This window comes from Cajanus cajan, chromosome 9, assembly GCF_000230855.2.
Source record: "Cajanus cajan strain Asha chromosome 9, NIPB_CcT2T_4, whole genome shotgun sequence".
Taxonomy (NCBI): domain Eukaryota; kingdom Viridiplantae; phylum Streptophyta; class Magnoliopsida; order Fabales; family Fabaceae; genus Cajanus; species Cajanus cajan.
The window spans coordinates 20,372,908-20,435,055 of record NC_138525.1 but is presented as its reverse complement, the minus strand read 5'-3'; the positions used below and the strand labels follow the sequence as shown (position 1 = coordinate 20,435,055).

Below are 62,148 nucleotides of genomic sequence, written 5' to 3'. Positions count from 1 at the left end.
AATAAAATATCTCTTAATTTATAACTTAATTAAAAAATTAAGTTAATAAATAAATTATTGATGATATGTAAAAATGTAATATTTTTGTGAGACCCATTTAAGAATTGAAAGAGAGATGTTGGATTAGAGAGAAAGTTGTTATAAAGGTGTTTTAATTAAAAAGACTAAAAATGAATGATGTATACATGTGGATCCCACTTAAGAGTCTAAAGAAGACATCTTCATTGAAGATAAACTTAAAAGACTAAAATCACATAATTATAATATTTAAAAAATTAAAATTATTCAATTGATCAAAATTACACAATTGTCATATATAAAATTATTCAGTTAAAATTTAAAGATTAAAAGAAAAGAAAAACACATTTAACTTCATATTTACTTATTGTCCATTTGAAGATAATACTCTTTGTTGATTTATTTTATGTGGTTGCTGTTGAATACATAGAAGCAAAAAGTTATGTAAATGATATCTTAACTACGATGATTTTATAATGTCACAATTGAGTTACATGTATATCACAAATTGTGATTTTTTACGTATTACTGAACATTTAAAATAACTCTAAATCAAATATCATTGTGAAAACTTAAATTCTGTTGATAATATCATGTCCACCTATCATGTCTTTAGACAAAGGGTTGCACGTGGAGTTATGCGTTCTAATGTGTTTGTCCTCTCTCGAGTCCCTTACCTATTTGTGTTTTTTGTGTTTTGTTGTTACATTAATCTATATTAGTTTTGCTGAGTACAATTCAATCGTTTGATCGATGTACCAAATATTTTCATTATTAAAAATATATACAAATTAATCAAGCCAAGAGGGATAAATCTAAAAGAAACTACAAAGAGCAGACAACAGTACTAGTTTCAGATTCAGACCACCACAATCTGGCAACCTAAAACGAACTGACACTGCAAATGGGCCTCTTGAATGAACTAGTCTTCACAGATTTCCTCCAGTTAATTAATGCATTAAATTAACAATTCAGTAAAATATAATCGAGGGAAAAATAAATATATACAAGCACCACATAGTAAAATGTAACAACATAATTGTACTGTTACTAACATTAATCCGTAATTAATCAGTGTGAAGATATCATATATTTCACATCAAATCAAGTTCTGTACTCTCTTTTCATATCCAATATCCACCACAAGCTAAAGCTAAGGTAAACTCATCAAAGAAGTGGGAGTCTTTATAGTCAATAAAATGAACTATATACTAGGCCAATTAACAAAAATACGTCATACATAGAGAAAATATGTTCATGGCATGTACAACTTGTTGCCACACTTGCATCTCCATGCCTCCGGGTAGTACTCGGCGGTCACCGGCGTCCCCGGCGGCACCGGTACATGAACCGGTTTACAAGGTGTGCATTTACCACACTTGGAGGTGCACCGCGGCGGCGACGACCCAGGCCCGCCTAGAAGCCTCCTGGGCCGGACCATTGATGACATTTCTATTTTACTTTTGGACACCAAACTTTGTCCAATTTCCCCCTTAAGTTCCTGCCCAACATTCATAATTAAGCAACTAACCAATAATCAATGCTAAAGTAAGATAATTTTAATAATCATTGTAAAAATAGTGCAAATAATTTATACACATTCAATATTCATAAAATAACAATCATAAGCAATAATTTTGAAGTTGAACCAGCTTTTTTTAGCATGGTTTGGTTGTTACTTGTGATAATGTGGGGCTACATCCAAATCAGTAGAATACGGACAAGAAAACCAACAAAGTGTAACACAATAGTAGATAATTGAATTTTTTTTAAGTATGCTGATGGAGGTTGGATTTCTTGATTGTACATATAGGGAAAACTTTGATAAATAAATAAAAAATTTACTTTAGTTAATGATATCATTGGTGTAAACTAAAAAGTTATGTGTACGTGAGGCTAACGTGCGCCATCATGACCATGATTCGGCCATGATAGAACTGTAGTCTGTAGTCTGTAGTTGTGTTTGCGGTGAAAGCGCTGAGCATTGTACACTGTACGCGCACGTTACCGAGACTCGTGTGGATGTGATCAAACACGACAGCTAATTTTTCCTGCCTCATTCTAACGTGCGCTGCTGGTGTTACGTTACGACGCTTAACTTAACATGATTGAAACGTGCGTCAGTAGCATGAACCCGAAATATTGATTTCATACCTTCGGGCATTCTCACACTCATCAATCTGAGCCGTTAGATGAAACACCACATAATTTATATTTAAATGTGCATTTCCCATTAGCCGGTTAATTTTCATCCAACGATTCTGGTTGGTTCACTGCGTGAATTCGGGAATTCAATCACTGCAGGGAATTGGGCATAACAAGATGGAGCCAATGGGGAGGCACATGGTACCACCACCACGTGTGAACGTGTGTTCCCTGATCACAGTGGAGTGCATGCATCTGACGGCTCACATTGAAGTGGGTCCCACAACACCCCCTGCTCCTATTTTGGCGCATGTTAGCCACTACCAGTTTGTTCTAGCAGTGTGTGTCTGTGCAACTCTGAGAAGGGGTGTGTATGTGTGTGTGAATGTGATTTTGGAGACTGTCACCATCCAAACCTTGTTTCAGTTTCCACACTCTCACACAACACAACCACAACCATGCTCTCAATTTCCTTTTCCAAAAGCCAGAACCCTTTTTAATTATTACAAAAATAATTGAACTAAAATCTAATAGTAATGTTCGCCATGCCACTGCTAGAGTTAGACCTAGGTAGGTTAATTAATTAATTAATTAATTATTGCAATTTCCAATTAGATGCTACATGCTATAACTGAGGTCAAAGAAAAACAGCAAGAAATTAAAGCATGCGTATGGACCAAGAATAGGACTAGTCTATACCTGAAAATCTTCATCAGCTTTGGCAAGCATGGGACACCTGGTATCTGCAATGGAGAAAGGACATGTTATAAATTTATCATATCATAGATAGTGGAAATGTCAAAGTAATTAATAAAGGGTATGTGTTGAACTTGGAAGAGTTGCATACCTAGACATGGAATGGCAGAGGCAGTAACGATCAGTGTGCAAAATGAGAGCATGAAAAAGGAGACACTGGAACAAAGATTGGTATTTCTCTTCCTCTCCATGAACAAGAAGAAAATAAGAGAACCCTTACAAGTGCAACACTGGGAGGTTATATGGTATGACACAGTCTTTGACCCTATGAAGAGTAGTGTTTGAAGCTATTAGGCAATAGTAGGGTTTAATTTGGAACACCAGGGCTTGCACGTTCCATGCAAATATGAGGTAAACAAATACCTAACATAACACTTAGCCCATTTGTCTAAGATAGACAAAGTCACAAACACACACACACCACTTTTTATTTTGTTTCAGTGCAGTGTGTAATAAAGGTGCAGAGGGAGCTACAAAATTTTGGTACGGCTTGTTATCTGATGAGTTGTGTTTTGTGGCATAGGAGTGTGCACAGTACTTAAGTTAAGAGAGGTTAAAAGGAAAAGGAAGGAAAAGAAAAGTGAACGTAATGAATCTATCTATGCAGATCATCACTTCCTAAGCTTTACCATGTTTAGGTCTTGGATTCTCTTGCAGGCTTTTCTTCACTGTCTTTCAACGATTCCCAAACCCAGAAAAGCTAAAGCAACCCCCTCTCATGCTTCCCACCCTCACTCTGTTTTCCTCTGCCTTTTCTTCTTCTGTATATACTTTTTGTTCTCTAAGACAAACTTGCCCCAAAGACTCTTCAATTTTAACCACCTTCGCCTTTTAACTCGCTTTTTTCTGTCGTCATCTTCTTAATATGTTATGTAGTTCTTGTTTTCAATCTAATGTCAGGATACTATAAATTATTGGTGCCAAGGTTTGGTATTTGGATACATGATAACCACTAATCTCTTCCTTAAAAGGACACAAGTTATCTTTAAGCATGCTTTCTTCATACTATTTTATTTTTTTCTATGTCAACCTCACCGAACATTTGCATGGTTATCTTGTTTCATAGAAATTATTACATGATTTCATTGCAACTTTCATTGTAACTTGATTAGATTTTTTTTTATTGGTTAAGCACCATACGCTATCATATTATTGTTGGGTGAAAAACTCTTTAAATCATTAATTGTTATAATATCATGAGTAAAATTACTTTCTAATTTAACAAGCGGAGAGATAATAACAATAAAATAAAATAAAAATTGATTTTAGATAATTTTTGTGTGATATGCTATATTTTTTATAAAATAATTATGTCATGTAGAAATTTATCGAAACTATATAGTTTTAGTTTTAGATCATGTAATAATTTCTCTTTCTTTAGATATATTAAATTAAGTAATGAGTTGAATTCATGTAATTGTATGATTTTTAATCAATAAATTAAGCTGTGTTTTAAAAAATTAACATTTCTTTTGAAATAACTGGTTCAAAAAGGTTATATCTGCAATGCAGCTTCAATTTTCAAACCCCGTTGAGATATGGAAAGCTTTGGAATATCTTGGTACTTGCATTAAAGATTCATTATGTACTTAATAATTCACATAAATACAATATTTTGGTTCACCATGCTTCCAGTTGGACTTTTTTGGGAATGGAAAAAAGTACAAGACGTTGAAAATGTACTGCACATTTGGTTGCATTAATATGCCCTAGTAGCTAGGTACCTTAGAAAGTGGGCCAGCTCTCACACGGAGGAATGTATTTACAAGAATAGCCTCTGGCGTTGCACGTGTGAGCATGATGGGGTGGTTGTTAAGGACTGAGACCCTAGAAAGAACTCTCAAGCCATTGATATCTGACCAATATGACACATAATAGAGAAAGGGATGGTCAAAATGACTGTTGAAAAATTCCATCAATTTGCTTAGATTCCAAAAGCAAGAGGGTATAGACAAATATTGTGTAAGAAAATGGTGTATAGATAGATATATCTATATGTGCCTGCCCTGTGGCCTCAGGTTCCATCAATGCAAATCAAAATTGCATTGGTGCTCTAGGGTCTTCATTTCAACTGCATGCATAGTACCAATAATTCTACTCAATTTTTGCAACTTTAATTCTTTTTACAACATTCAACCGGATTTCATGGGATGTCCATTTTGAATTACATTTCCTGCACTATGTTAAAGCTGAACCTTCTTAAATTGGCATTTCCCTTTTTTTGCAACATTATATGGTAAAGTCTTGATTGAATTAATTCTGATGACTTTCTTAACCTTTCAGAGTTTGGATTATTCTAATCTCATTATGACAAGTAGGTGAGTTTGGAGAAATAGGGTAGCTGAAGACAAGCTTGAAATTTGAAAATTAGTGTGTCCACACCGAGTGTCCATACCTGAATAGAGAGGCATAGTGCCCCTTGAGGATGAAATTTCACATGACCATATCTTTGTTCACTATATCTCATTTTCAAGACTATTAGGTCTTGGTCGGTTACAGCTTACCATTTACTACAATTCACCACACAGCTATTCAGAGATCACATGTGGCAATATTTTATTCCCCTCCTTTCATTCGGTAGGGATATTGAATTTGAATAGCAGTGGAGACTCTTTGAAACTAAGGGCTATGTGGTTTTCACTTTCTACCAAAAATAACATGCACCAGTAACTATATATATCTCTCATCCATCACAATCCACATTTAAGACCAGTTCTACTGAAAGACCATTATAACCAAAAACCCTAGTTCATTGTTGGAAAATATTTCTTATACACCAAATGGAGCAATAAAAAGTGTTTCATACGGTTGGAGATTTTGCATTGTTTAAGAATAAGATCATGTAAAAATTTTTTGAGATATTTTGTCTTTCAAAGGATATGTTGGACATCTAATATTGACCATAATGATAATTAATTTTATAATAAAGAGTTAGACTTTTAACTCATTTTTTAAGATTATATCCCAATTACCTAGATCCATTTTAAAAGACTATTCATCATCTAAAATGGTAAAATGGTATGTTGTCTGACTCAGCTTTAAACAAACTTTATAATTAATAAAGAGAGATGCGTAATAAGTGAGAAATATATATAACTATATACGATGTCACGTACGAGCATCCATATACTTGTGAAACTGATTCAGATTATGCCATTCAAAAGCTGCTATATGTCTATGCTCCAGCCAAAGCACATTAAATATGAAAAAGAAAATTGTTGCAGAAAATGAATGAGATTTCCAAAAAGAAACTGTAGAAGATACGATGTGTCTAGTGTTTGCACGAACGAGACTATTAGATGCCTTACAACTGACCATCAAAGTCTACTCTTTCGAAACCATTTCTATTTAAATAAGTAGGGTAAAATTGAAATTATTGGTGAATAATATTAATAGCTTCTAAAACTTAACTAACTATTTTTAGTAAGTTTTTTTTTAATTATTTGACTCTTATAAAGTGATCTTATCACTTTAGTGAAAAAAGAAAACACATATTTTATTATTTAAATATTTAATGTTTAAGATTTAATTATAATTAAAATTTTGATTTTTTTTAAAAACTATATAAACAAAATACACACCAACTAAAATTTTAGAAAAAAGTTAAAAAAAAATCACACATTAATATTTTCTTTTTTCATGAAAAACTATTATCATTAAGGTCGTAACAATCATCAAAACTATCATTATAATCACTATTATAGTCTTTGTCATCACAATTATTAGTATTGTCACTGCTCCCATGATTATTATTGCACCACTACCACCATCATCAAAGACACTACTATTGTCATGTGCTAGTAGTGACAGCGACATGATGACAACATTAGTGGTGACAATGATAATAATAGTTATTTGTACATAATTTACTTTTAATTGTAAATATTTTAGAGGATCAAAATTATTTAAGAAAAAGCAAGTTTGTCCATTATTTACTTTCAAATGAAAACATTTTGTTAGATTTTTGAATTTTTAATTTAAAAAAAATCACATAAATTAATTTGAACTTACTGTTAAATAATTAAATCATAGGAAACCAAATCTAGTTTTGTTAGTCTTTGAGCATAAGATTTTTTTTTTGTTTGATAAGGAGGAGAGAAAGAAATAGGTCAGATTAGACTTTGAATATATAATTTGAATTTGTTCTACAAAATTAAAATATATGTTTAACCTATTATCTATCACAAAAAATTTTATAGGTTTGGTTTGACCCTTTTAAAATATGGTCTAACTTATTAACTTATTTAAAAGTCTAGTTTATATTAATAATATTAATTAGGCCAATAAACTTAATTTTTAAAAAGTCAACAAATTTATTTTTAAATACATCACTATGAGTTATTTTTTAATTTTCATGATAAAATATAATTTATTTAATATTATTAAAATTAAAATCTTGAAATATATACATATAATGTCACAGAGAGGGGAAAAAGTGAATCATTTTCTGTTAGAAGAACAATTCATACATAATCATGCTTGTTGACATACACTCACATATAGACTATGATGAAAGTGGGTAATCTTATTCAAATAATATATGTACATTAATTTTTAATTATATTATATAAATAAACAGACTGATCTATCAAGTCTAACAAGCTTTTTTATAAATAATTAAGCCCAACCTTTTTAAATAAATATACTTTTTTAAAAGGATAAATGTAAAGACTTGTCATTATCACTATACTATGTGGAATCACACTATTAGTAGCCAAAACTAAATTATTAGAACATACAAAATTAAAGGAGTGAATATGACACACACGGGCACACACACACACACATATATATAGTAATATATGAAGGGGATACTCTTTTTAGTAACCACTTTGGTCTCCACTTTTTTTGATCATTATACTCTTTTATATTAAAAAATTTTAAAAAAAATATTTTTTAATCAAATTTAAGAACTTGAAACTAGTGAATTAATCATAATATCAATTAGATCAATATATTTTTATTATTTTATTTTATTTTTAATAGAGACACAAAGTGTCTCGACCTCACTAGTATATATAAAGTGAATATAAAAGTAAACACATCTACTAATATAGACAGTTATATACATGTATACAATACTCCCAAAATAATTATGTCCTAATGTCGGTCAAGCACAACTATACAAGTTACATCAGCTAGCACTAACACCAACAAAACACCTACCAACAATAGTTTCTTAAGCCTAACTCTAATATGCTCTCATACAACATGTGATCATCACAATCCAAACCAACATAAAAACAAAGGGTAAGCTAGAGTTCGAAAAACATGTAAGTATAGAAAAAAATTATATACAACATCATACCAAAAACATATATGAAAGCTAAACACTCTAAAGCTAACATATATTCATCCAAACCATATCAAACAAGACATCCAACAATGCATATGAACACACTACAACATACATCATATACACCTCAAATAATCTATCATCACGCATTGATCTATGGAGATCTAACAACCCGAGTAGTCTAAGTGACTTTATCCTATCGAATCAATCCAATCGTTTTTGCACTCGGAACGTTCTTGATGACAAAAAAATAGGATAACAATCTCTTCTCTGGTTTTATCACTTACACTAGGAAAATTCAGTTTCATTGTTAGGAATAGTATACAACTGAGTATAAGCATACCACGACCTTGACATGTATAACCAAGTCACATATGAAGTTAACCCACTAATTATCCTTAAGAGACCATGCAACCGTTCCGGGTACTTAGTTAAGGTTTGTAGCCCTCAATCACTAATTATGGACTACAACATCACTAATTATGGACTTAGATGAGATATCAACACACCTAAAAAAAAATTCTGAGAAATACACTTATTCTAGGATGATTATCCAATAGTGACCTACCCAAACACCACTCCAAAATTTCTTATGTGGGATCTTCAATTTTTAAAAATAATTTCCTTTTCGCAAGTTCTAAGTTAGCCAACATGCCTTAATGTCATACCGCATTCTCAACATCCACATCTCACCATACATTATCTATATACATCACATCCGGTTAATATATATATATATATATATATATATATATATATATATATATATATATATATATATATATAGAGAGAGAGAGAGAGAGAGAGAGAGATAGAGATGGCAAATATACCCGTACCCGCGGGTAATACCCGAACCCGTCCCGACTTTGACGGGGAATACCCGGTTTGACAGGGTACGGGTAAAACCCAATATATTAAATCGGGTACGGGTACGGGTATGTACTTACCCGCCTCGTACCCGTACCCGTACCCGTCCCCATTTCCATTTTTAATTTAATACTCACTTTTAATTTAATTATATTAAAAAAAATAATATTTTTTATGTGTGATTATTTATTATAATATGAGATAGAAAAATAACTTAATTATAATTATAATATAATAAAAAAATAATTTAAAAATATTATTTTTTTACAAAAAATAAAAAATAAAAAAATTGACGGGTACGGGTACGGGTATGGGTACGGGTATACCCGATACCCGACGGGGACGGGAATGGGGATGAAAACCACATACCCGACGGGTACGGGGACGGGGACAGGGATGAATTTGACTCGCGAGGACGGGGACGGGTATCATAAAACCCATACCCGCCCCGCCCCGTTGCCATCCCTAGAAAGAGAGAGAGAGAGAGAGAGAGAGAGAGAGAGAGAGAGAGAGAGAGAGAGAGAGAGAGAGAGAGAGAGAGAGAGAGAGAGAGAGAGAGAGAGAGAGAGAGAGAAAGAGAGATCAACAACATCATATATACAACATATATGCTCATCATCATCCAATACCATACAAATGTCTACATATGTCATATTCAATTAACATACATAAAACTACAATTTTTATACTTCATACAACATGTAATAGAACTCATGCATCTACTCATGTTCATCATACAACATTCCAAAAACATACCCTCCATCTAGGCATCCACTTCCTAACACAATATACCTCGTGCCTAGGGCCATCGAGGCAAGGAGGTTTTTACCTCGCTCACACTCGATCCCATCCAAACCATGTCTAGTGTGACCAAGGTGGAGACCCCATGGGACCTCACATCTGGCATGGGAAAACCCACGCTCAAGCTCATATTAGGTAGAGAATCTTTGTTAGACTCATGCTAGACATCACCTGAATGGTGCCCAACGTTGTCTAGATAGGAAACCTCTTCCTTGATCACTCTTGGTGCGATCCAAATGGGGCCCAACATCACCAAGTCAAAGGCTTCTTACACTCTCACGCTTGGCACCATCCTAACTCAAGATGAGTCTCTCTCCTCACACGAGGCGTAAGATCGGTGGTGCTTGGTGTAATCGACATAGAGACCTCTAGTTAGAATTGAGTTCAACACTACAAAGACATTCCCAACATTATATCAAAAATCTGCGAATGAAGACTTCAAAAATAACCTCAATCCACCTAAAAAGTAACCAAACCAAACATGCAAAGCATCCAAATCCACATACCAACCTTACATAACTGAAAACCAAGTTCAATTCCAACTTGCAACATCATATAAGATCAATCACCAATAGTTCACCCCAACACTCAAAAACACCAAAACCTTTCACATTCAACTTGATTTCAATTACATACATACCCACATTTGATGAAAATAACAACACAATTCATCAAATAAACCAACCAAATTCGTCCTAACTTTCTTTACCTCAACTCTGAGCAAACCAAAATTGAAGAAAAGGAGAAGGAAGAACTCCAAGCTTCCACAAGCTCTGTAATCACCCAACTAAGATTCTAAGCCTCTAAATGCTTGAATCACTACTTCAAGGATCAGAGAAACCTCTCACACCTTCGAAATATCTAGAAATAAAAGAATAAGAAAGTTTCAGGTTAGAGTTCCTCTTTTTATAATTGTCTCTCTCTAAGGTTCTGAAGAATAAGAGATTATGAAGTTTTGAATCAAAACAGAAACCTAATATACCTCTTTCTTTTAAGTTCAACTGAACCTCTGGCAAGAAACCCTCACAACTCACCCAATTCAATCTAGATATAGTGTTACACTAAACATAGCCTTGTCATTAAACAAGTCAAGTTAGACCAAATTTTAAAGTGGTCAAATCATATGCTTCTTTTTAAGATTTAACCTATTCACATCCCTAATAAGGAGGTGTAACTCCTAAATAGATAAAATAATATTTTCAACTATTGACCTCATACTCAAGCTAAAAATTGAATTCCAATAATTAGTTACATAACACCTATGTTGAACCACTTAATCTAACGAATAACTTTAATTTAAATATATATATATATATATATATATATATATATATATATATATAACAAATACAGTTTATAGCGTAATAAAAAGTATTTCATCCATTGATTGATTAAATATTGATATATAAAGATGAAATATGAAAAAGTATAAGTTAGAAAATATTTAAAAATAAATTTAATTTATAAAATATTGTTTTATTAATTATAAATATAAGTTAGTTAATTAAATTTAAATTTTTAATTTTAAAATTTTTAATTTTTTTGAACTGATAGAATATTATCTTAATGATAACCCACAAATAATTATTATGGTAAATATTCATTAGAAAAAGTTGAATATTGATAAAGAAATTAATAAATTTAAAATCACTTTTCATTAAATAATTAATTGAAAATTAAACTTAATGTGAAAGTTCAGATATCATGTGTTATATAAAAATGAAAAAAAACACATAATAACTTGAAAAATAAATTGAAAAAATAATTTTTTTCTACCATAAATACTAAGGATTCAATTTTTGAAGTTGTCACTTAAAATTATGTAAATTTATGAACTTCGTTATGTTTATTATATATATGAAAATAGAAGGGTAGGAAAAAGAACTAATTACCAAGTGACTTGGTTTTAATATTATTTTTCCGCTGTTTGGTTGCTATTTATATCACTTATTTCGACTCAAATATTATATCTCTATTTAAGGATAGTTCCTGATCTGTTCACTTCGTGGGGACCTTTCTTATTGGTACGAAATTTTATTCTGTGCTACTACGTACATATAAGTCCCCGAAATACATTTAATTTTAGTTCCTGATCTGTTCACTTCTTATCTGGATGTGTATGTATGTTTCTCATTTTAAGTCCCTGGAAATACATTTAATTTTAGTTTCAATATTTTAAAAATATTTTTGTTATAGTTTGTATTGTTATATATTGGTGTACGTCAATATATGTAAATATTTTTTCATCATTAGTTGATTAGGTTGTTAGAATATTTGCTGAGCTGTACAGCTGTACCTTCCTTATATAAGGAATGTTTGTATATCATTTGACATATTGAATAATACAGAATCGTTTCTGTTTTCCTTTTCTTCAATATGGTATCCAGAGCAAACGATCCTATCTTCCCTTGATTTTTTTTTCACATATCCTCTTCCTCCTCTTACTGGCTTTCATGACGCTTTCCACTGTTTCTCATTCTCAATCCTTTCTCAACTCTGTCACTGAACGTCTCGATGATTCCAATTATCTTCATTGGAAACAACAGGTTGAACCGGTCATCAAGTCCCACAAACTTCAGCGGTTTGTGGTCAATCCGCAGATTCCTCCGCGATACCTCACCGACGATGATCGTGCATGTGATCGCATAAATCCTGAGTTCGAGGCGTGGGAGGTTCAAGATCAAATGCTTCTGACATGGCTTCAATCAACATTGTCGAAATCTGTTCTGTCCCGTGTTCTTGGCGCAACTCACTCCTACGAGGTGTGGGAGACGATTCATGAGTATTTTCAAATGCAAACTAAGGTTCGTGCACGTCAACTTCGCACTGACCTTCGTTCGGTTCAATTAGAAGGTAAAACCATGCGTGAGTATCTTTTGCAAATCAAGAGCATCGCTGATGAACTCGCTGGTGTTGGCTCTCCAGTCAAGCATGAGGAATATGTTGATGCCATTCTCGTTAATCTTCCGCAAGAATATGCACCAGTTGTTGCTGTTATTGAAGGTAATTTCACAACACCTCCGGTCAATGAAATTGAAGCTCAACTTCTTTCCTTTGAGTCTCGCAGTAATCGTTTTCGACAGCAGTCTATTCCGGTGGTTAATTATGCATCGCATGATGGTTCTGGTTCTCGAGGTCGCTCATTTGGAGGTCGTGGTGCTTATGGAGCCTCCGCTGTTAACCGTGGTGGTCATCGTGGGGGTACTTCTGGTCGTGGTCGTGGTGGTCGTTTTGCCAATTTTCAATGCCAAATCTGTTTAAAATTTGGTCATACTGCTAATGTTTGTCATTTCCGTGCTAATGCATCCTATCAACCTCCAGATTCTATGGTGTTATATGACCCTACCACACAGCAACCTGTTAACTTCAAAAGTTCCAACACTTGGACCAATCCTAATCTCAAATCTAGTACTCCGACTGATGCTCCTTCTCAAGGAGTTTCTGCTGAAGCTCACACAACTTGGATTCCAGACTCAGGGGCCTCCAATCATGTTACTGATACAGCTCAAAATATTACTCAGTTTTCTCACTTTGATGGATCAGATCAGATTTACATTGGAAATGGTCAAGGTTTGCAAATTAAGGGTTCTGGTTCTTCATCTTTCATCTCTCCTTTTAATTCTCAAGTCTCTTTTAAACTTAATCATTTACTTCATGTTCCTGCCATTGCTAAAAATTTGTTGAGTGTGAGTCAATTTGCTAATGACAATTCAGTCTACTTTGAGTTTCATCCTCACTTGTGCCTTGTCAAATCTCAGGCGACTCATGAAATTTTACTTCAAGGTGCTGTTGGTTCCAATGGTCTCTATTCCTTTCCCAATCTCATGCTGCACAATCCTTCTGTCTTCACTGCTTACTCATGCAAGAATAAAGCTCATGTACAACCTGTCCCTGTACATTCCTTAGCTACTGCCAATACTGTTGATGTTTCAGCTCCAGCTGTTTTAACTTCTAGTTCTAGCAATCTTTGGCACACTAGGCTTGGCCATCCTAATTTACATGTATTGAAGCTTGTTCTCAATCAATGTAAACTTGGTTCAGTAAATAAAAATACCCTTGACTTCTGTAATTCATGTGTTATTGGCAAATCTCATCGTTTACCTTCTCTTATTTCTGATTTTGTTTACACTACTCCATTGGAATTGATTTACACAGATTTATGGGGTCCTTCTCATGTGATTAGCTTTTCTGGTTATAGCTATTACATTGCTTTTGTTGATGCTTTTTCCAAATATACTTGGATTTATCCCTTAAAAGTCAAATCTGAGGCTCTCCCAGTGTTTAAACATTTCAAATCCATGGTTGAACTTCAACTTAATTATAAAATAAAAAATGTGCAGTCTGATTGGGGAGGTGAATTTAGACCTTTCACATCCTTTTTAGCTTCTCATGGCATTACTCATAGACTTATATGTCCTCACACTCATCATCAAAATGGAACTGTTGAGAGAAAGCATCGCCATATTCTTGACAGTGGCCTTACTTTACTGCACCATGCTTCTTTACCATTAAAATTTTGGGACTTTGCCTTTATGGCTGCTGTTTATCTATTTAATAGGTTGCCTAGTGCTGCACTCAATTTTGCTGTCCCTTATACAGTTTTGTTCAAAACCCCTCCTGATTATAATTTTTTAAAGTCATTTGGTTGTGCCTGTTTTCCTCTTTTAAGACCTTATAATACTCATAAACTTGACTATCGATCCCAAGAATGTCTGTTTCTCGGTTATTCTCATGCTCATAAGGGTTATAAGTGTCTTTCTGCTACTGGCAGAATTTATATCTCCAAAGATGTTATTTTTAATGAACAAAGATTCCCTTATGCTCATTTGTTCCCTCAGTGTCCTGTTCCCTCCTCCACTTTACCTCAATATTTTACACTACAACCTAACTTGTCACCTTCTACTTCTCTAATTTCTTCCTCTCCTACATCTATCCCTTCCTCTACATCTCATTCATCTTATCCTACCTTTACCGAGTCTGCCTCCTCCCCTTCCCCTTGTGCTCTTGTCCCTTGTGCAAACACTGATTCTACCACTCAAGGTTCTGATTCTCCTAATTTTCCTGCTGCATCATTTTCTGGTTCTATTTCCAACAGTTCAGACCCGAATGTTCCAAGAACCATCAATAATCACCCTATGCAAACTCGCTCAAAGTCTGGAATACACAAACCTAAACTCGATTCTTCTATATTTCTGGTGCATTGTGAGCCTAAAACAGTCAAACTTGCTCTTGCTGATCCTCTATGGTTTGCTGCTATGCAACAAGAATACACTGCTTTGATGAAGAACCAGACCTGGGATTTGGTACCTCTCCCACCTAATAGGCAGGTAGTGGGCTGTAAATGGGTTTTTCGCATTAAAGAGAATGTTGATGGATCTATAAATAAGTACAAAGCACGTTTGGTTGCCAAGGGTTTTCACCAAGTTCCTGGATTTGATTTTCATGAAACATTTTCTCCTGTTATTAAGCCTACCACTCTTAGAATTATTCTCACTTTGGCTCTCACAAATGGTTGGGACTTACTTCATCTTGATGTGAACAATGCTTTCTTAAATGGCTTGTTGGAGGAAACTATTTTTATGGTCCAGCCACCAGGTTTTGAAAGTGCAGATAAAAGTTTGGTTTGCAGGTTGAATAAGGCCCTCTATGGCCTTAAACAGGCTCCACGGCAGTGGTTTGACAGGCTCAAAACTACTCTTCTGCAATTTGGTTTTTCTGCCTGCAAATCTGATCCATCCTTGTTCACTTATACTCTTCAGCAACAAACTGTTTACCTATTGGTGTACGTAGATGATATCATTCTCACTGGAAGCTCTCCATCTCTTATTCAGCAGCTCACAACTCAGTTAAATGCAAGATTTGCTCTCAAACAGCTTGGTTTGTTAGACTATTTTCTTGGTATTGAGGTCAAATATTTTACTGACAAATCTATTTTGATGACACAAAGCAAATACATTAGGGACTTGTTGCACAAAACAAAAATGGCTGAAGCTCAACCCATTTCCTCTCCTATGGTTTCTTCTTGCAAACTCTCCAAAAATGGCAATGATCTTTTTCATGATCCTACCTTATTTCGTTCTGTTGTTGGGGCATTACAATATGCCACTTTGACTTGTCCGGACATTAGCTACTCTGTTAACAAGGTCTGTCAGTTTATGGCTCAACCTTTGGACACTCATTGGATTGCTGTAAAACGAATTTTGCGTTACCTAAAGGGTACTATTTCTCATGGGCTTCATTTCAGACCTGCTGTTCTTGGGAAATCATTCAATTTAACTGCAATGTGTGATGCTGATTGGGCTTCTGGTTCTGCCATTTTTCTTGGTCCTAATTTGATCTCTTGGTGGTCTCGTAAGCAACAAGTTACTGCTAGGTCAAGCACAGAAGCTGAATACAGAGCTACTGCTCAGACTACTGCTGAGTTAACTTGGATTCAAGCTTTGTTAAAGGAACTGCATGTTCCTTTCTTTTCTCCTACCTTGTTTTGTGACAACAAGAGTGCTGTTGCTATTGCTCATAATCCTGTTTTTCATAGTCGTACTAAGCACATGGAAATTGATGTATTTTTTGTTCGTGAGAAAGTGTTGGCTAAGCAATTACAGATTCAACATATTCCTGCCTTAGATCAGTGGGCTGATATTCTGACCAAACCTCTATCTTCTTCCCGATTTACAGTTCTTAAAAACAAACTTCATGTGCAGGATTTTTCCTCTCACAAATCCTCCACATGAGTTTGCAGGGGGGTATTGGTGTACGTCAATATATGTAAATATTTTTTCATCATTAATTTGTTAGGTTGTTAGAATATTTGCTGAGCTGTACAGCTGTACCTTCCTTATATAAGGAATGTTTGTATATCATTTGACATATTGAATAATACAGAATCGTTTCTATTTTTCTTTTCTTCAATATTATAACACTTAGTTTTTTTTTTTTTTTAATTCATCACTTATTATTAAATGATAGCATGACATGTATGTATACATACTACATCATGTCATCACTTATTTAAAATATTATTTAAACCTATATTATTAATAAAAAGAATTATCTTATTTAGTGTTCATATTTTTAAATAATTTTATCTTTATAATTACTCTTTATAAATGATAAAAAAATTGTATTCTTTTTTATAAATTAAATCTTATCTTATAACCGTCAATATTCTAATAATCATCTATTATATATATATATATATATATATATATATATATATATATTATTTTTTAAAATAATTTACATGTATATATTACATTATTTCATTTCAAAATGAAATAATGTAGTATTTTAAAATTTTAATTATCAGAATTTTGTTTCATTTTTTTATGAGAAGTGTACTTAACAGGTTTTTTTTTAAGAGAAATTAAAACAAAATTTAATTATATTTAAAGAAATGAAAAATATATTTAATTATTTTACTTAAAATTACTATAATTAGCTTGTAATAACATGTCCAAAAATACATCAAATTTCTAATTAGAGTTTCCACATATTGTTAATTTATAGTAATAATTTAATTTATTTTACAAAAAAATATTATACCAAAAAATAATCATAACTAGTGTTTTTCTATTAATATGTGACATTTTTTAGAGAGAAAAAAAATTCGGAAGGCTAATTCACCGTTATAAGTATGTTTACCTGAATATTACCTTAGAAATAAAAGAAAGAAAACGAATAAACTATCAATTTTTGTCCCCAAACTCTTATTACCCTGATCTCTCTTTTAAATACTCGATAAAGTCAGATAGCCATTTAAGTAATTATTTAAATATGAAATATCTATTCAGTTTAATATCTAAGTTGATGAATATTTAACTTCAGTTTAAGGATTAATCAATTTGAAGAATTTTTTTAAAGACTACTTAACATAGTTTCTAACATTTATCAGTTTAATATCTCTTTGTTTATTTTTCTTTTTCCATCAATTACCAAAATGTTTCTGATATTTATTGATCTACTTAAATATTTGCTTTACTCTAGAAAAGATAATATTTTAACAATGAAATTGGTGATTTATACTCTGCCCAAAAGGTTAAGGGCACCGTTAGTCCGAATAACATATAATATGATGCGAAAGTAAAATAAATTATAATACATATATCATAATAATAAATCGGATAATAATATTATATTATATGTTTTATATTTAACATAGACTAATAAAACATGATATAAGTTACGTTCAAATAACAAAATTTCCGTTTCATTAAAATTAGATATAACATTTTAATAAATAAGTTTTAGTTTAACTGTTCAAAATTTTTAAATTAAAAACATATAATTTTAACAATATTATACAAAATTATTTTTTATTTATGTAATTATTTTTATTACAATTATAAAAAAAAATACACATTATTTAAATTATAATTATTATTCAAAATTTGTTTAAAAACTATTTAAATAGTTTTTTATTTTAATATTTTAATTAATAATATAATTTACATGTCAAATTTATTATTTATTTGACATAGTCATTTTCCTTTATTTATATAATAACATCAAAAAGAGATTAATGTAATGTAAAAGAAAAAAGGAATATTAAATATTGTTTCAATAAATATCAAGAAATGTAAATGTATACTTACATTTGAGTTTCAAAACAGTTTGTGAATGATATATAGTTAAATTTCTAAAAATTTTATTACTAAATCATTACAAACTTAAATATAGTTATCATCTGTTTGGTTTCATAGTCAAAACTCAAAATTTGCGTTAAAAACATCAAAAACAGAAGCTTCTAAGAATAACCTTTTCCTTCATCATAAAAAGTGGATGTAAGTAAATATTAATTACTTGACACAAAGTTCCAAACACATTATTATATTACAATAGAATTTATCCTTTTCAAAGTTTAACTAACATGCTGAAATTATGTAACAATTATGATTTATTTACTTATTTTTACATGATGTACACAATATTTTAAAATTTATAATTAAAAACTAATTATTTATAAAATATAATTTTTATTTATCAAACATTATTTTAATACTGAAAATTAATTTTAAGAGTATTAGATCAATTTCATGTTCCAAGACAAGTCTTATAAATATTAGACTAAGTTATTTAGTTTATCATCACTACAACAAAATATATTATTAACGACAATTATTTAATGACAATAATTTAATTGTCATCATATATAAAAATATTAATGACTAGTATATAATAGCCACTAAAAATGTATTTATATTACACTAAAGTTTACTATTAGGGACAATTATTTATTAGAAAAAACTTAAGTCACATATCGATTAGAGATAAGATAATTAAATAATATATAAGTGAGTAATAATTATCACCTTATAGGTTCATTTTATAGGATTGACTCCTAATTCACAATTCTAAATTGATATCAAATCACCCATTATTACCAAATTCAATAGTGTTATAAAATAATTAGAGAGTAACTTTTACCTTATAAATTTCACATTTCTTAAGAGACAATACAATTAAAAAAAATAAAATAAAATATATATAAATAAAAGACAACTCTCATCTTACAAATTCCACATCGAGTAGAGAAAAAAAAAGTATATAAGTTATGAATTTAGAAAAGGAAATTATAGGAATAAATTATTTAAAGTAAAGGAGACAATTGAAAAAATTAACTTTTAATAGCCTTTAAAATGGCTATTAGAATTGACACTAAAAAATAAGTTTTTCTGACAATTTAGTAGATCTTTACCAGCATTTTATATAAATGCCGATAATAGTATTAGCGACACTAGATACACCAGCCTTTATTTAAATGTTGGTAAAAAAAATAATGGTCATTTATATGACTGTTAAATAATAAATTAATTGTCACAAAAAATTAATTTTGATGTAGTGCATGTGCACGGTAATGAAAAAACTTCTATATGTTGGTATGGATGGCTACAAAGGGTTTCTTAAAGGACTTGGTACAAGGGTATACAACTATATAGTAAACAAGGTTTAATTTCCTCTCGAATGAATGTTCTAATTTAACCTAAGATGGAACTAGGTTCTTTCTGTTGTGATAATAAATATCGATGATTCAAATTATGGTTGTGATCTATGACTAGCCTACTACCTAGATACAAGCCTACTACCTAGATACACGCATTCGTGCATGATGATAACGACAATTGCATAAGCATATATGCTATTATTAGAAACAACCATTGTGGATCAAGATAACGATAAGTAGCTGTTCTAGTGGATGTTGATTTCGATATATTGCGACCAATTGTGGTGTTGACCATAATTTATAACCATACACATACAAGAAGATAGTTTTTTAATTAGTGATGATCCTATTTTCGCTGAGAATGACTGGCTTGTTCGTTAATATAAATGAAATGAATGTCCTAATTTAGACACGCTAACAAGTTAATTATTAACCCATAAGGCCTTAAGGTGTAAAAAAGAAACCATAGCCATAAAGTGTACGACAAGTAAATTTAATACTTATGATATTAATAGGTTGATCCCATGTTTTAAGATAGGTTTTATAACTATTAGATTAAGGGAGTTTGTAACAAGTAAATTTAAAGTCAGTAATTTAGAAAATTTCATAATGTTAAAAGATTCAATCTTCTAAAAAATGACTTAAATGAAAGAACAATATGTCAAATAAAGTTTAGTATTTTTTTTTCCAAAGAAAAATGTTCATATTGTAAACTTTATAAAGAGGAACAACATAAGGGATAAAATAAATAAATAAATAGAAAAAGAGCTAACTGTATGACAAAAGTCAAATCTATATATTCACACTAAAGTTCAATACAGGTAGCAGATAGTGAGTTGTTCCATTAAACATATTATTTGATGTTTAAGTTTTTATCAAAAATGTAAACAAAAAATTATATATATATATATATATATATAAAATTTTGTTTGAAAAAAGAAAACTCATTTTTAGTGATTTTTACTTATAAAAGGAATTAGTTCCTAACTATTAGTTAGAAGATATATATCTAGAAATGAATTATCTCATGTAAAGTTTTTACCTAGATTCTTTCTCATAAAAATTTCTACGGTCAAAACTTCACCCATTTTTTTTTTTTTTTTAATCTCCCTCCCTTATTTTTAATTAAGGATTAAAATTTGACGAGATAAAAATGTCATATAAGAAGTTCCCATTCTGAATATATATTTATAATTAATGTAAATAAAAAAATATCTATATTCACAATTCAAATCTTATTGCTCAACCAACTAAACTAATTTAGGATGAAATTAGTCGTATGATAACTAATAAATTTGATTTTTGAATACATTTTTTTATTACAAAATTCACTTTGCTGTATAGATCCTTATAATACATTTGTCTACGAAACTAATGAAGCACCATGGGTTTTTGTACATTAGAATTATTAATTGCAACGTACCAATGTCTCCATGCACTTTAATTAGGTCTACGAAATGAAGACAAGGATCCAAAGGATGAAAATCCACAACATGACCCGTATGTAATGGAAGAAAGCAATGGACAAGTAGGTCGATCGCTAGCTAGCTTTTTAAGATTTTAATACAATACGTACACAAAAGATAATACATATGTACTGCAGGTTTTATATTACATATTCTGGATCTCATCATCATGCCTTATGATGAATGAACAACATAGTCTTGGTAGAAGAATGGCATACGTGGAGAAAAGGAAAAGGCTCGTTCATTACCTTTGTAACTTTGGTTGTTTCAATGCTCTTGTTCTGAAGCAAGGTCCATCAGTGCCTGTGCCCTTGTTTCTCTCTCTAAGTTCTCTCAATCTCTTTCAGTTTGAGGCCCGCCCTTAACATGTATCATTGTCTCAGCAGTTTCCATCGAATCGTATATACTTTTCGAGCTTAAAATTGATCGTTGTCCCACCACACCTAGAGCTTTGATAGTGATATTGGAAATGTTCAGGGATCTCAATTATTCAACTTTGAATAAAGCTGACACTTTCTCTCTTCTTTCCTTTTCCCTCAATTTGTTTGATTTTGACAGAAGAATCCTTCTCTGATCCCTTTCTCTATCATGTGCTACCATTTTATTTACCCCTCATGTGTAGCAGATGGATATGTCATATGTCTTGTCCTGCTGTCCCGCAAAGCAAAATTACGATTCATCTCTACCTCTAAACTATCTTCATCTTTTACCACTTTTGGTTTCTATTGTATTTTTTTTATATCTATAATATTCATACATTATTGAAAATATTGATTAATCTCCATCAAGAATCGTAAACACAAACAAGATGGATATTCTTTCTTTTAACATAATTAACTCCATACCTAATGTTAGTATGGTGTTGATATCTTGACTTTATTTATGATTATTAACTAATATTGTTGTTGAAGAATTTGACTAATCATTTTTAATAGTATTTTCTTTTCAAATTATGTTTTTACTATGTATAAAACTTGAATTTAATACACTTTAAAAGATTGAATTTGGTTCCAGACTACTTACTTATTGGAAGTTTTTTTTTTTTGTTAGTTTTACTCTTGGTAAACAATTTTATTTCTCTCCTTTTTTTTCTCTCGATGAATTAACAACATAGGATGATTTCCTTGCTAATATTAATCTCTTTTTTTTCTTTTTTTTTTTTTGCAATTTTTTGTCATCCATTTTAACGTTAAATAATTGACGGTTTTTACTTACCTGTAAAACAGTTTATTTTGTAGATGAATTAACAAAATAGGATATATATTCTGCATTCAATATTCCATATCAATTCTGGTAATGTTCTTACCTACAAATTGAGGGAACCCCATCATTGCAAGCAACAGCTAACTCTGAAAGCTCCGGTGGCTAGTCAATTTTCCTATAGTATCTCGTTGCATTCATGGATAAGGTACATGGATAAGATGGATAGTGCTACGTGAGGGCACATATACTTCACTTTATACATAAGATTGAAATTTAACTAGATAACACACTATATATCACTTTATTAAGTACATATGATATTTGATAAATTTATTTTACTCAATAACTCACACTTTATATAAATTTTAATGATTCAACCGTTAAATTAAAAGTTCTTAATAATGTATAAATCAAATTTATAAATTTTTAAAAATTTTTAAAATTATTTAATTATTTGTTTCATTAATTCAAATTGACAGATATTCATAAAAATATTTTATATGTTAATTAAATTTGTATATTGGTTTAGTTTTATCATGCTTTATGACGGCTACTTGTAAATTAAAATGGCTTTACTACAAAAAAAAATTGTCATGTAGTGATAGATATTATGAAATAATTTGTCATGTAGTAACATATACTATATAGTAACACAATAATTGTCTCTAAAATTATTTTTACCTACACTATAAATATAATATATGTTGGTATATTATTAAAAGATGTAGAAATAAGTTGTAATGACATACAATATATGTTATTGAATTTCATTCAAAATTAATACTAAAACTATGTGTAATTATATGTTAAATAGATTTATACTTACATATATTGTATTTATAGTAACACTTGTATGTTATTGTATGTAACATTTTCTACAGTGAAACATCTTATAGTGATGTAATATTTATTACTACCAATTATTTTTACCTATAGATAGAATATATCTTGATATATTGGTAAAAAAATGTAGATATAGATTATAATGACATATAATTTATATTATTGAATCTCATTCAAAATCAACATTAAAATTATATGTAATTATATGTCAAATAGATTTGTACTTATATATATTACATCAATATTAATATTTTTTATTTATCATCGTATATAAAAAAAAATTATGTTGTTTAATTTCTTGTTCATTGATTTGGGTTTTCAATTTAATTACTATGAAACTTGTGCCACTAGAATAATCTACATTGTATGTTGCTGCCAATTCTATGTTCCGTAATAACACGACACTCTAAGAGTGAGTGTCATATTGTGCATGAAAAAATTCAATCCATTCTTAGTTATGAAACTCCTGCTTGTTGATTATAAAAATCAAGTTTGATGATATATTTTTTAAACTTGTATCTTTTGCTCTCTTTCGTACCCATCTTTTGATGTATGGATTAGTTGATTGTTTAGTTTGTAAGAAATAATACTTGTTATTAATTTGTTAGAAAGTTATTACCTTCATGAATACAAAAACATTGCTCCATGTCACACTTTTACAATCGACATAGAAGAAGACATGATGCCATTTTGTAATTGTTGCCTACGTGAGTTCTTTAAAAACCGACGTAGAATACACATTTTTACATTGGTTATATCTTATATATTTCATGACCAACGTAGAAATCGGTTGACATAGAATGCTTTTATATATAACGTATCTTGCGACGCGGTTTCATCAATTTCTTTCCCGCGCCTTGTATTTTTGTCCTCCCTCTGCACTGTACTTTACCTTTGCCCTTTCTTAATTTGCCTTTGCACTGTCACTTCTTTGTCACACCACATTTTGTTTTCGTTGCTCGATTCACGTTTCTCTGCTTCCTTCTCATTCGTGTCTTTCTTAAGTTCTTCTTTCCTTGTTTCATGTTATTTTTGTTTGGGTTATTTTTCTATAGTTTGATCCGTTGTTGATGATTTGCTTGGTTGTTTATATAGTTTATATTGTGTGTTTCTTTTTTAAAAGAAACTGGTTTGAATGTGTTTATGGAAGTGTCTCTTACACGTTTGTAACAAATTAATCAAACTAAACCTCTTATTTGTTAGTGGAAATGACTCAGGTGTTTATAATGAAACTAACTGGACTATATGTCCCTTAGTTTGTAATTAAGAGTTTAAGGTAATTTTCTCCAAAAACACATCTAGGAGAAAAAAAAATGAAATAAATTTTTGCATAAGCTAAAATTAACTTATGGATAAATTAATTTGTAGAAGTTTTCTTTTATTAACTTCTCCAAAATATTACATGTAATTCATTTTAATTTATGAAAAAGTTTATTTTAATTTTTCTTCTTATTTTTCTCTTCTATAAGTGCTCCTAAAGCTGATTCAACAAGCTTATTGAGTTCATCCATTTATGCATGAAGATAATTAATGTGCAAATTTCTTAACAAAACTAAGACCCCACATTAGTGATGAGCTAGTCATCTTAGATAACCCCTTGTGGAGATGATGTTGCATTTGCTCATGGCTGATACCATGAGAGTTCCTTTCATTCGTCTATAATTTTTCCTATTTTTGCTTTTTTGTTTATTACAAAGAAAAGGCCCTAAGAAACTAATAAATATGCCCCTTAGCATATATATGTTAGACTAATTAAGTTAGTTTGTGCATAGTTATTATTGTATTAGTTTGCTTAGTTCCTTTAGCTAGTTTTAAGTTAGATATATAAGATATACTTAGTTAAAGTAATTAATACAAGTTAACTTTAATTAATTTTGTATAACTTATTAGAGGCCAAGTTTATTGGGTATACATTTAATTAAACTAATATACTAGACTAACTTAATCTAATTACTAAATTGCTAAACTAATTTAATTAATAAATACTACACTAAGAACTAATTAGTCTAACACATTAGTCTAACTATATACTAATTTCATAACTAATTACTAAACTAACTTGTAGTCTAATATAGGACTAAACAAATAAACTAACTTATTGTCTAATATAAGATTAGTTTATAGTAAGTTAAATTATTGTAGACTAATCTCATAAGGTATACCTAATTAAACAAATTAAACTTAGTATAAACTAAATTTAATTAATTTAATTTAATTTGCTATACACTAATCTTATAGGGTATACCTAATTAAACTTAATATAGGCTAAGTTTAATTAATTATATTTGATTTAATTTAATTTTAATCAATTTAATTTAATTTAACTTACTATAGACCAATCTTATAGGATATACCGAGTAAAACTAATTAAATTTAATGTAGGCTATAGTAATTTAACTTACTATGGGCTAATCTTATAGGATATAATAGTAAAACTAATTAAATTTAATATAGGCTAACTTTAATTATATTCATTTACTTTACTTTACTTTAATTTATTATTATAGACTAAGTTTATAGGGTATACCTGATTAAACTAACATAAAATCACTAATACACTAAACTAACTATGTCTAAATCACTAAATTGATTTAATTAATAAATACTATACTAATAATTAACTAGTCTAATACATTAGTCTAACTAAACTGATTTCATAACTAATGACTACACGAACTTATAGGCTAATACTAGTACTAAACTAAAAAACTAACTTATGAGAGATGTCTTTGTAAACAGATCAAACTAGAAAGTTGTGAGAGAGATCCAATAAAAGTTGTGGTTGCAACATTAAAATCTAAACAACAATTGATTTTGTATAACACAAACAAAAATGATTATTGGGATAATTGATTTCACTCGTGATATATTAAATCGGTTACTTATAACCCATTTCGTATATATATTTAAAATTGACTATAATATAATTGATTTTAAAAATGGTGATATTATTTATAAAAATATATGCTACCATTTTTCTTATTAATCAGTTCTTCTATGATTAATTTTAAATTTCCAATGTTATATATCCTTTTTTGAACTAGTGCCACAACCGTTGGGTACGGTATAAAAATTTTGTACATTGATTGTAAACACAACCAAACGTAGAATACACATTTTTAAACAATTGTTAAAGAACAATGTAGAAAAGTTGACAACAATTACAAAAATTTCATTACATCTTCTACTCGGTTGTATAAAAATTGACGTAAAATAATATTTTTGTACGTGAATAAATGTTTCGTGTTGATGATAACTTTTGCTGCAAATTTAAATTATTTATGTACGTATCTAAAATGCTCAAGTTTGCCATTACATTCGCCTAAATTACCGTATTAAGATTATGTTATGATATATTTGAATTAATATATTTATATTAAGAGGAAGATTATTTTTTTGTTATTTTTTATTGAGTTATTTGGAATATTTATATTTATACAATTTCATATTGATAAAAGATTGTTTATTTTAAGATTAAATTCTCATATTTTTACTTTTAATTATCATCCAAAATATTAATTAATGAAGTATATGTGTGTTTTATCCCATCAACGACTTTATACTAGAGTTATGATTATTTTGTTAGTTTGTTTAATGGTGATATACTTTGAGGTAAAAGGTAATATAATCTTATTTTTAATTATTACTTAAATTTTTTTTTAATTAATTAAGTATGTATGTATTTTATAATTTTTTATTTATTTTTTTATTTTATTAATATATGAGACTTGTATCCCAACATATTTATCCTACATATTGGCCGAAAGAACTTTCATTGAATATTTTAATCATGTGTGTACAGCTTTTTTCCTTTTATTGTAAAAGGTGCAAAATTGTTATGAAAAATAAAAATTATTTATCATCAATCACTTAATTAAAGCACACGTGCCCTCTTTGCATGAACCTTTTTCCTATTTCCCTCGAGTATATGCTTCGGTTTTAGAAATAGGCTTATGAGGTCAAGTTGGCATGGTGATACAACTACACTATCTCAATTCTCAAACACCAAGGTCAACGTAACGTAGGAACGGATCGATTTTGCCATTACTTTCAAAGGTGTTAGATCAATCATATTGCTTTGGATTATAAACGCAGGACACTAATGTAAGTGAGTGGCAAAAACTTTAAAATATTTTATTTTAATGTTTATAAAACTATCTAACATATCTGACGAATATGAATGCCTCACGCCTGACATGTGTGTCTGGAAATTTTTTGGAATATCTATGGTCGAAAGCTTTGGTTATTAACAGATTGTGTTTTGGACGTACATGTTTTCAAATCTGATGTCGTTAAACTATCGTCAAAGGAAAAAGTGGCTTGCAAGGCATGTGTCCTCATCACATAAGTTTCATATATAAGGTTTAACTGCTGATCTACTTAATGTTGTGTGAGCGAATAACTTTCTTTTTTAATTAATTTTTTGTCACAAAATTGTTATTCTAACACATCTATTAGGAATCTTTGCATCTATTCGATTGCAATTGAAATCATTGTGATGCACTGGATCCATAAAAATGATTACTGAGTTGGAATTGATGACCTCCTTTGTGCTACTAAATAATTGGTGAGCTCCCTATTAAGATGCCATTTGTCCCATCTTTTGCAAAGGCTATTGGAATTTACTTGCAAAGTTTATACTAGCATTAAAGATGGCAACACTAAATGAACAAGTGAGCTAGTCAACTTAATCAAAGATGACAAAAACAAAAAGAGAGAAACAAATATCTTAAAATAAAGAAAATAAAACAAGGAAAGCTGGGGGCATTTCTCATGCGTGTAACAAGCTTGACATAATATGAATTTTTTACATATTAAAGAAATTAAGTCCTCGTTTTACAGGTAAAACTTAAATCTTATATCATATTGTTAATACGAATTTTTAATTAAAATTAAAATTTTATCTTAATAATATATATAATAAGAGATTTCATTAAATGCTTTACCGTGTAAAATCTCAATTATAATCCGATGACAACATCTACAAGACAGGTAATGCATCTAGTTTTGTCCAACATTTTTGGCACCCTAACAACACCAGTAGCTTAATCTTAGTAAGAACTGGGAACTAAGACGAGATCTGTTTTCCTTCTTGAGGAGGGTCCCAAAGCTTCAGTCATTTCCAGTTTTCATTGGTTCCATTTGTTCCCAATTATAATAGTAAAGTAGCTGTGCAAGACAAAGTTCAATATTGGATATACCAAACATAATGCCTGGACATATTCTCCTTCCAGCACCAAAGGGTGTAAACTCAATATTGGAACCCCTATAATCAATTGAACAATCCATGAATCTCTCTGGATAAAACTTCTTAGCTTCACTCTAAGACTCAGGGTCTATTGCAATTGCCCACGCATTCGCTATCATTTTGTTTGTGTACCCTTTGATCTCACAAGTTTCTATAAATTCTCCTGGAAGAAGAGGAAAAGGAGAGGGTGTAATCTCAGCGTTTCTTTGATGACTGCTTTCAGATATTTTAGTTCTTCAAGAGCTGTCTCGTTGGTGTATCCTTTGCTACCAAAAACTTCAATAACTTTCTTGAGCTTCGGTTATTACTCATGGGTTTTTCAGCATTTCCGAAATGGCTCAATCAATAACTGCTGATGATGTATCGGTTCCAGCAACAAACATGTCCGATAAAATAAGAAAATGAGTTCAATTTTTTCTTTTTATCTATATAAAATTACAACAATATAATAACACTATAGTTTAAATTTGAGACTTGTTTAAATTAGTCTAAGTTTTCAGCACTAGGTCGATATTTTTTAACGAGTTAAAATTGATTAGCTTAATTTCTTTTCATTTTTAATGGAATTTATATCTGCATGTGTCTTACGTATGCAAAAAAGCCTTCGTAACAACTAACAAAAGAAGCCTCTAATTAAGAAGAAATACTCACACAGACTACACCGACATACACATTATCTTCAAGTACTTAGTTGGATCTCCTTGACACATATCGAAATCATATAAGTATGCACAAAATAATATTGCGATCAATAATAAAATAAATGTTATTCTTCTAACTATGAAATAACTACCTTCCTATATATATTCTACACGAATATATTTTGCTCAACCTTTCGTCTCTAAAATCTTATATGATGTGAGTTTTTTCTTCTTCCATATTTTAGATTATATGGCACGTAACAGAAATTATATACACAAGAATAAGGCTGTAAATGTTTTATGATTTAGTTTATACTTAATTTTATATAGACAAGAAATGAAGGTTAGGCCGTAAATCTTAATATGCAGAAAAAGCATCAAATGATAACAGAAAGTAATACATATATATACTCACCAACATTATACCTTTGATGTTGTTGGCTGTCAAAGGATGTTCAAGTGCTTCGTGATTTTTAATATTTAGAGAACAGAGAGAAGACTATCTACTTCCACTTCACCAGTCTTTTTCTCTGACCTCTCTTATGAGGGTTTTCAATAATCATATCAAATTTCCTATGCAACTCCTCCAGTTTAGGTTTCTCTCGACTAATCTTATGAAGCCACTTGTGAGAAGGGAACAAATAAAAAACAACTAAACCTTTCGGCCAGCCTCGTAAGTTTCTTGATAAGGGAAATGAACACTTGTTGGTCCTTGCATGTTTCACCAAAGGTTGCCCTTGCAGTGATGGAACTTGTCATGAAAGCAACTTTCTCACTGAGGTTCACACAAGAACCAGCGTTGGAAGCAATATATCTCATCAAATTCAACACTTCGTCATCTCTTATTGATTGAAATGACCTCACACGTGTGGTGATGAGAAGCTCTTGTGAGAAAATTCTTCTTAGCTGCTTCCAATATGTCAGTGGAACCATAACACATGATGTCAGCCCCGACTTGGTGGGGTCTTTAATTTGAGCAAAGATGGCATCATAGGTTTTCAAAACCTCTTTGACAACTTCTGGAGAAGAAACCACAATGGTTGATACCTCACCGAGTTTTAGGTGCATGCATGAGAGGGCCATGTTTTTTGGCTAGTTCTCTCAGGCGATGATAGGGTAGAGAGCCAAGCAAGTGGTGTATGCTTCCAATGAGAGGTAATTTTCATGGCCCTGGGGGAAGCTTTTTCACTGTCACTTTCGATCTCTTCCCCACTTGCAAAATCTGCAACAAGAAAACGAACAAACTTAGTGAGAATAAAACAAAGGGTAAGAATGAGATCAAGTACATGCTCATGCTCCATATATAAGGAAAATTTATTGCAAGTAAAAACATGTCATTGAAGGCTTTATAATAATGTTTAAACTTGAAATCCATAAAAAGTAAAATATTACATATATTGACAAGAATCATATATATATATATTAACAACAAAGATTTTATATATCATTCTCATTTATAGAGATTTTTTTTCTTCTAAATTTGCTTTAAGTCTAGTTACCGTTGTATCTAACTTTAATTTTCATGCATTTATATAAAATTTCACAGTTAAGTAGACTTTAATGATTTTCGTTAATTGTTTATTTGGTTAAGAAATGGAAAATAAAGCACCTCATTTATTTTAAAAATCGTCATTTGAGTTAATACACAAAAATACGAAAAGCATTAGTTCGATTTTATCTTCAAGAAAGCATATCCCTGCATAAGTCATGTACGTCAAGTAGTTATTGTTAATACTTGACATTGTTAAACAGTTAAACTCACTGAGGTTGAATTGTATGCTAATTCCGAGGCAGCATAAAATAAGAGTAAAATTTAGCTAGTGCTACGTATCAACCAAATTATACTTTTCAAAAGGAAGAGTTTTGCATCATGTTGTTAGAAAAAGGCCAGATGAAAAATAACTGTTTAAAGTTTTAGTCAAATAAAAACAATTGATGTTCATCTCTTGATTTATGCTTGAATTCAATACACTAATTAACATAGAAAAAAAAACGTATATTATTATTAAGTCTTTTCAAGTTCAATATGTCTTTTTTGGATGACGTATATACAACTTTGTTAGATACTATTATAGGTTCAATTTTTTTTTTTTATCTAATTTGTATTATATTAAAGGTTTGACTCGCGTAGGCGAGTCTTCATTGGGAAAAAAGAAGAAGCAAAAATTTAATCACCGATTACTAATATATTACATGTAATTCTATAATAAATCATGAATTTATTAAAATTATTAGCAAAATAAGATTCTCAGGTACTCATTTTTTAAATACCCCCTTCTATAAAAAGTGAATTGTTTGCCGCAAAATCTAAACCTATTGAACTACCAATTCAGTTTTCCCAAAAATTACTTAGGTACTTAATATAAATTTCATCTTTAAAGGCATCTAGTAAATTAGCCTTTAAATATTTTACATGATATTGAACATTTCTTCCATCAAGTGTTGTGCCATTATAGTGTCACTTTAAATCTTGAATAAATTAATTCAATGTAAATATTTTTAAAAAATTCAATTATTCTGAAATATATATTTTTAGGAAAAAAGAATCTTGCCTTCATTCAAACATTAATTTATGAAGAAAAAAAAATCACGATTTAACCACTAAAGCATTTTTATGAACAAGAATTTCAGTTTATTAAATTATCGTCATGCCGACCCATGAATAAGGTTGAGATAATTAGCATCATTTGAATCCCACTTTTGCATTCGGCAATTTATTCTGTTTGTTTTCATGGGTTATTTTATAATAAAAAAAATGAAATGAATAAGGCCTAATTGATTTGGATACGCCCCATCAAGTCATTGCTACAATTAAAATTGAATTTGTATTTCTTAAATATGATTCCATTCAAATTTTGTGATAGGAAAAATTACTATTTTAGCATGTGAATTGTACAAGTTAAATATTTACTATATAATTAAAATTTATTAAAAAAAATTATACATATATATATATATAAATATTATATTTGAATATATAATTATAATTAAAATTTATATAAATAAATACTTTTAATATATAAATTATATTTTGAATTTATGATAAATTATTCATATTGGAACACAAGATTATCTTTAATTGTTAATAGTTTATTTTTAAAATATTAAAACTTAATTTATAAATACATTTATATAATAAATAAAAATTGAATTGGATAAATTTTTAAAAAAAAATCCTCTAAAAATTCTATTGTTAATATAGAAATAGATATAGGGAAAAAAATCTTAAAAGTTGTGAGTTAAATTTATAGTAAAAATTAATTATCAATAAAATAATAATATTGTGTAATACTAATATTGTGTAGTGATAACATTGAAAATAATAATAATAATAATAATAATAATAATAATAATAATAATAATAATAATAATAATAATAATAATAATAATAAGAAGAAGAAGAAGAAGAAGAAGAAGAAGAAGAAGAAGAAGAAGAAGAAGAAAAAAGAGTAATTAAATATCTTACTTGCATGATCTGATATGAAAATTTTGGAACCAACACAACATACTACGTGTTTGGACAATATCTAATATAATATAGGTAATATAATTAGGTATAGCCAAAACAATCACATAAGTTTGGATAAATATATGTAAAAGTTATATGAAGTTACTTATAGAAAAAGAAAAATGATCTTATTTCAGTGCGTTTTTTTTTTTTTTTAATAATTTCTCTCAAATCTTATTTTTAATTTGTATATAAAATAATTTTAACTTATGTAGAAGTTAGTTTTATTTTTTATTTTTTATTTTTTATTTTTTATTTTTTATTTTTTATTTTTTCCTTACAAGTACTTTGAGATGAGTTTATCTAAACAAACTCTAAGATATTTTCAGAAAATGTAAAATATGATGGGAAAAGAAACTAAATACGTTAATGATTTCTGCGTTTTCTTTCAATCTTTCAGTATTAACATGAAAACTTGATTAAATGTGGGACGATCACTCATCAGCAAAATCGCACCATGTTTATTTTATCGTATTATAGTATCTGAGTTTACCTTGCCAATGTATATATGTTAAAACAAAAACGGACTATAGTCATTAAGAAAATATATGATTTGCAGCACACAGTTCCCCAACCCAAGGCACATGATTTGCAGAGTGGATTTTGTTCATTGACTTGGTCACTTGGGCACTGAGTATGTTGACTGAGTGGCAGACCTAGCAAAGAAAATATATGTGGTGGGATGTGGAGAATGTGATCAGCCAATAGTGATTCATGATAAAAAGATAAAATCCAGAAAAGAGAGTCCATGTGTGCCATATTTTGTCTCACCTACAACAAGATTGTCATACCTTAGACTATCTTAAAACAGCTAAAAGCACTAACACTATGATATATATATATATATGTGTTTTCTTACCATTGTTGTTGGCTCATTCCCTTGTTTTTATTGTTTATATGAAGCTTATTTGATTCCTCTGTTGAAATGTTGTGAGCCAATAATATATGTGCAAAAGAAAAAGAATAGAGCTCTGAAGTGCCATATTTTCCTCTGAATAAGAATCAGAAGCAAAGATAGACCCATCTATCTGAATTGACACAGACCTCATCACCGCTCAATCTGCACCAGCCGGGAATCGAACCCGGGTCTGTACCGTGGCAGGGTACTATTCTACCACTAGACCACTGGTGCTTTCTTGTTCAACTCTATTTTGTATAACATATAATTTAACATGAACAGAGCCTTACATGATTAAATCTACTTTTCCAATTTTAGTTTGGTTTCTTACGTCTTTGGCTTGACATGATTAAATATAGCAATATGACTCTTCAAATTGAGATTAGCAAGTAGAAATAATTGTTCAAGTCAAAGTAATATAAATGAAACAACAGGTAATTGAACCTATGGAATGAGATGTGTTAAAGTAATTTAATTCACCAATTCATTTACTTTATCAGCCGAGCACACGGAAACAAAAATAACTTATTAACTTTACATGCTTAATATATTAATTTTTATTATTTTTTTATTTTATAAAATATAGAGGCATGCAGCTCATTTTCTCCTATATATTTAATAAATAGAATAAATAATATTATGCAAGATGCAAAATTTGTTTATGGATGCATTTATAAAATATTAACTCTTCAACGTCGGGTGCAAGAGCATTTATGTCAAACGCAAGGTAGATAAAAAGGTTTCAAACCTCTCTACATTGGGTGCGACTTTGGTAGAGAAGTCCCTGACCTCTTCGTGCTAGACACGAGTCTAACATCATTGGGCACCATGCCATTTTATCAAATAAACTAAGTTATATACATAATTTAACATCTGAGGAAGTTGTGTGAAAGGATTAAGGATTAGAATTAAGAAGATAATGGTAATGAGTTAATAATAGGTAAAAAGTTCAATAAATAACATATTTATGTATGTATGAATAACGAGTAATAAAAAAGTATTGGGTATGAAGAATTATATGAATGTCAGGTGTGATGGGTTGTATGAGTAATATGATTAGACGTGGTGGATAAGTCCAATGTTGCAAACTAGCAAGTGAAGTTGATGATTGTTGCATACTTCTAATTATGTGGTGTAGTTATTAGAGTTGATGCATACATACTTTGTTTGTAGGATAGCGTGAGCCTATACAAGTAGGTCTCATAGGTCATCTACTTATTCCTTGGAGGTGTTATGGTAGAGAACCTTATGCAGGCAATATTAGGCAACTATGGCCAGTTGTGACACTTTTACAAGATCCTGGTATCCATCCCCTAGTTGAGGATGGTTTGGGGGATCACCAAGGATGGGGTGGCCCCTACACCATAGATATAATGGTCTTGTTCCATGGCTCCTAGGCTATTATGAGTTAAGGATAATGAGTAGATTTGGTACCACATGCGTGTAGAGTTAAGTGCATGCGTTTGCACGAATCTTTATGTTTATAATTATGAATGATTGGATTAAATAGTTGTTAGTTGTTAATGATGAATGAATGTATTTTGAGTGGTGTTACTAAGAGGAGTATTGTCTAGGATGTGGAGTTAAGGATAAATGTATATATGAGAATTTAATTATGATGTATGTATGTATGCTTAACTATCCTTACGATTTATATATGTTGTACATGGATGTGATGTATTTTCACTCCTTGTGTTTTGTGGAGCTTGTGTTTAGACTGATCACATGAATAAATCAAGTATAGGAGGAGAAATTTGATAAAGGTGAAGCTTAGAGCTTCACCTATATTGAGATTTGCTTTAATTAGTGTGACATTAGGGTTGAGAATTATAATTTTCTTTATTATAGTTGGAATTATTTAAACACGATGATTTATGTTTTATGCTGATAATTATGTAAGTAGGCGATTTGTGCCTTGTTTAACTTTATACCGCGTCTGGTTGTGTTTTTGTTTCTTTTTAAAAGTTTTATTGAAATAATTATGAACCCTTTTGTAAAAAAACAATGATTATGCATTTTATAAAATTGTATTTTATTTAAAATCTTATTTAATTATTAAGAGTAGATGGTTGTCATAGTAATTAATACTTAGGATAACTATTTAATCTTTTAATAAATAAAAAGTAGTTAAAATACCCACACAAAAAAGACTAAAAACAATCATTTTAATTTTAGAGAATGAAAATAAAAAAGTCTTTACAAGAACCAAAATTAAAACATGTTAATTTCAAATGAATTAAAAACATATTTAAATTAATATTATGTTAATAATATTAAATATTATTAATTTGTAACTTCAGAATATTTTTCTTTCGTAAATATATATATATATTATTTTGATTCTGTAAAATATATTTTTTATTTTTTATCTCACTAAGATATGAAGTTTTTTTTATACTTCTAATACTTGTTTATTGTAAATAAATAATATTTATTTTATAGACTTATAACTTATTTTATAAAGTGTTTATACACTAATATAATATCATAAATAAAGAGTTGGTGATAGAATGATTAATTAATCTTTTAATAAACACAATATGTTAATTTGAATTAATAAAATATAATATTAAATAATTTAATAAAAAATCTAATTTTAATAGGATCGTTAATATTCAATGTAATCTGAGTTATGAATTGTTATATTAAATGTAACTTGTGAATTATCAAGTAAAAGGAACTCTATTGTGAATTATTCTAATTCTTTCGCAATTATAAATTGATAAAAAAAAATTAAATAATAATAATAATAATGATAATTTTAAATTTCAGTGGACCGAAAACGCATATTTTTTTACAGATATTTAATGAAAAAATGTTATTTTGAAATGATTAAGACATAAAAAAATGTTAAGAGAAACGCCATGATAGCGTGGTATTAACTTGGGAAGTTTAGTAGCAGAGCAGAGGAAACGCACAGATAATTGAACGGCTGTGATCAATGATTTGCATTGCTGCATCTGCATGGGGATCCATGATTTTCAAAGAAACCAAACAACCTCGCGTGCCATATTATTTCTTTATCATTTCATTGTTTTCTTCAAATTTTCGGACCCATTTTTGGTACTTCTTTGCGCGTGTCCTTTCTTGCTCTGCATGTACACCTTTTCTCTCTCCCCATTCTGTGAAAGTGTGAAGAAAATCTTTCAGTTTTTTGAGATTCCCTTTCCCGGTTCTCACCCCTTTCCCAAACACCCAAAATAACAATAAAAAAAAAAACACACATAACAATAATAAACAATGAGTGACTTTCTCGCGTTTAATAGAAAGCTAACACGCACGTATATTCACTCAAGTTTCAAACTTTCAAATGTCAGAGAGACAGAAGATGGTGCCAACCAGCACTGAACTCCAACCTTGTAACCTTGTACTGTTCCTCATTGCTCCTCCAACCACACTTCCACTTTCTGGTTAGATTTTTGCTACACATTGGTGCTTTCTTTTCAAACTCAAATATTTTTTTCTTTGGGTGTTTTCAATTTTAGTGTTCTAGTGTTGGTTAGTTTGAATATCACAATGTGCCCTTTCGAGTGCTGAAATGTACCCTAAGAGGAAAATCTGGCCTTTGCGTTTGCTATATAAAATTTACAAGTAAACAAAAATTTCTGCTTTTTTTTAATCTGGGATCCCACTTGCCACCACTACTAGGTTTTTGTGCCTGGAATCTTGGTTCTGTCTGGGTTATTGGGTGTGTGCAATGTGGCTAGGAAACCCCATTTCATCAAATACATTTTGAATGAGTTTTTTTTTTCTTCTTTCTAGATTTTGTAAATTGGTTACTTGTTTGTTGAAGCAAGGATCACTGTTGGATAGATTTGTATGAGTTCAAGTTTTGATCTTTTACCATGGAATGCTCAGAGACCAAGCCTGTGAAACCCAACTCAAGTAATATATCAGAAATGGTTTGCAAATTTGCCAAAGTTTGTAAATTGAAGTCTATTGGGGTTTTCTCCTCTGAAATCCCCAATCTCCCTCACTTGCACAGACCCATTTGCAATGAGGCCCCTCTGAGTGAAAACAGCAGTGAAGAGAACAGATGCTGTGACCAGAAAGTGCATCCCCACCCCATTGAAGTGCCAGCCAAAGAGGATGCTTGTGCTGTTTTGGAGGTCACGAGGAAGATATTTGATGCTGTTTCGGCACTGAAATTGTCATATCTTCAGCTTCAGCAGGCTCATATCCCTTATGACCCTCAGAAGATTGTTGCAGCTGATGACCTCGTTGTTGCTGAGCTTGAGAAGCTTTGCAAGTTCAAGCGCGAATACACACAGAAGCAATGCAAGAAAACAAGGTTCAGAGCCGCTCGCTCAGATCCCTTAATGGCTGAGATTGTGGCCAAAGAGGCACTTTTGGGGAAGCTTAAGTCTCAGAACAGTGCCAAAGATTCCGAGATTTCACGGTTGTGGCGGGAGCTGCTGGATTTGGAGATAGGGAATAAAAATCTGACTGAGAAGATCAAGCAGATAAGTTTGGAGAAAAGGAGAGCACATGTTTTGAGTGATACTAAGTTTCAGGATGTCTTCAAGGCTGCTTCAAAGTCTATCCATGATTTTGCGAAACCGTTGATTAGCCTGATGAAAGCTTCGGGTTGGGACCTTGATAAGGCCGCAAACTCCATTGAGAATGGTGCTGTTTATTCCAAAAGGTGTGACAAGAAGTATGCTTTTGAGGCCTACATTGCGCGCAGAATGTTTCATGGGATCACATTAACCTCTTGTAATGTGAGTGATATCATGAAGTTTGATGACCCTTTTGATGCACTGATGGAGAATCCTCATTCAGATTTTGCCAAATTTTGTCAAGCAAAGTACCTTCTTGTTGTTCATCCGAAAATGGAAGAGTCGTTCTTTGGCAATTTGGATCATCGAACGTTCATAGTGAGTGGCAAGCACCCTAGAACTGAGTTTTATCAGTTGTTTGCAAAAATGGCAAAATGTGTTTGGGTTTTACTCGGATCTGCGGTTGCAATAGATCCTGAAGCAACCCTGTTTTCTGTGAGCAGAGGAAGTATGTTCTCCAGCTTGTACATGGAATCTGTTGAGGAAGAAAAGGAGAGTGCAGTTCTTTCAGATGAAGAAAGAGAAACCTGCAAAGTTCAGTTTATGATCATGCCGGGGTTTCAAATTGGAAAGATGGTGGTGAAATCTCGAGTTTATATCTCAAAACATTCTTCAAGCTAAATGGTGCCCCTTTTAACTGGTAAATCAGCTAACAGAACCGCATAATTTTGTACTCGAGTTCTTTCAATGGTACCTTAGCTAGTCAAGATAATGATGACTCCTAGGTTATGGTAGTACCTTAAGCCACCAGTTCTGTTTGTAATTTTTCCTATTAATTAGAGACCTGATATATCTAGTAGTTACAGTGGTTTTAAATTTCTTTCTGCACTGTATTTTCTTTTTTACCTACCAAATTTCTCTATAAAATGTAAATAGGTGTGCAACTAAAACTGCCTTTCGTGAATGCACTTTATTTTATTCCGTACTCATCACTCATCAATGGTGGAACAAATTATTCTTGGCTTGTATGTAATTAATCACCCTTGCTCCCAAAGAAATCAGGTATTAATTTATGAATAGAATCGAGGTATAGTTTTTCAAAAGTTTTTAGTGTTGTTCTCTAATTAGAATTAGAGTTTTGTTTCAATAATTTTTTTATGATCTTTAATGCAAACCTTTATCATGTGAATTACTGAAATTGAACTCAAATTCTGATTGAAATCACCAAAAGCTCTTGAGGAACTGCATTTAAGTTTTGCTCTTAAGTTATCTCTTGTCGATCATACTTAATTAGGGTACTATCTTTTACTATTACACTATTGATATATTAATCTTATGGAAGGATGCTTATTTACTATTCTTTTTGTGACAGTATGATGTTATTGGTAATTTGGCATATGTAGAATAATATATTTTCTTTATTATTAAAATGCTGTCATGTTTGAGACTTGGAAGGGTCATAGAATTATTAGAATAGAATATCTTGAGATTATTTTTTTAAAATATAAAATGATCCCAAATTGCAGTTGTTTTTTTGTTTTCATATTGTCAAGTACATGCTAGAAATCTTAATATGGTTTCATTCTCAATGCTAACCTTAATTATTGCGAAGAAGGCAAAAGGAGCAAAATCTGAATTCAGTTTTCAAACCAAAGCAGGAGACGGATCTATATAAAAGGCCACAGTTATATCCATAATTGTTTAGACTGTTGGACAATCTGTTATTTCTTCAAAACTAAGGATGAATAATTCAAGATGGGTCATTTCATAAAATGTTTCACGTAAACTGCATACATGGATTGCACACATCCAATTTTATAGGAATACTCAACCGAAAATTATAGTTAGAAAAAATCAACTCTATTTACTCTCACACTCGCTCCATAGGCCTTCACTTGGAACAGTCACCTTCATCAGCATCTGGAGAAAACAAGTCCTTACATAGCTCTCCATAAAATCTACTAACTAAATCAATGAAGACAGGACACTTAAGATTCCTCCAGCAATATAGAAGCTCCTCCACGTCCATCAAGTCTCTGGTCTTCCCTTCTTCCACAATCATCTCCACCAAATAGTTCTCAAAACTCCTGCATGCATCGTCCACCTCTTGCCTCGAAGCTTCATGGCTCTTCTCTGCCTCATGAGCCCTTACACAAGCCGGGGTAAGTGGTGATGGAAAGAGTGGAGTTTCATGGACGTTGGAGGGACTCTTGAGTCCTTCCAATATGCTTGCATGTTTAGATTTCTTTGGAGAACGAAACAGTGATTGCAACAAAGAAGACATTTTTGGCTTTGTTGGGAAGGCCTTTGGGAATGTAGACTTGTGAGCACGGAATTTGAGAGCTCTTATAAAGACAGGCTTCTTGGGTTTGAATCTGAAGAACCATAGTAGTCTTTTGCATGGCCTGAGAAGCTTGGATTTAACGACACCCAATGCTTTCCCTTTCATCTTGAATAAGCAAGAGAGGAGTGGTGTTGAAGAAAGTAGAGTGCTTTAGTTTAGTGTACTTTTTGCTAGGGTGGTGGCTTTGTTTCTTCTGATTACTATTCTAGGTGGAAGTTTGTTGGAAGCTTTGTTTGGTTTATACTATAGGCATTTTCTATTAGAAACAATATTGTTTGAGTCGATAAGACTACTATAGGTGACAAAGTTCTCCTTGTGAGTATTCATTATAATTACATACTCAATACTCAAACTTGATCACTGATTAAGTTGAAACAAATTCAGAATTTGTTGGAACTTAAGTTGTTGTAACTAAGAGAGGATGAGGTTGTGATGTTGGTTAGAGAGAGGGGAAGTCTATTGGTGAGTTGAGAGGGTGTGAGGTCTTTAATAAGTTATGCTTCTTCTGTAGTTAGTTGGTGGGTGTGGGTTTCACGTCTTGAGTGATGTGGCATTGGATAGAAATGGCATAGCAGTAGCATGAATATGTTACCATAAAAATGACACAATATACGCGTTAAGGGAAAAGAAGCAGGGCTGTCTTTAGCTGTACTATGATCATTCATTTAAAAAACAAAAATATTTTATTTATTTTGATTACCATTCTGATCTCTAACATGTGTATGAGTATATGAAGAGTTTCAATCGTTAATATAGTAGAATTCAGCGTTATTCCATGACATCTAGCCTAGATAATATACACAAAAGTCGTGTTAACATACATTATATATTAGATATGGGAGCACTTTGGATGTTTTCTTTTCCCAAAAAAAATTATGATACTTTTTTTAATATTCCATAAAATACTTTTTTTAATTAAAAAAAAGTAGTAAAATGAAAAGATATCTTCAATACTATTGAATAGGTGTCAATAACATGATTCGACAAAAATGAACGTGTAAAATTATTGCACGAGTTATTTGTGTTCAATTTGATAATATTGTGTGTTAGTTTTTTTTTTATCACTTTTTAGTGCATCCAAAAAAGTGTATTTTATGAAGTATATTATTAAACAAAAGTATCAAAACTTTTTTTTAGTACTCTTTTTACAACAACATATATCTAATTATTATTGAATTTTTTAAAATATGTTGGTTTAATTAACAAATGTTGTAAAGAAAAAACTTAAACAAAGGGCCTTGTCTTTTAAGAATATGTTTAGTTTAAACAGCTAAGAATATGTTTAGGTGAGAGATTATTAGAGTTAGTGGAGTTGGTGAGTAAAATAAAATTCGGCTTTGTCTTGATTGTTGTCTCGCCTCTTATTTTATTTTCTTGGCATGTTGCTCATGAACAATAAAATTATAGAATAAAGATATATATGAGACAAGTGAAATTATTATAGTTAACAACAAAGGCTACTTTTCCGCGGGATAGCGGGAAAAAATAAAATGAATAATTTAGATGCTGAAAACTCTAATTATTGTAAATGAGCCAATTACGCCAAGTTTTTCTTTTCATAATTGCGATAAATAAAAAATAAAAAGTAAAAGGATTGGAATCATTTACAACCGTATTGGGCTTGACCTAAACTGTTCAAACAGGCTTGATGACTTTCTACGATAGCACAACCTGTGCATTTAAATTTGGCAAATTATATTTGCACCTCGTTTTATTAATAAAAAAAAATACACCTTTTAATTTTGTTAAAAATAAAACTTCTTAAATAATTTTCAAATTTATACCTTATTTTTCAAATAATCTTTCTTTTTGAAAATGTTCTTCACCACTCACTCTCTTACTCTATCATCATTTTTCATTCCATTACCCTTATATCGTTCATATAAATTTTAACAAATTTACTATAGATAATGATTTTTAATTGAATGATGGTATAAAATTATTTTACATTGTTAATTAATAACTTTTATTTTTCTAAAATAATTATTATGCATTAAATAATATGGAAAAATACAACTTAATTTTTTTAATCGTTGGATGAGGATAGCATGGTCCTACAATTACTTTTGAAATGCATAGAATTCTACTAATCCTACATGTGCTTTTTAAAACTTTCTTGAACTTCTTAACATTAGTGAGCTTGGCATTTCTAAAGGATTGTTTGAAATGCATTAAATACACACCTATGTTTAAAAGCAAATGTGAGAAACCAGAGTCCTATATTGGGCCTGCAAGTGAGAGAAGGAGAAACAGAGCATGGCCTATATTAGGTGGAGTGGAAAGACATGATGGCCCTTATTTCATTTCATTATAAAAACCCCCCAAAAAGATAATAAAAAAAGAAGAAGAAGAAGGAAACGAATGAAAGAGTTAGAGAGATGGTTAAGGCAGCACTATGCATGTGGGGGATTGTGGATAAAAAGGCAAAGAATGCGATCATTCCTAAAGCCAAGAATTGGGGCATGAATGAATCAGCAACCATAAATGGTTCTCATCATTGCTTGTTCAAGGTCAATGTATATATATAAATATAGAGGCCAGACAGAGCGTGGAGAAGCAGATCATGAATTGAATCCTTCAACTGCCAGCAGTCAGCAGTCAGCAGTCAGCAGTCAGCAGTCAGCAGTCCAGACAAAAGAAAGAAAGTATGCGTAAGCAAGGAAGGAAAGCAACCTTGTTGCATAGTAATGACTTGTACACACTGCGTAGAGGCTTCAACATCCATCTCCAACATTAGTCCTATCATCATTCATCAAATGCCTATCATCCATACACGCTTTTACCTTGGATTGTCAAATCTATGGGGGGTCAATTCATCCGATGCAACAGGTAGGTGCCATTCTAAATTTTGTCCAAGACAAAATTTAGACACAAGTATTGCTGGTGCTTTTTTTTTTTTTTTTTAATCAAAATTAAAATTTCATCTAGTATTACCTACATGAAAATCTAATTTTTATTAGAAAATAATATCATTGTAATTATATCTTAAATGTTTATGATCTACTTTTTGTCTTACTAGGATCTGTCTAATAGAATTATTATGGTTGGAGACTAATTTCTTAATCGAAATTTTGTCAATATATTTAAGAAATTCAATAATTATTTATCAATTGTGGTTGACTTTATTTATTGTCTAACATAGTAATTATTTAAAAATCATATCTAAAATATGTTTTAAGTTAAAATACTTTTTAATTTCTATATTTTCACTTACTTTACCTTTTATTTTCTATAATTTAAAATATTTTAGTCTTTATATTTATTATTTTCAATCATTTTTAGTCTTTATAATATAATATATACATATTTTTCTTATTATTTTTTTTTGTGAAGCTATCTACTTTGTATTAATGTGGTAGAGAAAAAAATTAATAACAAATATTAAAAGGATTAAAAAATTATAAACAAAAAATATATATTTTAAAATTATAGGAATTAAAAAATATTTAAAATGATAAATATAAGAACTAAATAATAAAATAAGTAAAATTATAGGGGCTAAAAAATAATTTTAACTTATTTTTTAATTAGTTGATAATATAAAAATCTTTACATGAACATGATAGAAAATTACACTTTTACTGTCGTATTCCAATCAACTTCCCAAATATGTTTTGTGCATCTCCTTTTTCATAATGATGAATAGTGTGGGTTACGGAATGTTTCTTGTACAACTATATTACAATGGTTATGATGGAATTGATAGCTTAGACGAGCGTGAATATAGAAAACTAATAATGTTGTAGTAACACAAACAGTACGAGCTTAGTGCATGTTTGCTGGTAAGCAATGATGAGAGAAAGTAATTGGGTGGACAAACTTGGTCCCCTTGCTTTCATGCTGGTGACTTTTGGACCACCAACTTTAATTTTTTTCTCCTGTTATAAACCAAGCTTTCTGTCTTTATTCATCTTCCATTTCACTTTGTATGAATTGGAAACACATCTGAGGCATCACAATAAAGAAAAACAGAAACTTAGATTAGAGAGCAAGTGTGTGTGTAATATCTCCGATGGGTAACAACAGATTCAAGTTGTCAGATATGATACCAAATGCATGGTTTTACAAGCTGAAAGATATGAGCAGATCAAGGAAGAGAAATGGTTCTCATGTTATGAAGAGTAAAGTGTCCTCACCAACAACATCTCAAAGGTCGCAGCCAAGGTATTCACACTATTTCTCCACTGAGCCGATAAGAGCTGGGAAGCTATACAACACTCCTATTCACACCAAGGACTTGGACATGCCATTCAATGATTCACCTAGAAGGTCTTCCAAGAGAAGGGCTAGGAGAAAAACCATTTACAAGCCTTCTCCCACTGTTGTCTCCTCCTCTTTCATACCTGCTTCCAGCTATGACTCCACCAATCACTGGATCAAGCCATGTCAAATTCAGTCACCAGATTATGATGTATCTTCAGTTGAAAGCTCTTCTGAATCCGACCCCCGTGAATATGTTTATTCCGAGTCTGAATGTGACAATTTTTCTGTTCCTGACTTGCTCAATGGAATGGCCTCTAACTGCAGTTGCAGAGTTAGCTCTTCCACTAATGACATCATCATTGACATGAACAATGAGTCCTTCCTTGGGAACTTTGAAAAGCAAGATAGGTTTGATGCAATTTCACAGCTAGGACTTGCTCCAATATTGACAAAGCCAGTGAAGTATGATGATAAGATCATTGAAGCCATTGAGTTGAGAAGTTCAACAGATTTGGATGAGCTGCAGGATGATCAATCTTTCTCAATTGAAATAAACAAAGAGGAAAGCAATAGAACTCAAAGGAGGAGAAAAAGCAGCCACAGAAAGCCCTTTGCTAATTCTGCAGGCATAAAGCTTCGAGTCAATTCTCCAAAACTTGCAAGCAGAAAAATTCAAGCCTCTGCAAGGAGGAGTGTGTCATCTACTGCAAGCAAAGCTTCAAGAAGTACAGGATTTCCGGATGGATTTGCTGTTGTTAAGTCCTCATTTGATCCACAGAGTGACTTCAGGGAGTCAATGGTGGAGATGATTGTGGAGAACAATATTCGGGCATCGAAAGATTTGGAGGACTTACTTGCTTGCTACCTTTCCCTCAATTCAAGTGAATACCATGATCTCATTGTTAAAGCATTTGAGCAAATTTGGTTTGACATGGCTCAACGCAGAATGTAAAGATCTTAATATTATTCAATTCATGTTTATAGTCTTGTAAGTTGTAACTTCCGCCACGCTTTGGATCAACATCTGTTCTGAACTATCAGGATGCCAAATTTGGTATCCTTATATAAAAATGCCCTCAAGTTTTGACAACCTGAAATATGTCTAGCAACATTGAATTTGTGTTAAGAATCATTTGATTTCTAACTTGATTTAGAATTTTGCTACGGATTGTGATAACTATATGATTCAAAATCTCTAGCTGGATTACCTGATGACTACAAACTAATGACTATAAGTACTTTGGTGAATTCCCTTGCCACTTCCTTATCAATGCTGTCACTATTTGAGTTGCTTTGGATCTTTTGTAGTGTCAAATGTCAATTAAATGTCTTACTTTGAAGCTTTTAAGAATTTAATTATATCTTCATTGATTTGTGGTATAGTTGATATGCAAGTGCATGCCCGAGTCCACAAACAGGGAAAAAAAACACAGCTCTCTATTTCTATAGTTGTGATGTTTGAAAATTTGTCCAATTATGGCAAAATTCGCTCTGCAATATAAAGAAGTTATTCAGGGAAAAATAAAATGACTTGGTGTTTCTTGGGATAAAAATATGATATTCTGAAAGCTCTAAGAAATAGTTAGCCTAATGACTATTCTTTCCAAATTATTTCTTGAAGAGTCTATCATTATATAGAATTGTGACACACAAGCCCTGTGGCAGATTCTCATTCCCTTTGACAAGTGCATTGGAACTTGGGGTTGTAACAATCGCAATTAGAGAAGCAAGCGATAGAGTTATGGTTGCTGATATGTCATGAGTCAGAACGCTAGACATTTCCTAAAATGTCAGCCACATTGTCAATCAGAAGATTCAGAACGTTGGATACATCAAATGCACTAGATAACATTGCAATTATGTTGGCAATTCTGCTTTGTGGGGTCATAACATATGAAAGCATATTCAATGACATGAAAGGTCCTCATAATGTAAGCTCCCTTGCTAGCTATTTACCGATTAATGACATAAAATATGGTAGATCTTCGCAAAAAACTTTGACAATTAAGTTTATTTAGGTAAATTTTTCATAAATACTTTTAGGAAAGAAAAATACAAAAGAAAAATGAAATATACTTTTACATATAATTGATGCGGTATCAAAGAAAAAAACCGGATTGATTATTAATACCATTATATCTGTATGCTGGATTGATTAAGTTTAATTTTGTTAGAATATGACTGTTTGGATTCTTAGGACAAGGATAAGGGAGAAAATTAGATGGCTTGATTAAGAAAATCAGAAGACTCTACTTGCTTTCAAGTTATAGATGGGAGCTACACCTGCATAATCGGTCTCTTAACATACAGAAAAACATTTCAGGTCATGTTTCTTACAAAAATCTACTAGTGTAGATTCTAGATGGCTCCAATTCACCCAAGTTTGAAGTACTGTGGAACTCGAGTTCATCAATTCATAATGCTTCAAGCAGCACAGAAAATTTTGCTGACACCCCAACTTTTTTCCACTATAAAATGAGCTTATAATAAAGTTTACTCCCTCTTGTATGAACAGACTCTAAAACATCATTATTCCACTGAGATCCAATATTATTAAGCTTCACAATCTAGGGACATATAATTAACACTACAGTTTTATTTAAATATGCAAATCTACAATCATAGCCTTGAAAATAACGCCATGATGCATCTAACAAATGAGACAAAAGAGATGGTGATACAGCTCCACACCTTTCATAGTATTCGTTCATTAGTCATAAATGGAGTCCATCATTAAATCCTTCGTTTTATATAATTTTTTTATATATCGCATTTTACCAGAAGTAAATACTAAAGATGTAGATCAAAATGGTCAAACGAAGAATGCCATTTTAGATTCAAAATGGTCAAACGTGGTAACTCCCATCCTTTTAGTTTTTTTTTTTAATTTAAAAATTGGGCATTACTACTGAACCCTCTATAAAAGAAGGGTTTTCATACTGTAACACATCAACTACACATCACTTACAGTACCAAAACAACTCAATAATTGAAGGTACCATAGAAATTCTCTTAAAAATTAAATGATGGTTAAACCACCAAATTGATCCATGAAAGTGTATGATGGGTACAATTTAGTCCCTAGAAGATGAAAAACTAAAATAAGTTCCTGAAAATAGCTTCCTTCCATCAAGTTAATTCCCACGTAGATGAAAGTTTGTTAACAACATGATTGTAGATAACGCTAACGTGACATATCAGCATTCACTGTGTCCATGTAAACGCACACGTCATGGGAACCGAATTGAAAAATAGTGTCAAAACCTTGCACAAAACAGGCTAAATAAATAGACTTTGTGAGAAGGAAAAACTGTGTAATTAGGATTGATTTTGAAGCTAACTTAAGTCTGTCAAAGTACGATTTTACCTACTTTCACCTCTAATTTGACTTATTTTTAGCCTAATTGCTACCCTCAAAGTTCATGTTACCATGTCAATGCCACACACACAAACTACACACGACCTGAGTTAAAAAAAATAAAAAATAAAAATTCCAGCCTCATGGCTCTTTAAATCTTGATAACTGACAACAAAGGGCTAACATACAGTCATATTTAACAACGTGCAAATCGGTGTACGTTCCAAAAATGGGAAAGAAACTAGTAAAACAAACCACTAGCATCGTGGATCTTAATCCTTGTTGACAGCTGCACCACTTATACTTTCATTTTCATCCACGGAATAGAAATATTATAACATGTTGGTCCAGCTTCCTTGAGAAGACTTTCTTCATCGCCAAAAAATCATTTACTTTTGTTCAGCACACTCCATGTACATCTATACACATAATCACATTCATTTGAGCCTAACTCCCAAACAGTTCAATTATTTGCCTATCTTAGTGGCCACCAAACTTTAATATTAATATTTTCTACTTTGGAAATCTAATTACCCCAAATGAAATCAACCACATCATATTTTCTCATGGATATAACACATTGAAGACTACGTACGCATTACATCTTATTTTTCAATGTTCAAGAGACACTCGTTTGTAAATGTTTCTTTTTATTATCTCTTAATTTTTTCTCCCTTGCCACTCCTTTGAGAGTTCTCATTTGAAGCAGCACATGCAGGTTGTGACCTTTTTGTGGTAACATCACAAGGTGCCTGAAATCCAATATTTTCCACAGCACCAACTGTCTTGAATAATCTTCTTTTGTTTATCTCTTCAACCAGAGATCGATGTAATAGCTGGCTCCGTAAATCAATTAAGGATCTGTTCCTTGTTAATCTGTGATTTTTTGTCGTCATCTTACTTTTACAAGTAAAAGGAATGTGTGATCCAACCATGCCTTTACACTGGCTGAAATTGCTGAAGTCTTCGCCTGGGGAAACCATTTTGCCCTTGTGACTCTTTATGATTGGAAGTTTATTATCTTTTCTAGAAGACACGTTGTACTCTTGATCATCCACAGAATAGTAATTCAAGTTGGAATATGTCCCTTGTGAAGAACATTGTGAACTAGTATCATCATGCAATTCATCTGCAATAATAGTTTGTGTTTGTCAGGTTCCTATAGAGACTAAAAATTAATATTTAAACTAACATTTGTCTATAGTTTCAACTAATCTCTACTTGATACGTAATCAAAAATTTTAATTCACTAAAAGAATTAATAACACTCAATCACCTATTATGTGGAGATTAGTTAAAAATACAGTAGTTCCAGACCATGGTGGTTCAAACCATGTAATAATTTCTCTCCACTTTGCAATTGGTGTACAACTAAATCTGTGGAGCTATTTAACATTCACAAAATCAATAGGGAAATGGACCAAGAATACATACCATGGAGCCAATAATATCCACTTGATATTTCCTCAGCTTTGCTGACTAAATCTGACATTGATTCTTTGAATGATGAACTAGAAGAGAAGGAGCGGAAATGATGATGAGGTCCATCATCATCATCTAGATAACTGAATGTGTCACTTTCCCTCCTGTGAGGTAGCAGTGCAGATATCTCTCTATCAATCATATTTGCAATCTCAAAAGGCTCCCAATCAGCAATCTCCAATTCTTTCACCATCTCAGTTGCAACATCAATAGGGGTGTCATTGAAAATGTCAAAGGGAAAGAATACATTCCTAACTGAACCTGCACAAACAATTTCTAAAAACATGACTAATTGTTTATTGGTCAAATTTCAAGAAGCATGTACTCAGAGTCTTGGTCTTGGACTTCTAATTTTAAGAGAAAATTTTCCTCAAAAGTCAAAATGGATCAACTAGATAGTGCAATAAGAGAAAGATTACAAACCATCCTTGTCAGAAATTTGCACTTTGAGAAAGATAGTATCATCTTCAGGATTCAGCTTCCCTATCACTTTCATTCCAGTCCTAGGAAGATTATCACTTAATTGCAGTTTCTCCATCTCACTGGCATTCAAAAATGGCTTCTGAATTGCAAACTTAATCGTGGATGTTGAATCATCAGACACAAGAAAAGGGTCAAGCAACAATTCTTTAGCAGATGGTCTATTTGCTGCAGGTAGTAAGCATTTTCCAATAAACATTTGTGCTTCCATGTCTTCAATCCGGAAAAAAGCCAATGGTAGTTTCCCCTGAAATATGAAATGTTAATTTTAAATAAAACAACTAGCTTCAGTGCTTCACTTATATCCTTAAACTCACTAGAATCTGAATTTACCGATGTCACTTTCTTGTAGATTTGTGCTGGATTAGAACATTCACTATATGGATATTCAGATGTAAGCATTTCCAACACACACATGCCAAATGAGTATACATCAGCTAGTTCATTGTATTCTTCCTCGTACAATTCTGGTGCCATAAACTCGGGTGTGCCTAGCACAAAAGTAGAAATTTTAATTGAGAATAAATAATAGCAGTTTTTTATTACCTAGTAACTACAAATTTGCAACACACTGGGACAAAAGTGAGTATACCTATGACACTGTGTGCTGATTGGGAACCACGGAGAATTGCAGCCAGTCCCAGGTCACCAATTTTTACTTGTCCAAGATGACCATTGACAAATATGTTATCACATTTGAGGTCCCTATGGATCACAGGTGGATCATGGCAATGTAGATAAACAAGACCTTGCAAGATTTGGCGTGCCCAATGTTTTATAGCTTGTATGCTTACCCGCTTATATTTCTTCCTGTATCTGCACATGTCAGAAAAATATCAGTTATTTCAAAAGGCATATAACAACCACAAAGTTGCAATATACATTTCACGTTTATGATTATATTCTAATTTCTTTTTTGATGCCTAGTAAGTGTCCATTAAATATAATCTATTAAAATTTCCAATAGCTTCATTTGTATCAAACACAATCCATGTGATGTCTTAGTCTTAAGTTGCCTAATTTTTGTAAGGAACAAACTACACAATGGGACTGAGTGATTGCCTAATTGATAGTTGGAAAGGAAGTTAGTTACTCTCTCAGTGACCCTGATGTGAACAATTCTGTGACAAAGTTGAAGGCCTTGTTATCAACATCAATCCAAGAAGTGTAGAATCTTATGATGGACTGGTGCTTGAGGGTACTGAGGAGATGAACCTCTGAGTAAAGCCGCTGCAAATCGTCCGGTGTGCGAAGTGCCTCATTGAGTCTGACCTGATTCCATGCTACCTCAATTCCAAGAACTTCATCAATTGCTTTGTACACTGTCTTCATTGCTCCTTTTCCAAGAACATCTCCAAACTAATAATCAATCACAAACAACACATAGTATATGTTACATAAGAAACAAGATGCCTCAATCATTTACAATTGATAACACATATTACCCCTCGACTAACTAGAACTTTAGGAGATTACCTATTGAAGTTTAATCATAACTATATATAGCACATGGCTCAAACTTGCTCACAACAATAACCATGTGCACAATAATGGCAAAAAAGTATGTCTCGTCTCAAACAACAAATGCATACTTATGATACACAAAAACAAGGGGGGATGTATTTTTTTCCAATGCTAAGCATAAATAACAATCCTAATTCAAACAACATAGCAAATGGCACAAGAAATGGAGTGAAAACAGAGAAAAACAGGAGATTAGAACTTACCCTGCCATAGCGACCAGTTGGGTCGGTTTCCACATAACCATGCTCTCCCTTTCCATCTTCCTTGTGCTCTCTCTTGCAATACATGTTTTATTATTATCTATAAGCACAACCTTAAACAACCACCTCTTATATTTGCTGAAACACTATATCTTCCACGCTGCAACTTAATGATGCAGAGAAAAAAAAAGGTGAAAAATTAAAAGCAGAACAACTTTGTTATTTTATTATCCTAAATTCGAGGCTTTCCTTCATGGTTTACGTGTGAGAAGACCCCAAAAAATAGCCAGAAAAGTGTAGAATAGTCAATGCTCTGCATCATTTTGCCCATGTTCACAACCGTACATGTTAAGTGGTTATAGTCCTTGGCAACCATTTGATTTTTTCTCGTTTCTTGTTCTATTTGAAAACGAAAGTTGCAGGGAGAGAAAGAAAGTGGTGCAAGGTGTGATTGGATGGGAGAATAAGAAGGTACTATTTAACAAGGAAAGTGACAGGTTGGTGTCAAAATACTCCTTTTTGTTTGAGGGACTTTGCAGGGAATTTGTGGCAGATAAGGGTTGAAGAGAGGGTTAGTTTTGGGCATTCACAAGGCACAAAGAATGGTTGGTATAGATAAGGGAAAGCACTAAGGCACGGAACTTGAAGAATCCGTGGACCCGCTTTGTTGTAATCATTGGTGGGAAACAGGGGAAGGGCAGAGGAAAACAGAGGAAGAAGGTGCAAACAGAGTTAGATGATGCAGGGGGGGAAGAATTACATAAAGGAATGAATTTGTGGAGGTGATGATGTTTGGTGTTGTTCAGGCCTCAGGGTGTGTAAATTTATATTGAATTATGGTTGGTCATGTATGCATAATAATAATAATACTTATAATAATACTAGAGTATGATATGAACTTGGGTTGGGAGTGGGGTTTGGTGTGGAACCCTTCTGACTTACTTGGCAACATCATGTGTACTAGAGTCTAGAGGATGGGGCCAAGTGAGTGGAGAAAGACAACTTGTAAATGCTCTGTCAGCATTAAACTTCTCTTGGCTATGCTTTTGGATTATATCTATGCATCATTTCATGCTTTTGGATTATATGAATGAATTTGATTTTGTATATTTTGATGTTAGCGCAAAATGATACCTTTTCTTAATTCATGTTTAATTATATGAACTTATTTATTTATTTAACATATTAGCATGTAAAGTATTTATCAAGTTTATTGATGGTTAATTTTTTTGTTGAAGATATTAATCTATTACTTTTAGTTCTTTCAACTATATTTTTCTTGTTAACAATATTCGAATTTAAAATTTTATTTTGATAAATCAAATTTAATATTATTGAAATCAAGAATTTGTTTGTTAATTATATGAATTTAATTGAAATATATACAAAATAAATATTTTTAATAATGTGATTCAATCACTTATATATTTTAAAGACTGAAAAAGGGTTATTGAAATTTATCTATTTGTGATATTGAAAGTTGTAAAAAGTGGGAACATAAAAAGAATATCCTTAAAAAAGTTCATTTATATCACTATTATTAAGGGATTCGTTTCCATCAAAATAAATTAAAGTATGACACATTTTTATTTTTAGAATCAGAAAGTAATGTAATCTGTGTATTAATCTAAACTAAAAGTGTAGGAAAAAAAATTTCTAAAAGTGAAGAGTGTCTCTTATCCTTAATATTATCATCAGATACATATTTAATTTAAAACAATGTTAAACGTACTAAATATATCACTTTATATTTGTAATAAAAGATAAAATTAGAGCATGAAAATATTTTTAAAAAATAATAAAAATTACAAGTTGATCGATCCTGATCCAGGGAAACATGCAAAAGAAATTGCTAGGTAAGAAGAATACAATTTTGGGATGACAAGGTAGATTTTAGTGAGTGGATTGTGGAATAATGTTGATGTTGCCCCCACCACTCACTTTGAGACTATTATCGTATATGTGTCGCTCTGTTATTCTTTTTCTCTCGTGGTTTATTGTTGTCGAGAAAGTGCTTGAAAGTTGTAATAATTCAATATACACTATACAATCAAATGTATTTCTTTTTTTTCCTTCCTATAAATTCTGCTTTTTAAGCATATGCAAAAGCCCTTTTTTTCTTCTAAAATTAATATATTTAGCTTTTTATCTATGCGTGACATCAATTAATGAGTTCAAATTTTAGAGAAATAGAAATTTAAAAAAATTACAAATGAACTAAAACTAATTAATTTTACAAAAAAATGGAAACACATATATATACCTTGAGTATATGGAATTTTATCTGATATATATTTTATATGTCTATCCGAAGCTTAATGTTCTATTATTCTATAATGTGCACCGTGTGTTTTTGAATGGGTCATACTATTTGGTGTTAGTTGAATCCGACTCCGATTCTGTTCTTGTGATTCGCGTAAAGGCACACTTAGATTGTGAATAATGTTATTTGTTTATTTTACTTTTGATAATTTTATAATTTTATTATCTTGATAAATATTTGTTTAGATTTTTTTTTTTAGGATTTAAGATTTAGGGTTTACAATCTTTAAACAGTTTTATAGAGACAAAATTTAAAAAAATTTTATACTTAGTTTAATTTTTAAAGTGCTACATATAAGGATCAAATAATTAGTTTAATATAAATATTTATTTTTACTCTAGCTGGCATATAAGAATTTTTCTTATTTTTATATTTTTGGTACTAAAAGTTCTACCTGTGCGTTAGTGGTGCATGACCGTAAGAAAAGTATGGTACAAATTGTTCTTTTACTTTTCATTTCGTTTTATACCAATATATGACAATATCAAGTTCCTATTATGACACTTTGCAAAAATTCTACTCACGGTGTTCTACCACCCCAAAAGTTTACTCTTTTAATAATATGAAGTTAGGAATGATTGTTTTCTATATCCTGTAAGTGGCAACGATAATCTATACTAATTAATTTAATTATATTTTTTGGATTAGTTTTTGTTAAGTTGATTTGGATAAATTTTTGTTTAATTAATTATGATTGGATAAAATAATAAGTCAAAGAATTTATTATTCTATAAATTTAAATAACTCGACTTATAATAAATTATTAATTATGTCATGTTACAGTTATTAATTTTCTAGTCTAAATAAAATTAGAGTAATTAATTATAATTTTGTAAAAGTAGATTAGATGGTAGTTGGGTGGAGCTGGAGAACAATAGGTATAGGGTATCTTCCGGATAAGGTGAGTGTCACTTATGGCCTCTGGTGAGGAGTTGAATTGAATTTTGAAAGTACCATAAAAGATGTAATTTCATTCACATCATTTCATAAGATGCTGTAAAAATTGCTATCATGTGTTGGGTCAAGATCCACCTTAAAAAAGCCTATTCCAATAGCATTAGCATGGTCCTCGAAAGTGAATAAGATCTCCCAAGTTTTTCTCTCCTTCAAAAACAAATAAAGTAATCAATTTTGTTCTTCATTCTAGTATAGAACCCTTAAATTTATTCGCTTTTGCTTATGCTATGACATGACCCAAACAAAACTAACCAATTAATTCTATAAAAGTTGGCTCAAGTGACATTTATTATGATGATATAAAAAATTTATTAAATCTTATTAGATATATATGATAATATATAAAATAAACTTTTGAATTGATAATTAAAAGGAAATTATAATTTGATTAGATTTATTCGTGTACAATGACAACAATAACTCAATGAAAATCAAACCGAAATTCTTGTATATGTATCTCAAATGAAGAAACTTGAAGAAAAGAAACTTGTAATAGTACGAAACAATTAATAGTTCTTGTAACTTTAGTAATAAAAATCTTCGTGAGTAGCCAAAGAATAGTAAATATCTCTTGTTTAATTTATCTTAAGGGTACACTCTCTAGATAATATTACTTCGTTATCATTTTTCATGTTTTATTCCTTCTCGTTAGCAGACAGACTTGTATATAAATTGTTTACGAGTTGATTTCGTCATTGTTTGTTCCATGTATACACAAAATAAGGTTAAATACGATTTAAGTTTTTTAAATTTAAGATAAATTTATTTATCCTTTAAATTTAAAATTATTATTTCTAATTTTTAAAATTCTTGTTATAATTCATTAGGCCATTAATAACATATCTAAAAGTGAAATATTGATATAATTATACTGTATCAACTATGTTTCATGTGATGTTTTCACTATTAGAAAAATTAGTAAGTAAATTTTACGCTATAATATTTAAAAGATTTTCTAATAAAACTCAAGTATGATAACTAAAAAAAATTATAAAAAGTACAGTAATTTTATTGTGTTATATATTTCAACATATTCAAAATATGTCACTAGAAAAAAATGTTACATATAATAATATATATAAAAAATATTATTAAATATAATATATATAACTATAAATTTATTTAAAATATAATTACATGCAATTTTAATATTAATTTTTGAATGAAGTTTAATAATATATATTATGTGTCACATTATCATTATAATTTATATTTATATTTTTTAAATAATATATCAATATATATAATATTTATAATATAAATAAAAGTCATTTTAATTTAATAACAAATATTATATTATTATAAAAAAAAAAATTTAAGTGTGATCGGCAAAGCCCCAACATTTAAAATTCAAAAGATCAACACACAAGAAGGGGAAGGGCAATAAAGAAGTAGTAAATTATAAGTTGTGGAGAACTTTAGAAAAGGATCTTCAACTCTAATATCTTAATATTTAGAACGTTTACGTAACCTAGGCATAATCAGTCTGTCTCTCTTTTTTGCTTTCAAGGAATTATTTAATGGGCATTGAAAATCTGTTTCCAAATTAATATACTAATAGAAAGTGTTAGCACTCAACATACTCGTTTATCTGTGGATAATTTATTTTCGGGGAACTAATGAAGCTCGTGTGCAATGATGTTTTTGTTATCTTCGCATGGAGTATTTTTAGTTTTATTTTTTACCAGGAAAAAAATATATATTAATAACGGTAAAGGGGTACCAAAATTTATTTATAAGTAATAAAAAAAGAAAAACTCATATTATCCCTCTTAGATTAGATATAATATTTATCAATAAATAAATACAAATTACAAGTTAATATAAATTCATCTTCACATATAGTGAAGAAGGGCAACAAAAGGTCTCTTGGGTGAGCTGGGAGAAGATATGTAGGCCTAGGAATTGCGGTGGGTTGGGGATTAAAGACATCTCCACTTTCAATGAGGCTCTACTATCTAAATGGAGGTGGACTTTGTCTCAACAAAAGGAAGATCTGTGGTGGAGGGTGTTGGACTCAAAGTACAACGGCTGACATAATCTCAACAGTCAAGAAAATTGTAAAGCTTCTTCCATTTGGTGGAGAGATCTCAAAAAGGTCTGTGGGGGTGACAATCAAGCGCAATGGTTTGATAAAGCATTCATTTGGAAAGCAGGCCAAGGTAACCAAATCAGATTTTGGTCGGATAGGTGGTTAGGGGATGATTGTTTAGCAAAATGTCTACCTCGAGCATTCTTAAACTCCGAACAACAAAATGATACGATAGATAACATGGGTAGCTGGGTTGGCTCAACATGGAAATGGGACCTCAAATGGCGTAGAATTTGGTTTGAATGGGAACTACCCCAGTTTAGAGATCTTGAACATCTTCTCTCAAGAGTAAGTCTACAACAAGGAAGACAAGACACTTGTTACTGGATTCCAGGTTTGTCCGGGACCTTCTCAATTAGGTCAGCATACAAAGAGCTACAAACATGGAGGGTACATTGCTCACAGATTGAAAAGTTTAGTCTAATTTGGGATTTGCCTATCCCTCCTAAGGCTGCCATTTTTCTATGGAGACTTTTTCACAATGCATTACCTACTGCGAGATGACATTTCTTGCCCTTTCTGTCATGCTCAACCTGAGACAATCTCTCATATCCTCTTAACCTGCAACGTAATACATGCTGTATGGAATGAGTGTTTTCTTTGGTTGAATACAACAACAGTTCTCCCAGAAGATCCTGTAATGCATCTCAACTTTATCCCAGCTGTTCTTGACTCAAAAGAAAAAACAAAAAATGGAGGGTCATATGGTGTGCTATTGCTTGGAATATTTGGAATCAGAGAAATGCATGTGTATTCAGGCATGATCAGTTTGTTCAACAAAAATTAATGAAGGAAATCATCCTCACAGCTTGGAAGTGGCTAAGGGTAAAACCAAACAATTCCCATATCCCTTTCTACTTATGGTCAATCAATCCTGGCCTGTGCATTTAAAAAAGTACTTGACTAGTGATGATGGGTCACCCTTAGAAGGATTATGTACTCTGTGGTGTTAGGTTACCTAAACTGTTATTTGTTTTTTGGAGCCCCGGGTTAAAATATAATTTGATACCACAAACTCAAATTAATTTTAACCAAGGGTATTATAACATTCTATTTATCCTATGTATATGGGTTTTGGTACCCCTTGTACCTCTATATATAAATACAAATATTTATTGGCTGATAAAAAATAAAAAAAATAGACTCAAAAAAGATATCACTCAATCTTTCTTCTCTCATTCCTTTTGAATTCAACAACCGAAAGGCATGATATAAGTGTTGATATGAATATGTTGAAAAGATAATTTGAATACCAGTTCATAAATAATATTATTTTCATAAGTTAATCTTCCTGAGCGTGGTTGAACTCCTATTTTTGAAGAATTTATGTCATATCACTTAATTTTGATTCTCATCTTAAGATTTAAAGATGATGTTGAATTTAATATCCGTTATGAAATGAATATATATAAATCCTTTTGAATAGCTTTTCAACCAAGTCTAAACTGTGAACTATAAATCATGCATAATAATTTGTTGTTAAAAAATTATGTCAAAAAATACACTTATTTTTATAGTTCCACATCACCCAGACCACTTCACATCACTCAATAGATCATCTTTGTTTATTTTTTTTATCATCATTATAAAAAATGTTACATATATAGTCATATATAAAAAAATCATTATAAATATAATATATATAGGTATAAATTTATTTGACATATAATAATTTGTGTTAATTTTAAATAAAATTTAATATATATTATATAATATTATAGTCTATACTTATACTTTTTAACAATATAATAATATATATTGTATTTATAATATTGGTAAAAAAATAATTTTTAATAACATGGATCATGTCACTATAAGATATATATTATTATACGACAATTTTTTTGTAGTGTACTATCAACTAAATCATGTTGCTAGAAATGCATACCCAATGTAAAAGGCAAAACAATCTCCAAATTCAACCAAGAGTAACATAGTTGCCAAATCCCATAAATCTTGCGGCAAGCAAAAAAAAAACGGAGACATGAATTTTTGATGCAATTAATTGACAAAATGTATCTATTTTCATAATGGATTTTTGTACATTGTTGACAACGTATTTTGTAATATTCTCTATATAAGAAAGTTGTCTTTTAGTGGTACTATTAATTTTCACATTAAGGATAGAAGCGTGTTATATCAAAGTTATTTAGATTCATTCTATATGGGTCATCTATTATTGATACATGCACCAAGCTCAATAATATTGAATACGAGAGTGTTTTAAAAAAAAATTAAATCTTGCTTATCCTAAATTATTAAAAATGATTGTTTACCATTTATTCATATACTAAATCTAATAATATTAGACATATTGAAGTATATTTTTGAAAGCTAGATGTTAGTATATTTCAATCTCAATATAGAATTCTCTCATATTTCATTATGAAATTGGGAATAATTATATGTTCAGCTGAAAAGAAGGAAAACAGAGAGAACTTGTGTTTGGTTGGTAAGAGAGAGATAAATTTTTTATTTTTAATTTTTTTTTTATTTTATAAATAAATTTCAAACTTTTCACCTTTGTCATATTTCCTCCCATTGAATCAAAATGACCTTAATATACTTTATATATAGAAACCTAAAAGGATTCTAAATGGTCCTATTTGAGAAATATTTAGGCTAATACTTTGATTTTAATTTTTATACTGAATATTTTAATTTATACCGTTAATTAATAAAAAAATTGCTATAATGGTATATATGATTTTTAAAGTAGTTATGCTGATAACTTTAAAGTAAATTAATCAGTTTATCAAAGTTTACATTATTGTCGACCATGTTCTCAAATACTTTTTATATTTACCACAGACTCTTAAGTCAGTTGTAAGAAGAAAAAAAAAAACAATCTTTCATTCGCATATTTAAAATAACATAAATCATGCATATTAATTAATCCACTTTTGTACGAAAGAATGTTTTTCTATATGTAAGATTGTGTGAATCGTGTTAGAACTGTACCTAATTTTAAAGAATACATTTTACACAAGTCAATTAATTTTAATATTATGTGGTGCTAGTTTGCTTAAAATTTTCTCCATCGACCTAACACAAACAAGTGGGTGTTTTCTTTTGCTACCACCAGGACTAAAATTTCATACAAATATATTTTTTTAAAAAAATTATAATCTAGTTTGAATAAAAAAAATTATGAACAAGTTTATTATATAAGTTAAAATTAAATTATATTTACAATCAAGTTAATACTTTAATAATCTTTCTTATTAATGTATTCAAAAATCTAATTTAACTCTGAGCAAATTATGGACAAAAATATTCAAACCAGACCTATATATAATTATAAACAGTGGACACAGTCGCATGAAGGTACTGGACAAATATTTGTACGTTTCAGTTAAATAGACAAAAAATATATATATAGTCTTAGTCTCATTGATGATATCACTTCTAACTTGCACAGACATATATATGTCCATATTCGTGGAATGAGGACAACCAAAATTACACTCATAAAACACTAATAAGAATTTTTTTTATTTGGTCCATCCACAGAGCGCACGCCAAAAATTAAATGATTACGATTCAGCTGAATATGTAGCAAGAGAAAACTATATATATATATATATATATGTTGGGAAATGACATCATAATTTCCCTTCTCTGTTAACTCAAAATGGGCACTGAGCGGAAACGTAAAATTATTACACCAGAAATTTTAGCGTGGAAAACCTTTCTCAAGGAAAAACCACGGGACCAGTAGGCCACTTAATCTTCCACTATAAAAATAATGGGAATACAAAATACAATGATATTGTATCCTCAATTTGTGGATAACACTCACAAATTGGCTCACTATTTTTCTCTCTTAGAAAAACTCTCTCTAAGGCTTTCTCTCTATTTCTTCTATGAGTGGAAATGCTTCACTCTTGGATGATTAAGCCTCCTCTCAAGCCTCCTATATATAGGCTTCAAGAATGCATCATGGCCATTGGATATATGTGGCTAGAAAACACCACAACCATTGATTTGATACTTGGTCATTATTAAGCCACACCTACCACACCTACCTCACCTACCACACTTATCACACCTACCACAATATTTTTCTATGGCTGGACCCATCAATTCTCCCCCTCCAGTCATAAAAAGGGATTATCCTTGGATTAGTTTAGGGTTGATGCTAAGCCTGCAACTTCTTTACAGACTTCTATCTTCTCTTTTGGTAGAGATTTTGTCATCATATCAGCCCCGTTGTCTTTGGTGTGTATTTTCTCAATCTTGAGCATTTTACTTTCTAACACATCACGGATCCAGTGATACCTTACGTCGATGTGTTTCGACCTTGAATGAAATGTCAAGTTTTTGCTGAGGTGTATGGCGCTCTGACTGTCGCAGTAGAGAACATAGCTTTCTTGATCTTGTCCTAATTCTTGTAGGAATTTCTTCATCCACAGGATCTCCTTACAACCTTCAGTGATTGCAATAAACTCTGCTTCTGTGGTGCTTAAGGCAATGCACTTTTGTAGTCGTGATTGCCAAGAAATAGCTCCCCCTGCAAAAGTAATCAAGTATCCTGATGTAGACTTTCTTGAATCTACATCTCCAGCCATATCTGCATCTGAATATCCAGTGAGCATTAAATTTCCATTGCCAAAACACAAACAACTGTTGGCAGTTCCTTTCAGATACCGTAGTATCCATTTCACAGCATTCCAATGCTCCTTTCCTGGATTTGATAGAAATCTGCTCACAACTCCTACAGCATAAGCAATATCTGGTCTTGTACAGACCATTGCATACATAAGGCTACCTACTGCAGAGGAATAGGGAACCTTGCTCATTTCTTCTTTTTCTTCATTCACTGGGCATTGCTTCTTACTCAATTTGAGATGACCAGGTAATGGAACATGCACAGATTTGGCGTTATGCATATTAAACCTTTCAAGAACTTTCTTGATATAGTCTTCTTGTGACATCCACAACATTCTTTTGGAACGATCTCTAATTATCTTCATTCCAAGAATTTTCTTCACTGAGCCCAGATCTTTCATGGCAAAGGACTTGCTTAATGCCTTCTTGAGAGCAGCTATTTTTG

General features: G+C 31.0%; 5 protein-coding genes, 2 non-coding genes and 2 pseudogenes across 10 annotated transcripts; 2 read left to right on the top strand and 7 right to left on the bottom strand.

Moving 5' to 3' along the window:
- Window positions 1-1,039: 1,039 nt before the first annotated feature.
- Window positions 1,040-3,892, bottom strand: LOC109788719 (EPIDERMAL PATTERNING FACTOR-like protein 6). Of its 2 annotated transcripts, XM_020347530.3 has the most exons (4): window positions 3,549-3,892; window positions 3,011-3,184; window positions 2,863-2,906; window positions 1,040-1,519 (listed from the first exon to the last, which is right to left on the bottom strand). In XM_020347530.3, exons 2-4 carry the CDS (start codon window positions 3,108-3,110, stop codon window positions 1,274-1,276), a joined length of 390 nt encoding a protein of 129 aa, XP_020203119.1. In that variant the 5' UTR covers window positions 3,111-3,184; window positions 3,549-3,892; the 3' UTR covers window positions 1,040-1,273. The 2 variants fall into 2 exon arrangements, with proteins under 2 accessions (XP_020203119.1, XP_082919918.1); XM_083063792.1 differs by having other exon boundaries at window positions 3,011-3,892.
- A 24,494-nt stretch (window positions 3,893-28,386) lies between these two features.
- Window positions 28,387-28,966, bottom strand: LOC109810090 (tabersonine 16-hydroxylase 2 pseudogene; annotated as a pseudogene).
- On the bottom strand, window positions 28,647-30,766 carry LOC145949274 (cytochrome P450 71D6 pseudogene; annotated as a pseudogene).
- A 2,932-nt stretch (window positions 30,767-33,698) lies between these two features.
- LOC114915791 (small nucleolar RNA snoR114) lies at window positions 33,699-33,789 on the bottom strand. The gene has a single exon (XR_003803876.1). It is a non-coding gene; the product is annotated as a small nucleolar RNA snoR114 (small nucleolar RNA).
- A 4-nt stretch (window positions 33,790-33,793) lies between these two features.
- On the bottom strand, window positions 33,794-33,864 carry TRNAG-GCC (transfer RNA glycine (anticodon GCC)). The gene has a single exon. It is a non-coding gene; the product is annotated as a tRNA-Gly (tRNA).
- A 2,687-nt stretch (window positions 33,865-36,551) lies between these two features.
- LOC109788778 (MYB family transcription factor) lies at window positions 36,552-39,118 on the top strand. Of its 3 annotated transcripts, none has more exons than XM_029274748.2 (2): window positions 36,552-37,040; window positions 37,428-39,118. In XM_029274748.2, exon 2 carries the CDS (start codon window positions 37,476-37,478, stop codon window positions 38,808-38,810), a length of 1,335 nt encoding a protein of 444 aa, XP_029130581.1. In that variant the 5' UTR covers window positions 36,552-37,040; window positions 37,428-37,475; the 3' UTR covers window positions 38,811-39,118. The 3 variants fall into 3 exon arrangements, with proteins under 3 accessions (XP_029130581.1, XP_020203200.1, XP_020203193.1); XM_020347611.3 differs by having other exon boundaries at window positions 37,424-39,118; XM_020347604.3 differs by having other exon boundaries at window positions 37,393-39,118.
- A 902-nt stretch (window positions 39,119-40,020) lies between these two features.
- Window positions 40,021-40,578, bottom strand: LOC109795565 (transcription repressor OFP17). The gene has a single exon (XM_083064215.1). It carries the CDS (start codon window positions 40,576-40,578, stop codon window positions 40,021-40,023), a length of 558 nt encoding a protein of 185 aa, XP_082920341.1.
- A 3,234-nt stretch (window positions 40,579-43,812) lies between these two features.
- Window positions 43,813-45,924, top strand: LOC109795033 (transcription repressor OFP4). The gene has a single exon (XM_020354439.3). The coding sequence runs from the start codon at window positions 44,486-44,488 to the stop codon at window positions 45,626-45,628; it is 1,143 nt and encodes a 380-aa protein (XP_020210028.2). The 5' UTR covers window positions 43,813-44,485; the 3' UTR covers window positions 45,629-45,924.
- Window positions 45,925-48,574: 2,650 nt separating this feature from the next.
- Window positions 48,575-52,530, bottom strand: LOC109800223 (putative serine/threonine-protein kinase WNK4). The gene is made up of 7 exons (XM_020360976.3): window positions 51,724-52,530; window positions 51,090-51,355; window positions 50,589-50,812; window positions 50,330-50,487; window positions 49,940-50,243; window positions 49,469-49,777; window positions 48,575-49,163 (listed from the first exon to the last, which is right to left on the bottom strand). Exons 1-7 carry the CDS (start codon window positions 51,805-51,807, stop codon window positions 48,688-48,690), a joined length of 1,821 nt encoding a protein of 606 aa, XP_020216565.1. The 5' UTR covers window positions 51,808-52,530; the 3' UTR covers window positions 48,575-48,687.
- Window positions 52,531-62,148: the final 9,618 nt, after the last annotated feature.

Coding starts and splice junctions, on each gene's coding strand:
- LOC109788719 (XM_083063792.1), bottom strand. CDS start 3,110: ATGGAGAGGAAGAGAAATACCAATCTTTGTTCCAGTGTCTCCTTTTTC. Junction 2,907..3,010: donor CTCTGCCATTCCATGTCTAG/GTATGCAACTCT, acceptor TCTCCATTGCAG/ATACCAGGTGTCCCATGCTT. Junction 1,520..2,862: donor AAGCTGATGAAGATTTTCAG/GTATAGACTAGT, acceptor AATGTTGGGCAG/GAACTTAAGGGGGAAATTGG.
- LOC109788778 (XM_029274748.2), top strand. CDS start 37,476: ATGGAATGCTCAGAGACCAAGCCTGTGAAACCCAACTCAAGTAATATA.
- LOC109795565 (XM_083064215.1), bottom strand. CDS start 40,578: ATGAAAGGGAAAGCATTGGGTGTCGTTAAATCCAAGCTTCTCAGGCCA.
- LOC109795033 (XM_020354439.3), top strand. CDS start 44,486: ATGGGTAACAACAGATTCAAGTTGTCAGATATGATACCAAATGCATGG.
- LOC109800223 (XM_020360976.3), bottom strand. CDS start 51,807: ATGTATTGCAAGAGAGAGCACAAGGAAGATGGAAAGGGAGAGCATGGT. Junction 50,813..51,089: donor ACATCAGGGTCACTGAGAGA/GTAACTAACTTC, acceptor TGACATGTGCAG/ATACAGGAAGAAATATAAGC. Junction 49,778..49,939: donor GCAAATTTCTGACAAGGATG/GTTTGTAATCTT, acceptor TTGTTTGTGCAG/GTTCAGTTAGGAATGTATTC.